Raw genomic sequence first — 72,089 nt, 5'->3', positions numbered from 1 at the left:
TAATTTACTGGATTTAAATTTAAACAGAAAAGAACTACAGCTACACGGACAGGACACCCACACAGTCCCTGACTGGTGGGCCGTGTCCACGTTGGTGACCACGTGGTGCCGACGTGGCAACCAAACGCCTCACCGGCGGCCAGATGTGGTCGCCGCCGGCGATTCCAGGTTCCCGCAGGCTCGGGCGTATGCTCAATCAAGAGAGGATGACTAGGCGGGCCTAATAGTGGTGGCGCCGCTCCCTAACGGTCACCGGAGCGTGCTCGCCGGCGAGGTACTGCGGCGGCGGACACGGTCACACGGCGAGAGGCAAGCTACGGGCGATGAATTAACGCAATAGGGAGTCCAGGAGGTGCGTGAGCTCACCGTGGTTGTGTTGAGCTAGACGGCGCGACCGGAGGTGGTCTCAATCGACGGTGATCGTCGGTTTGCTGGCGGTGACCGGCGAAAGGGAACGAGCTCCCACCGGCGACTGGGGGCTTCTCGACTCGATTCCTTGTGCAGGAGTAACGAGTCGACGACGGTGGTCACAGTGGTGGTCACGGCTTGACCTGGGGAGGTCTCCATCGCCGGCGGTTCGAGTTGGCCGGAGGTTAGGGTTTCGGCAAGGGAGAGAAATTAAGCAGGGAAGAAGAAGAACTCGAGGCTGGTTCTGTGCGAGGCTTTTATACGGCGCTGTGGAGGTCGCCACGCCATGCTGCCGAGGAAGGAGAGGACGCCAGCGCGAGGAGAAGCAGAGCACGTTGTCGTGCTGTCCTCCATGCCGAAGGAGAGGATGAGGACGATCCCCGTCTCGTTGATATTTCAACGAAGGGGTATTGGCTGTTGTTGGGCTGGTGTTTGGGTCGATGCTGCTGGGCTTCTAGTGGGCTGCTCGGCCAGGTAAGGTCCAGGTGAGGCCCTTCTTCTTTTTCTCTTTTTCTGTTTTCATTTTCTGTTTTATAATTCAATTTCAATTGCTTTTCTATGTTGCAGGTATTTCTTAATTAAATAATACAAGGAATAGTGCAATGGTTATTACACCATTCACCCAATTGAAGAAAGCATTTTATATTTGCTTAATAATTCACATATATGGGCTTATTTAATATAGTAAGTAAACATGAGTTGGTGTTCTCATTTTAATTTCTTTTTCTGTATGAATCAAATCTATTTGGAGTTAATAGAGTTGATAATCTCAACTCAAAGTATTTCAGAGTTAGTTATTAGGAGTTGGTTTCTATTTGAGAGGTTAGTTGTTCACATATGATTTTATGTGAGCATTAATGCTATTAAGGTTTTATGATTTCTATTACAACCCCCCTTGTAAATTAACACTATAATTATCATTAAAAGGCTCTAGGGTAGGTATTGTTCCCACATGGTTGTTCTTGGTTACCAAGATAAATAGTTGATCACTACACATATGGTTTTAACCATATAGTGTAGCACAAGGTTTTTCTTATGTTCAAGAATTGAAGCATAAGATTTGATTAATGTGCAATACTAGGGTTCTAATGTTATTTACCTAATGGCATATGGTTTGGAATCTCAATTATGGCCTAGTTTTTAGTTGTGATCACCCAAGTGATATACAATCTAGGTTGAGATATAATTCTAGGTTGTAGAAATGAGATGACACCATATTGCATGTGCTAGGGTTTAATCTCCCCTAACCAAGGTAATATGGTTAGTTGCTTTATAACTTATGTGCTTCTCTAATTACTAAAGATTTGAGAATTGGTTTTATCTTCTACCAATTAACTTCTATTATTATCCTCAATTTATCATTAAAGTATCTACATTGGTAATAATTATTTTTATAGTTAACTTTGGTCAAATGGATTGTTGGTTTCTCACCATATAAAGCATGGAGTTTTACTCTAAGGTTTTCTTAGGTTCTTTAATTTATGAAACATAGATATGGTAAGATTCTTCTTATGATCACCAAGTGGTTCATAATTAAAGGTTGGGATATAAGTCTAGGATTGCTTACTAGTGATCTCCCAGTAATTTCATGTGGGAATGAGATCTACTTATCCAATTAGGGTTTATTCTCAATACCTTAAGTTCTTAGGGTTTAGGATCATCACTGGAATAATAATGATCAAGGTTTGGCTTCCTAAGGGTCTCTCATTAAATGGGTTCTCACTTCCATGATCAAGTATTGTCTTGATCAGCTAAGGTATAGTACTTATACCTTACTTTCTTGGATGGGACTACTATGGTTGCCTCTAAAGTTTATATCCCAGGAGAATGCCTGAGATATTATGTTAGAGTTCTACTTAATCAATGATGATATACTCATCTGGTATATGGATAGTTCTCTCCCTTATATTCAAGTGTTGCCCCAACTACTTGTGTGTAACACCATAGCTTGAGTTCTCTTTCATAGGAATATTTATTCTAAGGTTTATGGTGTACTCCTAATATTTATTTAGGTAGCTAAGCTAAGGATTCAATTGTCTAACTTAGTTGGATTAGTCCAATCCTTATTTCCCTAATTCATGGATATAGTCTTATTCCACTTGGTACTTGGTTATCTCATCACTCCAAGATGAAATGGTTTACCTCCTAATACTATAGTTCAAAGGTTGTCCTTTATTCTTAAATAGGTAAACTAGAATTGGTATGAATGGTCTCTCTCATTTAGGAAGAACTATAATGCTAACTTAAGTTGATTCTCCAAAGATAATGATGTGGTCACCAATACCTATGGTTAACAGAAATGGGTTCTCTCTCTAAGGATTGTCTTGATTAACATCCTAGGTTTTCTCTGAAAGATGATGATTTGATTACATGGATGTATATCCAAGGTTTAACTCAAGGTTTGTTAATGCTTCTCTAATAATTATAGTAGAACTCTCACCTCTCTAGGTTTGGTGCTTAACTATTTGGAATAGAGAAGAATATTTATTTCTAGAGTTGATCTCCTTGTCATGTTTCCAAGATTGAATTAAAATGAATACCATGAGGTTCATGGTAGGATCATGGTTTGGTTTAAGACATGGAAAAGATAAGTGAAGAATAGTTTCTCCAATTATTGTTGCTTGATTTCCAATTGAATGAATGTTCATATGTTATGGCAAGGAATATCATGTTGTGATCTTAATAAGATCAAGTAATTGATCCTTGAGTAAAGTGTTGTTGTGTTGATTATTAGTTCCATTTGATCTAACCCCTTAGATCAAATCATCTCTACCCAAAACAAGGTTTTAACAAAGTCACATTGAGGTTTATAGCGCTTGACTTGATGAGCTACTTCAATTCCACCAAGGTCAAGTGAAACTTCAGTTACTGTGACTGTTTTACTTTAAAGCGCGAAAATTCCCCAGATTTTCTATGCATGAATGCAATGCACACATCTGTTTCCTCTATTTTTGTAACCCCATTACCTGGGATATTACAGTCTCTACCCCTTAAACTAAACTTCGTCCTCGAAGTTTGATATCTCTCACGTTTCGGAGTGTGGATCTGTCTTGTGCAGACTACATCTTTTCTCAAACTCCTTGATGATCTCACTGGATATAATTGAATATATCCCTTGTCCAGATTCTTCCTGGAATCCATTAGGGTTTGTCTCTGAACATTAGTTTCTAACTCCAGTTCTATGATTTTCTTCCGGGAATCTAATAATACCTGTCTCTGAACCATGGCTCTTACTTTGATTCATTGTTTTCTTCCAACTATTATAATCTTGTTTCCTTTCTCATTGAATATTCAATGATTAGGACTTCTTCTGGTCCTGACAGTCTTAATTGAGGACTAATTGGATAACAATCTCCTATTTGAAAAAATAGGTCTTTGTTTTCCCTTACTACCAAAAGTGCAGTAATGGTACTTGGTAAGGCACTTACCATGGAAATGGTTGTGATGGTTTATTTCCCTAGGAATGGATTTGACTCATTTAGTCCATCCAATCAGAGTTTATAATTGATACCTATAACTATTTTGGGTTATTTAGGTTCCATGAAAGGAATCATTCTATTAGTCTTTAGGTTTGGTATAATCAATATCCTTCGGTCTTTGGCCTTCTCAAGCTGTATTTGGTCTCCGATATTTCCTTTATCCAACTTCCTTAGCCTTAATTTACTTGGGCTATCATACTTCGGAGTAAATATTACTCACTTTCTCAAGTTACAGTCCACTTCTTACTTCCTCGAAGTATAAACCTCGGCTTTTGGTCTGACATCCTTCTGAAAGTAATGTCCAACAATCTTATGAAAATAAGATCGAACTTCCTCTCAGTTCAGACCTTCTGTTTCTATCTAACTTAAAGTATTGAGTCATTGTACATCCAACTCAATCTTTACTCTACCCCTTAGAGTTTACTTATGTTCTTCGACTCCTTTTTATTCCAACCATTGGATTGATGGTTAGAATATTAATCTAGGTGTAGCTTGTGGTTTATATTCATCTAAGGTCTTGTGAAGAATCCTTGTGGTGTGTCCACTCAATTGTGGACATCCAATGTGAATCCTTCGACTAAATGATTATAGATCTAGCTATTTGGCTGACAAGATTTTTATTTGTTCACAAACTTTGGTTGCAATTAATCAAATTGTGGACTATTTGTATTACCAACTGATACCAGCTGTGGTTATTATACCAACTGTGGCTATTGGATATCTAAAAATGGATTCTATTATAGATTCTGATCAACTGGACGAGACATCTTCTACTTTATCTCGCAGTATTGATATTAAACCAATTGTGGTCTTCTGATACCGACTATGGTCTTCTTGTATCTGCTATGGTTTCATAGGTCATCTTCCTTTCTCCGAGGGTTTATTGTTGCAAGAAAACCACTAGCTGACACTATGAATATAGTATCTTAAGTAATTTCCCATGCATTCCCTCTTCCATAATGACTATGGATCTGCTTGAGCTTCACCATAATCATCATATTTCTCACCTTCATGCTTCTCATGTACTAAAGTACTCCTCTGTTGAGGTAAAGCATGAGTTTTAATTGGTACTTCCTTCTGAATATTGTGGTTACTTCCCACAACTTTGCTTCCTGTCTCTGATGAACCTCCATCTTGTCTGCGGAATCTTCCAGAATTCGTCGTTTCCTCACATGAATACCATTACCCTCTAGATCTATAGCATTAAGTAAGGACTTGATATTGCAACATGCATTTGCATATCAAAGTCAAACTTCATGTATGGATCCAGTCAAACAATGAAAGTCCAATAAAATCCAAGAAGATTCAGCTTTGTGTTTATAGTACACACCATCATAAGCCTGAATATACTAGTTGAGTAAGACATATCTAAACATCAGGCTCTGATGTGTAGTATATAACACCACATAAGATAGGTTTATATCGTGATACTTAATACTCACATATGGAAGTCTACTATTTGTCTCATCCTTTACCTTAATTGCACAATTGCAATGAGATAAACCTTGAAACAAAATGGTTTAGGATAGTTAAGGTTAACCTATTTTTCTTTGGAAGTACTAATTTAGCTTCCATGTTGTTGAGAACTACTTCACATGTGTTTCCAGGTTCTATGTGGCTACTCTAAACACAGAACTATTAGAATATAGCTCCTATGCTTCCAAGTGTTTCTATCATAAGACTATGGTCATGATGTGCTTGGCACACTTCCCATGGTTTTGGAACACAAGTCTTGCACTATAGTTGAACACTTAACTTCTTATTGTTCTCCTCCTAATTGTTTATGATGCACTAACCCATCACATAATGATTCTCAGGTGAATCTTATATGATTCCTATCTCTACCATGTAAGTAGACATGTTTTATTCCTATCTCTCTTCCTTACCTCCCATGATTAACTCATCATGGTCTATATTACCTCACATAACTCAGAGTTATCACTTACTATCAACTGCTTCACACGTCTAGATAATTTTACTTACTCATTACTTATCTGGGTCTACATCTTCTATTAGGATATCTTACTTATCTTTGTCACTTGATATTACTCCTATTACAGGTCTGGTTAATTCTCACTTAACCATGACATGTGTTGGTACACATCTTCCAATAGGATATCTTCCTTATGGTTGTATCCTCTCTTTGGACTACCATGTATTGTATACCAACTGTGATCTACCCATCTATTGTTTAGGAGCTTAATTGATGTTCTACATACTTGGAATTGGCTATCTTTACTTAGTAAAGATAGGTAAGAAATGTTGACTCAAGTGTGTCAGGATTATTCTCAAGTGAATATCCATCTCAAGTCATAAAAAGTATTTGGTTTACCTAGGACACTTCCTATAGACACTACCAATCCTATAGGTCTCCTTTAAAGGGTTTTAATCCTAGGGTCAAAGCATTTGCTCTGATACCAACTGTGGTGACCCGGCATACCACTACATGGTGTAGTATGCAAGTCTGATATAACACCAATGAAACACTGTTCCACGGGTATTATATCGCTCAGAGTGGTACAACAGAAACATATGCGGGTCCAAGGCATGTCTATAGAATTACATCATTGACTCTGTTACATAAGATCATCACAGCCTCCTACTTTACAATGAGGTAAAACTGCAAATAAACTCCAGAAGAACGACTCGTAGTCTATTCTTATCACGAACTCTATTTGTAGAGTATTTCACTAACTACAGAGGCTAAGAATAGACTCTAGCTAAATAGGAGCTAGGTTTAGGAAGCTAGTTCCCTTCTATGGCTAAACTAGGTTTCCTCCTTGTTGGATGTGATATCTGACTCCGCTGACAGGGTCCTGTCTCTTGAAATAGTTGTTGACTCCTTGGCCTTCGAGTTGCACTGTAGATACTCCTTCGATGCCTCCATATCTAAGCAGGGGATTTAAGAGTGGGATGAGTACGAGCGTACTCAACAAGTTCATTATAGGAAAGAGGTGTTTAATGCACTAGCTACGGCATTAGACCAGAAAGTCTAATACCAATGCAAGTTTTCATAACCATTTCTTCAAAAGGTTGCTTTTATTCAGAAGAGCTATGTCCGTCAGCCTTCACCGGTTTACTAGAGCTTCATGGAGCTCCTTTCCGGCAGCGTTCGCAGTTCCATATCCCGGAACAGGGAGTGACAGGTCACAGTTCTTTACACTCTGCAGAGGTGTGTTGCTTTACCCATAAGAGATCTTAACCTTGGTGCCAACCGGGCAATTTCCCCGTCCACACTTCCTACGGTGTGAGGCCCGGTATAAGGTCTAGCCAATCATGTTCCTCCGCTACCTCGAACACCCACCCTTTTGTAAGATTGTCTTCCCCTATATCCATGATGAGACCGTTCCGGGCATTTATATGCCTTCCCCTATCAATCATGGATAGACCGTTCCGGACATCTTACAATCCATCATAGACCGCAATACCGTGGGGACTTAGGACTCCCCAGCCTCACCATCTTGCTCCTTCAGGCGACAAGTGTACTACGGACTATGCCGTGGGGACTTAGGACTCCCCAGCCTCACCAGCTTGCCCCCTTGGATCACAGGTGTACTACGGTAAAGCGCATCCGTTGATGAACGAGAGGTGGAAACACTTTTGACTATTCCGTCCCACTCCGGATCTTATGGTTAACACGGGTATTACGGCACAAGAATCACTGGCGACATTTGTTGTTTAATCCTAGATGGATATAAGCCCGTGCAATGGAACCTCCACCATATCAACACAATCCATGGTTCCATTGCCCACCACATAGTCATATTCATAGTTATGAAAGTAGTGGTTTTGATTTTTGTGCAATAGTGATAACCATAATACTTTGCAAGTAATTTGATAAAAATACTCAAATGACATGAGCAAGTGATGAACTTGCCTTTCTTGACTGCAAGATTATGCAGGCAAGGTCTTCGATGCGTAATAACTCCAAATTCTGAAATAGCATCATCGTCCGGTAAGGACAATGTTTAAAAGATTGGCAAGGATGCAATAATGCATAAGAATGAGATGCAATCGCTCTAAGCGTGACCTAACCCCGATGATTTATGATTAGTGAGTGGTAATGATTGATTCAGGGTGTGTTGCACTTTTAGAGTGATTCACAAACAAGGTTCTTATTCAGGTGTGATTACTTGGTATCATGAACAGGTAGATAATAAAGCATAGTAATCAATTGAGCACACAAAGAATAACAATTGGCATAATGTTATCAAGTAAAGAACAGTGGTCAGTTTTAGTACTATATGGCATGGTTAATGATTGATTATCCTATACTTCAAAAGAATAACTTTTGAAGAACATGTTCTTAGATAAAGAACAAGTATGGTAACTAGGTTGGGTTTCTATGGTTGACTATGGTTTCAGGTAGTTGCTGGAGTAAATATTAGATGGATCACAACCTAGTTGGATTCATCAGCTACTAGGGCTTGTAAGGTTAAGATAAGCCTAGGTATCCTAAGCAATTCATTATACATGGTTGTTGTTAAGGTTGGTTTATCTTGTTAATGATAGCTGGCTAGGGTTTATAGGTCCTTATAAGCAGGGTTGGTGATGATTCCTTATTTTCTTCAAAAGAATAACTTTTGAAGAACATACTTCTTAAATAATAAGAAGTATATCAATTAGGATTGAGGTTGCCTAGGTTTTGCTACTGGATCCACTAAGTAAGGAATTATTGGCTCCTAAATAGGATGGTTCATAATTATGAAGTATTTGTAGGGTTCAGTGGACTATGGCTATGTAATGATAAATATTGAGCCTAGATGCTATTTGGGTTCATCACAATGGTGTGATGCTAGTTAAGGTTAATTAAGGATGAAATCCTTGTGATAGGAACTAGGTTTGATTAAGATGAACACATGGGATGTTAATTAGTAGTGATAGGGTTCCCATATGTTATGTGGATTTGAACAAGCATTTAGTTGCTAAATATGAATCTATGGTTATTAATGAAGTAACATGATCACATGTTACTTAGGGTTTATGTTTGGGAATAATTTAGGGTTCATATGAAGTAGTGGAGTTAAGGTTCCTAATTGAATTAGGGTTTTGGGGTTACACATGAAATGATGAGTTCCTAGTTTTCTACCATATGGAACTAGGGTTTCTTAATCACCATATAGTTCTATGATTAATAACTTCAATTTAAAGTTGAAGTTATTAAAAATTTGGGAATAAAAATAATATTGAATTTGGTATTTTATTATTTTAAATAATTAACAATTAGGTAATTATTAATTAGGGTTTAATTCTCACTAATAAAGATTTAACAATTAACAAATAAAGAAAATTAGTTTTAATGTTTTCTTTATTTATTTACTGGTTTTTATTTACTTTTGGGAATTTTTACTATTTATTGAATTTTAATTGATTTTAAAATTAAAATTAAAGGTTTAAATAATAAGTATTAAATAATGGAATTTTTATTAAAAATAAAAATTCCATTTTATATTTTTATTGGATAGAGTTTTCTTTTCTAAGAATTTTAATATCTGATTTACATTTTTCTGACTTAAATTGAATTTTCTAGATTTATTTGAAGTTGCAGTAATTTACTGGATTTAAATTTAAACAGAAAAGAACTACAGCTACACGGACAGGACACCCACACAGTCCCTGACTGGTGGGCCGTGTCCACGTTGGCGACCACGTGGTGCCGACGTGGCAACCAAACGCCTCACCGGCGGCCAGATGTGGTCGCCGCCGGCGATTCCAGGTTCCCGCAGGCTCGGGCGTATGCTCAATCAAGAGAGGATGACTAGGCGGGCCTAATAGTGGTGGCGCCGCTCCCTAACGGTCACCGGAGCGTGCTCGCCGGCGAGGTACTGCGGCGGCGGACACGGTCACACGGCGAGAGGCAAGCTACGGGCGATGAATTAACGCAATAGGGAGTCCAGGAGGTGCGTGAGCTCACCGTGGTTGTGTTGAGCTAGACGGCACGACCGGAGGTGGTCTCAATCGATGGTGATCGTCGGTTTGCTGGCGGTGACCGGCGAAAGGGAACGAGCTCCCACCGGCGACTGGGGGCTTCTCGACTCGATTCCTTGTGTAGGAGTAACGAGTCGACGACGGTGGTCACAGTGGTGGTCACGGCTTGACCTGGGGAGGTCTCCATCGCCGGCGGTTCGAGTTGGCCGGAGGTTAGGGTTTCGGCAAGGGAGAGAAATTAAGCAGGGAAGAAGAAGAACTCGAGGTTGGTTCTGTGCGGGGCTTTTATACGGCGCTGTGGAGGTCGCCACGCCATGCTGCCGAGGAAGCAGAGGACGCCAGCGCGAGGAGAAGCAGAGCACGTTGTCGTGCTGTCCTCCATGCCGAAGGAGAGGATGAGGACGATCCCCCTCTCGTTGATATTTCAACGAAGGGGTATGGGCTGTTGTTGGGCTGGTGTTTGGGTCGATGCTGCTAGGCTTCTAGTGGGCTGCTCGGCCAGGTAAGGTCCAGGTGAGGCCCTTCTTCTTTTTCTCTTTTTCTGTTTTCATTTTCTGTTTTATAATTCAATTTCAATTGCTTTTCTATGTTGCAGGTATTTCTTAATTAAATAATACAAGGAATAGTGCAATGGTTATTACACCATTCACCCAATTGAAGAAAGCATTTTATATTTGCTTAATAATTCACATATATGGGCTTATTTAATATAGTAAGTAAACATGAGTTGGTGTTCTCATTTTAATTTCTTTTTCTGTATGAATCAAATCTATTTGGAGTTAATAGAGTTGATAATCTCAACTCAAAGTATTTCAGAGTTAGTTATTAGGAGTTGGTTTCTATTTGAGAGGTTAGTTGTTCACATATGATTTTATGTGAGCATTAATGCTATTAAGGTTTTATGATTTCTATTACAACCCCCCTTGTAAATTAACACTATAATTATCATTAAAAGGCTCTAGGGTAGGTATTGTTCCCACATGGTTGTTCTTGGTTACCAAGATAAATAGTTGATCACTACACATATGGTTTTAACCATATAGTGTAGCACAAGGTTTTTCTTATGTTCAAGAATTGAAGCATAAGATTTGATTAATGTGCAATACTAGGGTTCTAATGTTATTTACCTAATGGCATATGGTTTGGAATCTCAATTATGGCCTAGTTTTTAGTTGTGATCACCCAAGTGATATACAATCTAGGTTGAGATATAATTCTAGGTTGTAGAAATGAGATGACACCATATTGCATGTGCTAGGGTTTAATCTCCCCTAACCAAGGTAATATGGTTAGTTGCTTTATAACTTATGTGCTTCTCTAATTACTAAAGATTTGAGAATTGGTTTTATCTTCTACCAATTAACTTCTATTATTATCCTCAATTTATCATTAAAGTATCTACATTGGTAATAATTATTTTTATAGTTAACTTTGGTCAAATGGATTGTTGGTTTCTCACCATATAAAGCATGGAGTTTTACTCTAAGGTTTTCTTAGGTTCTTTAATTTATGAAACATAGATATGGTAAGATTCTTCTTATGATCACCAAGTGGTTCATAATTAAAGGTTGGGATATAAGTCTAGGATTGCTTACTAGTGATCTCCCAGTAATTTCATGTGGGAATGAGATCTACTTATCCAATTAGGGTTTATTCTCAATACCTTAAGTTCTTAGGGTTTAGGATCATCACTGGATTAATAATGATCAAGGTTTGGCTTCCTAAGGGTCTCTCATTAAATGGGTTCTCACTTCCATGATCAAGTATTGTCTTGATCAGCTAAGGTATAGTACTTATACCTTACTTTCTTGGATGGGACTACTATGGTTGCCTCTAAAGTTTATATCCCAGGAGAATGCCTGAGATATTATGTTAGAGTTCTACTTAATCAATGATGATATACTCATCTGGTATATGGATAGTTCTCTCCCTTATATTCAAGTGTTGCCCCAACTACTTGTGTGTAACACCATAGCTTGAGTTCTCTTTCATAGGAATATTTATTCTAAGGTTTATGGTGTACTCCTAATATTTATTTAGGTAGCTAAGCTAAGGATTCAATTGTCTAACTTAGTTGGATTAGTCCAATCCTTATTTCCCTAATTCATGGATATAGTCTTATTCCACTTGGTACTTGGTTATCTCATCACTCCAAGATGAAATGGTTTACCTCCTAATACTATAGTTCAAAGGTTGTCCTTTATTCTTAAATAGGTAAACTAGAATTGGTATGAATGGTCTCTCTCATTTAGGAAGAACTATAATGCTAACTTAAGTTGATTCTCCAAAGATAATGATGTGGTCACCAATACCTATGGTTAACAGAAATGGGTTCTCTCTCTAAGGATTGTCTTGATTAACATCCTAGGTTTTCTCCAAAGATGATGATTTGATTACATGGATGTATATCCAAGGTTTAACTCAAGGTTTGTTAATGCTTCTCTAATAATTATAGTAGAACTCTCACCTCTCTAGGTTTGGTGCTTAACTATTTGGAATAGAGAAGAATATTTATTTCTAGAGTTGATCTCCTTGTCATGTTTCCAAGATTGAATTAAAATGAATACCATGAGGTTCATGGTAGGATCATGGTTTGGTTTAAGACATGGAAAAGATAAGTGAAGAATAGTTTCTCCAATTATTGTTGCTTGATTTCCAATTGAATGAATGTTCATATGTTATGGCAAGGAATATCATGTTGTGATCTTAATAAGATCAAGTAATTGATCCTTGAGTAAAGTGTTGTTGTGTTGATTATTAGTTCCATTTGATCTAACCCCTTAGATCAAATCATCTCTACCCAAAACAAGGTTTTAACAAAGTCACATTAAGGTTTATAGCGCTTGACTTGATGAGCTACTTCAATTCCACCAAGGTCAAGTGAAACTTCAGTTACTGTGACTGTTTTACTTTAAAGCGCGAAAATTCCCCAGATTTTCTATGCATGAATGCAATGCACACATCTATTTCCTCTATTTTTGTAACCCCATTACCTGGGATATTACAGTCTCTACCCCTTAAACTAAACTTCGTCCTCGAAGTTTGATATCTCTCACGTTTCGGAGTGTGGATCTGTCTTGTGTGCACTACATCTTTTCTCAAACTCCTTGATGATCTCACTGGATATAATTGAATATATTCCTTGTCCAGATTCTTCCTGGAATCCATTAGGGTTTGTCTCTGAACATTAGTTTCTAACTCCAGTTCTATGATTTTCTTCCGGGAATCTAATAATACCTGTCTCTGAACCATGGCTCTTACTTTGATTCATTGTTTTCTTCCAACTATTATAATCTTGTTTCCTTTCTCATTGAATATTCAATGATTAGGACTTCTTCTCGTCCCGACAAGTCTTAATTGAGGACTAATTGGATAACAATCTCCTATTTGAAAAAATAGGTCTTTGTTTTCCCTTACTACCAAAAGTGCAGTAATGGTACTTGGTAAGGCACTTACCATGGAAATGGTTGTGATGGTTTATTTCCCTAGGAATGGATTTGACTCATTTAGTCCATCCAATCAGAGTTTATAATTGATACCTATAACTATTTTGGGTTATTTAGGTTCCATGAAAGGAATCATTCTATTAGTCTTTAGGTTTGGTATAATCAATATCCTTCGGTCTTTGGCCTTCTCAAGCTGTATTTGGTCTCCGATATTTCCTTTATCCAACTTCCTTAGCCTTAATTTACTTGGGCTATCATACTTCGGAGTAAATATTACTCACTTTCTCAAGTTACAGTCCACTTCTTACTTCCTCGAAGTATAAACCTCGGCTTTTGGTCTGACATCCTTCTGAAAGTAATGTCCAACAATCTTATGAAAATAAGATCGAACTTCCTCTCAGTTCAGACCTTCTGTTTCTATCTAACTTAAAGTATTGAGTCATTGTACATCCAACTCAATCTTTACTCTACCCCTTAGAGTTTACTTATGTTCTTCGACTCCTTTTTATTCCAACCATTGGATTGATGGTTAGAATATTAATCTAGGTGTAGCTTGTGGTTTATATTCATCTAAGGTCTTGTGAAGAATCCTTGTGGTGTGTCCACTCAATTGTGGACATCCAATGTGAAGAAAACAGAATTACCCTTGATGACATACTTAATCATGACTAATTATTTTCCTTTGGTAGATAACTCTTTTTTGTGACCCATGATTGTGATTATATTGTGAAACAATCATCATATTTCTATATTTGTCTAGCCCCCGAGTGTTTCGGTGGCTATTTGCTGTATTTGTATATTGCGAGGTTTTGAACCAAGGCATTTATTTAGTATGTATTTATGGCGAATATCAGCCCCCGAGCTTCTTTATTGAGTACTATTTTTTATTGACTCACGAGGTATTTTAATACCAAGGCAAGGCTTTTCTTTTTTGAGGAACTATATTGAAATTCGTCGGGTCAGAGACTTTGAGCATGTCGATAAAGAAAAGTTATATTGACACTATCTTTATTATATTGCAGCACCGCGAGCCCGCCTCATTAAAAACCTTTCCCGGCCCCACTCGGTGCCCCGAAAAAGGAAAAGAGTGCGTCTGAAAACTCGCGGGCGTTTCAGTACATTGAAGTTTTACAAGGACTATATTTCAGCTCTAGGCGTAGAACCGCCTGAGTTGCGCCACGTTCCAGGGGTTTTGCTCCTCCACCCCAGTCTTCTTGTCCTTTATCCTGTATGCTCCTCCTCCGATTACTTCCGTGACAATGTAGGGGCCTAGCCATGGTGACTCGAGTTTTTCATGACTTTTTTGCGTGAGCCGAAAAACTAGGTCTCCCACCTGAAAGGATCTTGGCCGCAAACGTCGACTGTGGTAATTCTTCAAGTCCTGTTGGTATTTGGTTACCCGAGACAGTACTTCATCTCTAGCTTCATCAAGTGCATCGACATCATCTTCTAGCGCTTTTCTCGACACCTCTTCATCATATTCTACGACTCGTGGAGAGTCATGCTCTATCTCGATTGGTACTACTGCGTCTGCTCCATGAACCAAGAAGAACGGAGTTTCCTGTGTTGCTGTGTTTGGTGTTGTTCGTATGCTCCATAATAAACTGGGCAGCTCCTCTGGCCAGGTGTGTCGAGCTTTCTCCAGTGGCGCTAATAAGCGTTTCTTAATGCCGTTGCAGATGATTCCATTAGCTTTCTCGACTTGGCCGTTGGTCTGCGGGTGCGCAACTGACGCAAAGTGTAACTTTATACCCACTTCTTCGCAATAATCTTTAAACTCGTGGGATGTGAAGTTACTGCCATTGTCTGTGACAATGCTGTGGGGCACTCCAAATCTGAAGACGAGGCCTTTTATGAATTTTACTGCAGATGCTCCGTCTGGTGAATTTATCGGCTTCGCTTCTATCCACTTTGTAAATTTGTCGACAGCTACTAGCATGTACTCCTTTCCTCCTGGCCAGGATTTGTGTAACTTGCCCACCATATCGAGTCCCCATTGGGCAAAAGGCCACGACAATGGTATTGGTGTTAGTTCTGCTGCTGGAGAGTGAGGTTTTGCGGCAAACCTTTGACACGCGTCACAAGTTCTTACTATTTCCTTGGCGTCCTCGATTGCTGTCAACCAGTAGAATCCTGCCCGAAATACCTTGGCTGCAATAGCTCGACTACTTGCGTGGTGGCCACATACTCCTTCGTGTACATCCTTCAGAATTATTCTTCCTTCTTCGGGTGTAACACACCTTTGCAGGACGCCTGAAATACTTCGCTTGTACAATTCTCCTTTGACCACCGTGAAAGCTTTGGAGCGTCGAATTACTCGCCTTGCCTCAACTGGATCATCGGGTATTTCTTTCCTGAGGATGTACAATATGTACATCTGCATCCATGGTATCTGTATCACCATGACCAGGTCCTGATCTTCTTCTTCCTCTTGCTCTTCCTTGGTAGCCCCCGAGGGTTTCTTTTCCTTCTTTTTTGATTTTGTCAATTTTGTAGATCTCTCAGTTATCTCTTCCCAAAATACACCTGGCGGAACTGCAAGGCATTGCGACCATATGTTTGCAAGAACGTCGGCTTCGTCGTTGCTCAATCTACTAATATGATTTACTTCGCATCCATCAAACAACTTTTCGAGCTCGTTGTACACTTCCTTGTATGCCATCATGCTATCGTTGACTGCGTCACATTGGTTCATGACTTGCTGAGCTACCAATTGTGAGTCGCCAAAGATTTTTAATCGAGTTGCACCGCAAGCTTTCGCCATCTTCATCCCGTGTATGAGAGCTTCATATTCTGCTTCATTGTTAGATGCGTTAGGGAACGTCATCCGAAGGATGTACTTCAACTTGTCGCCTTCAGGTGATATGAGTACTACTCCTGCGCCAGCTCCTTCTAGTCTTTTGGACCCATCAAAGTTCATGGTCCAGGTCCTCGACAAGTCTGGAGGTCCTGTGTTTTGCAATTCCATCCACTCTGCGATGAAGTCCGGCAGAACTTGCGACTTGATTGCTTTTCTTTTCTCATACGTGATGTCCCGAGGGGAAAGTTCTATTCCCCAAAGGGAGACACGACCCGTAGCTTCTGGATTGTTTAGTATATTTGACAAGGGAGCTTCATTGACCACTATGATCGGGTGTGCCGAAAAATAGTGGCGCAATTTTCGTGCTGTTGTGAACACTCCATATGCTAGCTTTTGGTACTGGGGGTACCTTTGTTTTGAGGGCGATAAAACTTCGCTGACGAAGTATACTGGCCTCTGCACGCCGTGGAGTTTTCCTTCTTCCTCCCTTTCGACAACTAGCACCGTGCTCACCACTTGGGGTGTGGCTGCGATATACAGCAGGAGAGGTTCCTTTTCCTTCGGCGCCACCAAAATTGGTGGTGTCGAGATTGTGCGCTTCAAATCCTCGAAAGCTCTGTCGGCCTCTTCGTTCCACTGGAATTTATCTCCTTGCTTTATCAGAGCGTAGAATGGTAACGCTTTTTCTCCCAGCCTGGCGACGAATCTGCTCAAAGCTGCGACTCGTCCAGTGAGCTGTTGTATTTCTTTCAACTTTGTTGGCTTTCTCATTGTTACGATAGCTTGTATTTTATCGGGATTTGCTTCGATCCCTCTTGCTGAGACTAGAAACCTCAGAAGTTCTCCTGCTGGGACGCCAAAAGAACACTTCGTCGGGTTCAACTTCAGGCAGAATTTGTCGAGGTTGTCAAAAGTTTCCTTGAGATCCTCGATCAGTGTTGTCCCCTTTTTTGACGTTATGACAACATCGTCGATGTACACTTGCACGTTTTTCCCAATCTGTGTCGCCAAACACTTCTGCATCATCCTCTGATATGTTGCTCCCGCATTTTTTAGACCAAAGGGCATTGTTCTGTAGCAAAACACGCCGTAAGGTGTAATAAACGCGGTCTTTACTTCATCTTCTTCTTTTAATCTGATCTGGTTATAACCAGAATATGCGTCCAGGAACGAAAGACGTTCACATCCAGCCATGGAGTCGATAATTTGATCGATCCTCGGGAGGGGAAAGTGATCCTTTGGACAATGTTTATTGAGACACGTAAAGTCGACGCACATGCGAAGGACCTTAGTGTTTTTCTTCGGCACCAACACAGGATTTGCTACCCATGTGGCTTCCGTGAATATCTCTTTGATAAAACCAGCTTCTCGTAGTCGATTGATTTCTGACAGCATAGCTTTGCGGTTTGGTTCCGAAAAACGCCGCAAAGGTTGTTTGATTGGTCTTGCTATTGGATCCAAGTTTAGGTGGTGCTCGGCAAGTTCCCTGGGTACTCCTGGCATGTCAGCTGGACACCATGCGAAGATTTTCCAGTTCTCACGGAGGAACTCGACGAGCGTGCTTTCCTATGCGATATCCATGTCGTTTGCGATAGATGTCGTCTTTTTCGGGTCTGTCGGGTGAATCTGCACCTCCTTAGAATTTTTCTCAGTATTGAAAGTTGATTCTTTATTTGGCCTTCCAACGTCTGGCAGCACATCGTAGTCAGTCATACTTTTTGACGCCAAATATTCAGCTTGCATCCCGAAAGTTTCTGATAGCCGGTGAAAATCCTTATCACACTTATCGGCTAAGGCAAAGCTTCCTTTGACTGTGATTGGTCCCTTTGGTCCAGGCAACCTCCACAAAGAGGTATGTATAGTGTGGCACCGCCATAAATCTAGCATATGCTGGTCGTCCCAACAGAGCGTGGTATTGCGACGGAAAATCCACGACTTCAAATTCCAGCCTCTCGATTCTATAATTTTCTCGGGTCCCAAACTGAACGTCGAGATTGATCTTCCCCAATGGATAACTTGGTTTCTCCGGTGTGATGCCGTGGAACCTTGTGTCTGTTGGTTTCAAGTTTGCTAAGGATATGTTCATCTTCCTCAATGTATCTGCATACATAAGGTTTAGGCTGCTGCCGCCGTCTATGAACACTCGAGAGACATCAAATCCCGCGATAACTGCTGGCAGAATAAGTGCTGACTGCCCTGGTCGAGGAACTTGCTACGGATGATCTGCTATGGTGAAGCCAATATCTTGTCCTGACCAATTAAGATACTCAACTGTTGGTGGAGGCATTTTTTCTGCCATAAACACCTGTCGTGAGATTACTTTCTGAGCTCTATTGGACGGCCTTCCCTTCTGAATCATCGACACCGCTCCGTTGGAGTTAGGATCAACATAAGGTGGTGGTGGAGGTGCTGCCGCTATTCTGAGCTGATGCCGATTGTCGTCTGTAATCGCGGGAGGAGGTGGCAAGTGAATCTCGCTTCTGGGTTCTCGAGGATTTCTCTGTGTTGCCCGCGCGTTAGCGTTCTCTGCATACCGCAGCATTGCCTGAAAATTTCGACAGTCTTTCTGCAGATGCCCTGACTGTCTTTTACCGTTGCTGTCGAGGAAAAAGTGCATTTGACACGGTCCATTCATCATCTCTTCAGGGGACACGAAAGGCCTTGGGAACCTAGGCCCGCTATTTTGCCTGTTGTTGCGAGAATCATCCCTGTTATCACCTCGCTGTTCACTGCTTCTCTGATAATCATCTCTGTTACTTCCTCCTGTGTTTGCCCGAAAGCCTGCCGAAATTTGCCCTGGAGCGTCATAGTTCGGGTACTGCCGAGGAAATCGTCGCCTCGGTTGATAGTTTCGACCACGGTCCTCCTCTGGCGACCTGTGCCGTTTGTTGTGGACAGCGTCTTCTCCGTCTGCCCATCTGTTTGCTATCTCCATTAACGCAGATACTGTCTTTGGATTGGTCCTTCCCAAGTCCTCGACAAAATCTCCACGCCTGATTCCTGCGACAAACGCATCTATTGCTCTCTCGTCAGATATATTTTCTGCCGAGTTTTTGATGATATTCCACCTTTGGATGTACTTTCTCATTGGCTCGTCTGGCTTTTGTCGACATGCTCTCAACTCCTCTAACGACGCAGGTTTTTTGCACGTGGATCTAAAGTTCTTGACGAACACATCCTCGAAACTTTCCCAGCTGTCGATAGATCCTGGAGTGAGTTTCTTTATCCAAGATCGTGCGGCTCCACTCAAATGCACCTGGATGCTTTGCATAGCTGTTGCCCTGGTTCCTCCTGTGAGCTTCACTGTCTCGAGATAATCAACTAGCCAATCCTCTGGATCTTGAAGGCCGTCGAACTTCTTGAAGTTGTCGGGTAACTTGAATCCTGAGGGGACTCGAGTTTTTCGGACTCTCCTCGTGAAGCATGGTAAGCCGCACATATCTTTGTCGTTGAGCTCCGGAGATTGCCGATGATCCCTTCTACTTTGCCGCGCTCTGTCGACCCTTGCTTGTGCTGCTGTGTCTCTTGCTCCACTTGGTCCTTCAGGTGCTGCCGCTGCTGCTGCTGCAGGTCGTGGACTATTTTGCCTTGCCGCTCCTTCGGGAGGCGTTGATACAAACGCTATCCCCATAGCTCCAACTCCTGCTACCGCCATATTGTATAGTGTTTCCCTGATCACCTGGAGGTGGTTTAGATGCAAGGATAAAAGCATGTGTCGCCATATACCCAGCCTCTGGTGTCTTAGGGATGATGTTTCCTCTTGTATCTATCGACATGAAAGACATGTCGAGGTTTTGGACCAAGTGCTCTCTTTCTGCTTCGGGTATATGTTGCAACCTTGATCTTGCTCTGTTCCGCGCCTCCCTGTGGCTATCACCCGAAGTTCTAGATTGTCGACTTAGATCTGCCCTCCTCCTGTTAGATGCAGAAGCTGCCTCCTTTCTTCTGTTTAACTTAGCTGTCTGTTTTTCCAATTCTCTCGCAGCTCGTGCGAGCCTATATTGATATGCTTGCAATTCCTCTGGTGTGGCTGTGGTGGCCATTGGTTCTGAACCGTTCATAGCTCTCGTGGCTCTGTCCCATGCTGCTTGCGAAAGCTGAACTCTGTCTCGCGGCTGCGGTCCGACGTATTTATTGCCCAGGCCTTGTCGCAGATTGGAGGGATCGACGTATGGATTTCCCAGATCGTCGAAAGCCTCAGATGTTTCCTCTTGATCTTCAATGGCATAAATCTGATGATACTTTGTACTCAGATCTATGTTGGGTTTGGTGACATCATCGTTGAGATTGATGAAGACCTTGCCCACTGTGATAGATTTGTCGATGAAGTCATAACTGTCGACATCGCTTGAGCCATCGCTTATATATGAGTCCGCAGATGACTCAAACGACATGTCGTTGAAGATCGTGGCGAGTTTCTCTCTTGCTCTGGTGCTGACGTAGCGTGTCGACGAAGTTTCTTCTTCTCCTGACTCGGTTGACGATGTATAGCTTGAAAAATCGGAGTCGACCGCCGACGATCCCGACGAAATCGGAATCTCGACACGATACGATCCCTCCTTCTCGACGCGAAAGTGAAACCTTCTAAACGTCATCTCCATGGGCTCCGCCAGATACGCATATGCATCCAAACGGGAGGGTGGGTGAGGAACAAAATCGACAAGACCAGCAGCGATCTGTTTTCCTCGATCCATTGTGTTGCTTGCGGTTGACGATGTCGAAGATCTTGAACGTGCCATCGAGATCAGATCCTTACGCCTCTAGTTCCCACAGACGGCGCCAATTGACAAGGTATCAACTTGTCAATGCCTATGGATTGTAGGCTAGGGTTTAGTTGGAAGTAGAGGGCAAGTAGATCTCGAAGGTTTCAGCCGAAAAGTACTCGACGATTATGAGAACTAGGGTTTGCAACAATGATTCGATTGCCTCTTCGTCCCTCGACTCCCCCTTTATATAGGAGGCGGAGCCGAGGGTTTCGTTTTGCACAAGTTACAGAGTCCGGGACGGTTTCTAACTCATCCCGCCAGATTTACAAATAACACTTCCTATTACAACTCTAACTTTCCTTAATATATCTTGGGCTCCCGAATCTTCTTATTCTTCGGGTATTGGGCCTTCATTAAACCCCGGGTACTATCTTCGGCAGGCCCATTTGGGATGCCTATGTCATATAGTGAGATTTAATTGGGCATTACGACAAAGTACATAGACCGCTATCCAGCATGCATCTATGCCTAAAAAGTCCACCTTCAGGTTATCATCCGAACCCCTTCCAGTATTAAGTTGCAAACAACAGACAATTGCATTAAGTATGGTGCGTAATGTAATCAATAACTACATCCTCGGACATAGCATCAATGTTTTATCCCTAGTGGCAACAGCACATCCACAACCTTAGAACTTTATGTCACTGTCCCAGATTTAATGGAGGCATGAACCCACTATCGAGCATAAATACTCCCTCTTGGAGTTAAGAGTAAAAACTTGGCCAGAGCCTCTACTAATAACGGAGAGCATGCAAGATCATAAACAACACATAGGTAATAGATTGATAATCAACATAACATAGTATTCTCTATCCATCGGATCCCAACAAACACAACATATAGCATTACAGATAGATGATCTTGATCATGTTAGGCAGCTCACAAGACCCGACAATGAAGCATAATGAGGAGAAGACAACCATCTAGCTACTGCTATGGACCCATAGTCCAGGGGTGAACTACTCACTCATCACTCCGGAGGCGACCATGGCGGTGAAGAGTCCTCCGGGAGATGATTCCCCTCTCCGGCAGGGTGCCGGAGGCGATCTCCTGAATCCCTCGAGATGGGATTGGCGGCGGCGGCGTCTCTGGAAGGTTTTCCGTATCGTGGCTCTCGGTACTGGGGGTTTCGCGACGAAGACTATATGTAGGCGGAAGGGCAGGTCAAGAGGCGTCACGGGGGCCCCACACGCTAGGGCCGCGCCGCCCTAGTGTGGCGGCGCCCCGTGGCCCCACTTCATCTTCCCTTCGGTCTTCTGGAAGCTTCGTGTGAAAATAGGCCTCTGGGCGTTGATTTCGTCCAATTCCGAGAATATTTCCTTACTAGGATTTCTGAAACCAAAAACAGCAGAAAACAGCAACTGGCTCTTCGGTATCTCGTTAATAGGTTAGTGCCGGAAAATGCATAAATATGACATAAAGTATGCATAAAACATGTAGATATCATCAATAATGTGGCATGGAACATAAAAAATTATCGATACGTCGGAGACGTATCAGCATCCCCAAGCTTAGTTTCTGCTCGTCCCGAGCAGGTAAACGATAACAAAGATAATTTCTGGAGGGACATGCCATCATAATCTTGATCATACTATTGTAAGCATATGTAATGAATGCAGCGATCAAAACAATGTAAATGACATGAGTAAACAAATGAATCATATAGCAAAGACTTTTGATGAATAGTACTTCAAGACAAGCATCAATAAGTCTTGCATAAGAGTTAACTCATAAAGCAATAATTTCATAGTATAGGTATCGAAGCAACACAAAGGAAGATTAAGTTTCAGCGGTTGCTTTCAACTTGTAACATGTATATCTCATGGATATTGTCAATGTAAAGTAATATAACAAGTGCAATATGCAAGTATGTAGGAATCAATGCACAGTTCACACAAGTGTTTGCTTCTTGAGGTGGAGAGAGATAGGTGAACTGACTCAACATAAAAGTAAAAGAATGGCCCTTCGCAGAGGGAAGCATTGATTGCTATATTTGTGCTAGAGCTTTGATTTTGAAAACAAGAAACAATTTTGTCAACGGTAGTATAAAGCATATGTGTTATGTAAATTATATCTTACAAGTTGCAAGCCTCATGCATAGTATACTAATAGTGCCCGCACCTTGTCCTAATTAGCTCGGATTACCTGGATTATCATTGCAATGCATATGTTTTAACCAAGTATCACAAAGGGGTACCTCTATGCCGCCTGTACAAAGGTCTAAGGAGAAAGCTCGCATCGGATTTCTCGCCATTGATTATTCTCAACTTAGACATCCATACCGGGACAACATAGACAACAAATAATGGACTCCTCTTTTATGCATAAGCATTCAACAACAATTAATTTTCTCATATGAGATTGAGGATATTTGTCCAAAACTGAAACTTCCACCATGGATCATGGCTTTAGTTAGCGGCCCAATGTTCTTCTCTAACATTATGCATGCTCTAACCATTCTAGCGGTAAATCTCCCTTACTTCAGACAAGACGGACATGCATAGCAACTCACATGATATTCAACAAAGAGTAGTTGATGGCGTCCCCAGGAACATGGTTATCGCACAACAAGCAACTTAATAAGAGATAAAGTGCATAAGTACATATTCAATGCCACAATAGTTTTTAGGCTATTTGTCGCATGAGTTATATATTGTAAAGGTGAAGGATGGAAATTTTAAAGGTAGCACTCAAGCAATTTACTTTGGAATGGCGGAGAAATACCATGTAGTAGGTAGGTATGGTGGACACAAATGCCATAGTGGTTGGCTCAAGGATTTGGATGCATGAGAAGTATTCCCCCTCGATACAAGGTTTAGGCTAGCAAGGTTATTTGAAACAAACACAAGGATGAACCGGTGCAGCAAAACTCACATAAAAGACATATTGTAAAAATTATATGACTCTACACCGTCTTCCTTGTTGTTCAAACTCAATACTAGAAATTATCTAGACCTCAGAGAGACCAATTATGCAAACCAAATTTTAGCAAGCTCTATGTATTTCTTCATTAATAGGTGCAAAGTATATGATGCAAGAGCTTAAACATGAGCACAACAATTGCCAAGTATCACATTATCCAAGACATTTTAGCAATTACTACATGTATCATTTTCCGATTCCAACCATATAACAATTTAACGAAGAAGATTCTTCCGCCATGAATATTATGAGTAAAGCCTAAGGACATATTTGTCCATATGCAACAGCGGAGCGTGTCTCTCTCCCACACAAAGAATGCTAGGATCCATTTTATTCAAACAAAACAAAAACAAAAACAAACCGACGCTCCAAGCAAAGTACATAAGATGTGATGGAATAAAAATATAGTTTCACTAGAGAAACCTGATAATGTTGTCGATGAAGAAGGGGATGCCTTGGGCATCCCCAAGCTTAGAAGCTTGAGTCTTCTTGATATATGCAGGGGTGAACCACCGGGGCATCCCCAAGCTTAGAGCTTTCACTCTCCTTGATCATATTGTATCATCTCCCTCTCTTGATCCTTGAAAACTTCCTCCACACCAAACTCAAAACAACTCATTAGAGGGTTAGTGCACAATCAAAACTTACATGTTCAGAGGTGACATAATCATTCTTAACACTTCTGGACATTGCACAAAGCTACTGAAAGTCAATGGAATCGAAAAATCCATCAAGCATAGCAAAACAGGCAATGCGAAATAAAAGGCAGAATCTGTCAAAACAGAACAGTTCGTAAAGATGAATTTTATTGAGGCACCAGACTTGCTCAAATGAAAATTCTCAAATTGAATGAAAGTTGCGTACATATCTGAGGATCACTCACGTAAATTGGCATAATTTTCTGAGTTACCTACAGAGAATTTGGCCCAGATTCATGACAGCAAAGAAATCTGTTTCTGCGCAGTAATCCAAATCTAGTATGAACCTTACTATCAACGACTTTACTTGGCACAACAATGCACAAAACTAAGATAAGGAGAGGTTGCTACAGTAGTAAAAACTTCCAAGACTCAAATATAAAATAAAAGTGCTGTAGTAAAAACATGGGTTGTCTCCCATAAGCGCTTTTCTTTAACGCCTTTCAGCTAGGCGCAGAAAGTATATATCAAGTATTATCAAGAGACGAAGCATCAACATCATAATTTTCACAATTTGTCCCATTGGGGATCTTAGATGCTCCCTTATCTATAGTGGTTTTAAGAGCTTTATCAATTTTAGGCCTATAATAGCTTTTTGGTTTAGGCACCTTAGAGACATACATGAACTTTTGCTCCTTACCCACATAAGCTTTCTCTCTAAACTTTATAGATGAAAAGGTTGAACCCAATGTTCCCATAGCCTCTTCAAGTTCACTAATCCTCTGGGTTTGATTATCATGAATAGCACAAGATTCTAAGATGGCGATTCTCTCATTAATTCCACCAAGAGATTTATCAAGTTTATCAGTGCTATCAAGTAATGCTCCCAGAGTAGTATCAATACTTGGAAGGTTTTGCTCTATGGTTTCCAACTTTTCCATGACATCTTCAAGAGAGGTTTCAATTTTAACTTCATTAACAGGTGATATTCCAAATAGACTCTCAATAATGCAACTAGCTTCTAAAGCAGGAGTACCTAGGAAGTTACCTCCCGCGAGACAATCAAGAACATACCTATTCCAGCTAGAGATACCAACATAAAAATTCCTCAGTAGGATAGTGGTGGAGTGTTTCTTAGTGCACCTATTATGGGCATCACTAATTCTATACCAAGCATATTTTAAACATTCTCTCCCTTTTTGCTTAAACGAACGAACTTCTACTTCAGGATTACTCATTTTAGCAACAGTAAATAAAGCAAACTAGATAAAGTAAATGCAAGTAACTAATTTTTTTGTGTTTTTAATATGGAGTATGCAAACAAGACAGTAAATAAAGTAAAACTAGCAACTAATTTTTTTTGTATTTTGATTTAGTGCAGCAAACAAAGTAGTAAATAAAATAAAGCAAGACAAAAACAAAGTAAAGAGATTGGGATGTGGAGACTCCCCTTGCAGCGTGTCTTGATCTCCCCGGCAACGGCGCCAGAAAACAGTCTTGATAGGCGTACAACACGCGACCGTTGGGAACCCCAAGAGGAAGGTGTGATGCGTACACGGCAAGTTTTCCCTCAGTAAGAAACCAAGGTTTATCGAACCAGTAGGAGCCAAGAAGCACGTTGAAGGTTGATGGCGGCGAGATGTAGTGCGGCGCATGTCAACACCCGGATTTTTAAGTCCGAATGCCTATTATGTCATACATCGCAATCCCAGGAATATTGTTGTTGCGAGGCATAATAGTTAAGTATCACAGTCATCATTCATTACAAACCATAAGTCTTACAAATTGGAATCACATGATCCATATTACACGAATAGTTGATCTACCGATCAACGAACAAACACCAGTTCATAGTTCAACATAGCGGAAGCGTAAGATACAAGGACTCTCGAGTCCACAGGCCAACGCTTGACGTCGGAAGGCGCTTAGTTGTCGTAGGCATCCTGCTGGTCATCTCCTTGGTCGTCTTCATACTCTGGCCATTTGAATAGCCAGGGACAAAGCCGTGAGTACGTTGAGTACTCGCAAACTCAAACTAATGGAAGTGCAAGACATTCTAGTAGGGTTTGCTAAGCTCTAGTTTATTTGCATAAAGCTAGTTTTAGTTCACAAAGTTTTGAGAAAAGCTTACTCAAGTGCTAACTAACTCAAGTGGGAACATTAGTGTCATCCCCACCATTCAAGTGGTGATTTCAATTCAATCCACCACCATTCATTTCACCATCACCTTTCAACATCATTTTCAAGATATGATATCGGAAACTGTATGGCCTTTCCAACCGTCCGTAACCGTGGACGCGGCTATTCGAATAGGTTTACACTCTGCAGAGGTTGCACACTTGTGCCACAACATTTGATTTCATCCGTCGGGATTTCCCCGAATAATCGTATCACAGTACGCGGATCATCAACCATAACCTTTCACTTACGAACCCTAGTATGAGCACCTCTCCCCATGAGCTTGGCCTCCCAGTGAAGACCAAGCGTCAGCACAGGAACTGCACAGGGCTTGGGCCGGACATTCACCTCATTTCGCATCATATCGTATCGTTTCTTTTGTGGTAGAGGCAGCTTTCGGCATAACCCCGATGACGCTTGTTTAGAGGGAACCCATACTAAGACGCATAAACTTCCAGTTAAGCCCTACCCATAATCAGGTATTGTGGGGGTACTTGAGAATTGGAAAGGTATCGCATTCAAACCAACATCAGGTTTTATCAAAAATCACCATCTTCTCTTGGTCATATTCACCTCAAAAAAATCATTCAATGGAATGCATCTTCATTCCAAGGTTTCAAAATCCTTTCAAAAATATAAGATTCCCATCTAGAGTAGTCAAGTTTAGTTGATTAGCACTAGCTCTAAGTCATGAGGGGTGCTACCTTGCTTTGCTTGGAAGAGACTAACTCACTACTCTAGTATCCAACTTGTACTTTGACCAAGTTAACTATAAAAGTAAATCATTTAGAAAACAAGTAAAAACTTGGGATGGGTTCTCATAAGAAAAGATAAGAAACATGGTGCCATGCCCCAAGGGGCTTTGCACTTTGCAAGAATAAAAGCTTGCATAGTAGTTTAGCTTGCCTTGGTAGTTCTCAAACTGTTCCTCTTCCTCCTCCTGGTAGCAACCTTCTTCTTCGGCGTACTCTCCGGTGCTACCGTCTAAATTTGAATACGAGTATAATTACTCACTAATTCAATGGCTATTCCACACATCACAAATAAACACACAAACTACTCTATGCACACACATAAATAAACTAGGGTGCATGGGTTGTGGGATTTAAATAGAATGTGTATTCCATATGTAGATGATAGTTTCCATAGGGTTCTTGAGAAATAATTTCCTCTCATTGAAATCTTCTTAAGATTTAATTTCTCCAACAATCATGGATGAACTCATATTGACCTAAATCAAATGTTCATCATCATCATCATCATTTGGGAGAATGATTTAAATGAGGTGGAACACCTCATACCATTTAACTAACACTACATTTGATTTAAATCTCAAGAAATTCATATAAGAGAGTTTGGAACCAGGGGTCCAAACATCCCATGAATTCATGTGAGACAAGTTTAAATGAAGTATAAGACTTCACACCATTTAACTCTAATAGTTTTGGACAATATCAACTAGCTAAACTAGTCAAAATATCCATTCACAAAACCATGGCATGATCATGCAAAGTGACCACACCATTTTATTGCATAAACAATTAGTGTAAGTCCAAAGTGAGCTATTAGAGTTGGAATTAACTCAATATCTATTTTGGTTGATTTTTAAGAATTATTTGAATAGGGAAAAGTCCCTGTTTTGTTATTTTTTTCACATTAATTCTACAAGGAAATTGACCAAGAGGCCAGTGGCATGTTGTAGAGAATTTCAGTGGCTTTCCAACAATATCAAATTCACTAAATTTGGTTTAGCCAAATTGAAACTATTTAATTTCAAAGTTTGGGCAGTATTGAAATTGGGTGAAATTGATTTAAACGAATTTTGAATAAAAGGGCCGGCGGGAAAACGAAGCTGGGCCGATTTGAAATAAAACGGCCCACCTCAGCCCACCACGCGTCTGTGCCCGCGTGGGCTGCCTGACAGGGGGGTCCCGCATGTCAGCGGCGTTTAAAACCCGAAACGGTACGAGCGACGTGGCGCGTTGGATTAGAAGGCAATCCAACGGCGCACGGTAGTCGTCTTCTCCGGCGAGAAGCAGAGGTTCGGGCGGCGAGCCTAGGGGGTGGGAGAGCTAACCAGGGCTCCCGCGGTGGCTGGCAGTGTGCGTGATGTCGATGTGGACGACGGCGGTTCTCCTGGTACCGGCGGCGACTCCTGGATCGGCTCCAATCGACGGCGGCGAGGTGCGGTACTGGCGGGCTCCGATCTTCAAATTGAAGCAGCTCCGGCGACAATCGAGCGAGTGGCTTGGTGGAGGAGAAGCAGTGGAGGGTGGTGAACGAGATGGTGTGCTCAACTTCGTCCAGGGAACGCGGTATTTATAGATGGCCAAGGGTGCGGCTTGGCCGTGAAGAAGTCGACCATGGCGCGGCTTCTCCGGCAAGCGATCGAGCTAGGCGAGGTGGTGGCAGTGTTCTACGGCTCCTGGCGATGCTATTGGCGGCGACAACGGGGTCGGGCGATGGCTAGGTTGGTCGCGTTGCTTCCACGACGGCCGCGGCGCGTACGGGAGCAAGTCATCGTCTCCGGCGCCGGCGGTCACGGGTCTGGGCTGGGCGCATGTCTGGTGGCTTCGCGGTGTCACTGCGGTGCTCAACGTGTTGCAAGCGGGGCCAGGGCGTGCTCGAGGTCGTGGCGCGGCGCGTGTCCAGTGTATGCCCGCGGCGTGCACACGCGTGACGCGAGCGGCGTCTAGGGCGCCATGGACGCGTGCTTGTCTGGCCTGTGCGGTGTTCCTCCTCGACAACGGCCGATGCTAGGCGATCCAGTAGAGTGAGGTGGAGTGCAGGGACATGGTGGCCAGGGTCGGCGATGAAGGAGAGAGGAGGTGGTGCGGCATGGCCGGCATGTGGCCGGCATGGCCATGCCATGCTTGTTCTCTCTCCCTCCCTAGGGTTTCTATGCTGAGGTTAGTGAGAGAGGGGACCAGGGGACCATTTGGGGTTGGTTAGAGTAGGTTAGTTTGAGTAGATCACTATTTGCTATAGTGTAGGAATAGTGTTCAATTTTGGAAAATACAAAAATTTCCAAAATGGAAATAATTCAAATGGTGAACCTTTTTGAAAAGTGAGTGTTGAGATAAGTTGTAATTGACCAGAGATGAATGGAGGTGGTGGTGGAAAAATTAGATTTCAAGTTTTGGCCAAAATGGCTAAGTGGAGATTGTTGACAATGTTAAAAAGTCAAGACTTTGGATGAGCATAGCTAGTGATCAAAAAATGAATTTGGCAGGGTGGTCTTCATCAAAGTTGTTCACCTTGATGTTGACTTTGAAATGGTGCAAAGAGTTAGCAAGAATTGGTTTGGGAAAATTGAATTGCAGGGGCTCAAAGTGGTGATCAGACTAAAATTGGCAGATTTGGCCATTATCTCATGTGAGTGGAAATTGTGTTTGAAATTTATTTGAAAAGTGAAACCTTGGTTCCAAAAGTTGTAATAAGTGTTTAATAACATTATTCAACTAATGGTGAAGACCAAATAGGTCTAGGGTCAAAATTTATAAAAATGCCATAGAGCATAAGTGAGGGTTTTTAGGGTTTTGTATTTATTGGAATTTTCTTCCACTTTGATTTATTTGGTTGGTGATCTTCATATGATCACTCTAGGGTTTTAGAGCACATCAAGATACAAGTAACAACACTCATCATGGCATATCACTCAAATGCACAAGTCCTATGCATGGTACTATATGCAAAAGAAAAGTTTTTGTTGGTTTGAAATTTTTGCTTTCTGAATTCTCTAACTTTCTTTTCATTGAAATTTGGGGTGTTACAGCGCAACACCAGGGATTCCGGTGCCAACGTGGAACCTGCACAACACAACCAAAGTACTTTGCCCCAACGAAACAGTGAGGTTGTCAATCTCACCGACTTGCTGTAACAAAGGATTAGATGTATAGTGTGGATGATGATTGTTTGCAGAGAACAGTAGAACAAGTATTGCAGTAGATTGTATCGATGTAAAAGAATGGACCGGGGTCCACAGTTCACTAGTGGTGTCTCTCCCATAAGATAAACAGCATGTTGGGTGAACAAATTACAGTTGGGCAATTGACAAATAGAGAGGGCATGACAATGCACATACATGATATGATGAGTATTGTGAGATTTAATTGGGCATTACGACAAAGTACATAGACCGCTATCCAGCATGCATCTATGCCTAAAAAGTCCACCTTCAGGTTATCATCCGAACCCCTTCCAGTATTAAGTTGCAAACAACAGACAATTGCATTAAGTATGGTGCGTAATGTAATCAATAACTACATCCTTGAACATAACATCAATGTTTTATCCCTAGTGGCAACAGCACATCCACAACCTTAGAACTTTCATCATCGTCCTGCATTTAATGGAGGCATGAACCCACTATCGAGCATAAATACTCCCTCTTGGAGTTAAGAGTAAAAACTTGGTCAGAGCCTCTACTAATAACGGAGAGCATGCAAGATCATAAACAACACATAGGTAATAGATTGATAATCAACATAACATAGTATTCTCTATCCATCGGATCCCAACAAACACAACATATAGCATTACAGATAGATGATCTTGATCATGTTAGGCAGCTCACAAGACCCGACAATGAAGCATAATGAGGAGAAGACAACCATCTAGCTACTGCTATGGACCCATAGTCCAGGGGTGAACTACTCACTCATCACTCCGGAGGCGACCATGGCGGTGAAGAGTCCTCCGGGAGATGATTCCCCTCTCCGGCACGGTGTCGGAGGCGATTTCCTGAATCCCCCGAGATGGGATTGGCGGCGGCGGCGTCTCTGGAAGGTTTTCCGTATCGTGGCTCTCGGTACTGGGGGTTTCGCGACGAAGACTATATGTAGGCGGAAGGGCAGGTCAAGAGGCGTCACGGGGGCCCCACACGCTAGGGCCGCGCGGGCCCCCTGGGCTACGCCGCCCAAGTGTGGCGGCGCCCCGTGGCCCCACTTCGTCTTCCCTTCGGTCTTTTGGAAGCTTCGTGTGAAAATAGGCCCCTGGGCATTGATTTCGTCCAATTCCGAGAATATTTCCTTACTAGGATTTCTGAAACCAAAAAGCAAAGACAAAGAATCGGCTCTTCGGCATCTCGTTAATAGGTTAGTGCCGGAAAATTCATAAATATGACATAAAGTATGCATAAAACATGTAGATATCATCAATAATGTGGCATGGAACATAAGAAATTATCGATACGTCGGAGACGTATCAAGCTGTAGCTAATGTTTTATTGAGTTCTTGCAATGTGTCACTACAGGACTAAAGTGGATTAAAGTTTTTTGAGTACTAACCCCTCTAATGAAGTTTATGAGAAGTTTGGTGTGAAGGAAGTTTTCAAGGGTCAAGAGAGGAGGATGATATATGATCAAGAAGAGTGAAAAGTCTAAGCTTGGGGATGCCCCCATGGTTCATCCCTGCATATTTCAAGAAGACTCAAGCGTCTAAGCTTGGGGATGCCCAAGGCATCCCCTTCTTCATCAACAACTTATAGGTCACTTCTATTGAAACTATATTTTTATTCGGTCACATCTTATGTGCTTTACTTGGAGGGTCTGTGTGTTTTTATTTTTGTTTTTGTTTGAATAAGATCGGATCCTAGCAATCCTTGTGTGGGAGAGAGACACGCTCCGCTTTTTCATATGAACACTGGTGTTCTTCTTTTTACTTTTAATGTTCATGACAAAAGTTGGAAGCTATTGCATTTATTGTTATTTGGTTGGAAACAGAAAATGCTTCATATTGTCTTGAATAATTTGATACTTGGCAATTGTTTTGAGCTCTCAAGTAGGTCATGTTTAAGCTCTTGCATGTAGTTTAAACCTATTAGTGGAGAACTACCGTAGAGCTTGTTGAAATTGGTTTGCATGATTGGTCTCTCTAAGGTCTAGATATTTTCAGGTAAAAGTGTTTGAGCAACAAGGAAGACAGTGTAGAGTCTTATAATGCTTGCAATATGTTCTTATGTGAGTTTTGCTGTACCGTTTCATACTTGTATTTGCTTCAAACAACCTTGCTAGCCAAAGCCTTGTACTGAGAGGGAATGCTTCTCGTGCATCCAAAACCTTGAGCCAAAACCTATGCCATGTGTGTCCACCATAACTACCTACTATGTGGTATTTCTCTGCCATTCCAAGTAAATACTTCATGTGCTACCTTTAAACAATTCAAAAGTTATTATCTCTTATTTGTGTCAACGTTTTATAGCTCATGAGGAAGTATGTGGTGTTTTATCTTTCAATCTTGTTGGGCAGATTTTCACCAATGGACTAGTGGCTTCATCCGCTTATCCAATAATTTTGCAAAAAGAGCTGGCAATGGGGTTCCCAGCCCCAATTAATTAACTTCCATTAATAATTCTCTTCACATGTTTTGCCCTGATTCATCAGTAAGCAACTTAATTTTGCAAATAGACACTCCTTCATGGTATGTGAATGTTGGAAGGTGATGTCTACGCACACTCCTTTTCCTGTAGACAGTGTTGGGCCTCCAAGAGCAGAGGTTTGTAGAACAACATCAAGTTTTCCCTTAAGTGGATCACCCAAGGTTTATCGAACTCAGGGAGGAAGAGGTCAAAGATATCCCTCTCATGCAACCCTGCAACCACAAAGCAAGAAGTCTCTTGTGTCCCCAACACACCTAATACACTTGTCAGATGTATAGGTGCACTAGTTCGGCGAAGAGATGGTGAAATACATGTGGTATGAATGAATATGAGCAGTAGTAACCGCGCCAGAAAATACTTGATGCTACAACTGGCGTGTGGTTGATGGTGGGAATATTGCAGGCAGTAGAGATGCAGTAAAACAGTAAACAAGCGGTGATTGCAGTATTTGGAAACAAGGCCTAGGGATTATACTTTCACTAGTGGACACTCTCAACATTGATCACATAATAAAACCACTCTACACTCTATTGTTGGATGGTGAACACCACTAATTGTGTAGGGCTACAAGAGCACCTCAATGCCGGAGTTAACAAGCTCCACAATATTCGATATTCATATTTAAATAACCTTAGAGTGCATGATAGATCAACACAACTATACCAAGTACTAACATAGCATGCACACTGTCACCTTCATACTATGAAAGGAGGAATAGATCACATCAATACCATCATAGTAATAGTTAACTTCATAATCTACAAGAGATCATAATCATAAACTACGCCAAGTACTACATGATGCACACACTGTCACCATTACATCATGAAGGAGGAATAGAGTACTTTAATAACATCACTAGAGTAGCACATAGATTAATAGTGATACAAAACTCATCATATGAATCTCAATCATGTAAGGCAGCCCTGTCATCTGGTGGCTCTGTGGCCCCCCCTCTGGTGGCTCTCGGGTGTTCTGGAAGCTTCGTGGAATTTTAAGACTCTGGGCGTTGATTTTATCCAATTCCGGGAATATTTCCTTACTAGGATTTCTGAAACCAAAAACAGCAGAAAACAGGAACTGGCACTTCGGCATCTCGTCAATAGGTTAGTTCCGGAAAACGCATAAAATCATCATAAAGTGTGAACAAAACATGTAGGTATTGTCATAAAACAAGCATGGAACATCAGAAATTATAGATACGTTGGAGACGTATCAGCATCCCGAAGCTTAGTTCCTACTCGTCCTCGAGTAGGTAAACGATAAAAGATAATTTCTGAAGTGACATGCTACCAACATAATCTTGATCATACTATTGTAAAGCATATGAGATGAATGCAGTGATTCAAAGCAATGGTAAATACAATGGTTAAACAATTGAATCATATAGCAAAGACTTTTCATGAATAGTACTTTCGAGACAAGCATCGATAAGTCTTGCATAAGAGTTAACTCATAAAGCAATAAATTCAAAGTAAAGACATTGAAGCAACACAAAGGAAGATTAAGTTTCAGCGGTTGCTTTCAACTTGTAACATATATATCTCATGGATATTGTCAACATAAAGTAATATAATAAGTGCAATATGCCAGTATGTAGGAATCAATGCACAGTTAACACAAGTGTTTGCTTCTAAGACAGAAGGAGACGGGTAAACTGACTCAACATGAAAGTAGAAGAAAGGCCCTTCGCAGAGGGAAGCATTGATTGCTATATTTGTGCTAGAGCTTTTATTTTGAAAACAAGAAACAATTTTGTCAACGGTAGTAATAAAGCATATGTATTATGTAAATTATATCCTACAAGTTGCAAGCCTCATGCATAGTATACAAATAGTGCCCGCACCTTTCCTAATTAGCTCGGATTACCTGGATTATCACCGCAATACATATGTTTTAACCAAGTATCACAAAGGGGTACCTCTATGCCGCCTGTACAAAGGTCTAAGGAGAAAGCTCGCATTGGATTTCTCGCTTTTGATTATTCTCAACTTAGACATCCATACCGGGACAACATATACAACAGATAATGGACTCCTCTTTAATGCATAAGCATTTAGCAACAAATAATTTTTCATATGAGATTGAAGATAGTTGTCCAAAACTGAAACTTCCACCATGGATCATGGCTTTAGTTAGCGGCCCAATGTTCTTCTCTAACAATATGCATGCTCAAACCATTCAACTCATGGTAAATCGCCCTTACTTCAGACAAGACGAACATGCATAGCAACTCACATGATATTCAACAAAGGGTAGTTGATGGCGTCCCCAGGAACATGGTTATCGCTCAACAAGCAACTTATAAGAAATAGAATGCATAAGTACATATTCAATACCACAATAGTTTTTAAGCTATTTGTCCCATGAGCTATATATTGCAAAGACAAAGAATGGAAATTTAAAGGTAGCACTCAAGCAATTTACTTTGGAATGGCGGAAAAATACCATGTAGTAGGTAGGTATGGTGGACACAAATGGCATAGTGTTTGGCTCAAGGATTTGGATGCACGAGAAGTATTTCCTCTCAATACAAGGCTTAGGCTAGCAAGGTTGTTTGAAGCAAACACAAGTATGAACCGGTGCAGCAAAACTTATATAAGAACATATTGCAAGCATTATAAGACTCTACACTGTCTTCCTTGTTGCTCAAACTCCTTACCAGAAAATATCTAGACCTTAGAGAGACCAATCATGCAAACCAAATTTTAACCAGCTCTATGTATTTCTTCACTAATAGGTGCAAAGTATATGATGCAAGAGGTTAAACATGATCTATATGAGCACAACAATTGCCAAGTATCAAGTTATTCAAGACATCATACCAATTACTACATGTAGCATTTCCCGTTTCCAACCATACAACAATTAACGAAGCAGTTTCAACCTTCACCATGAAAATTAAAAGCTAAGAACACATGTGTTCATATAATCCAGCGGAGCGTGTCTCTCTCCCACACAAGCATGAATTTATTCAAACAAAACAAAAATGAAAACAGAAGCACACAGACGCTCCAAGTAAAGTACATAAGATGTGACAGAATAAAAATATAGTTTCACTAGAGGAATCTGATAATTTGTCGATGAAGAAGGGGATGCCTTGGGCATCCCCAAGCTTAGATGCTTGAGTCTTCTTGAAATATGCAGGATGAACCACCGGGGCATCCCCAAGCTTAGAGCTTTCACTCTCCTTGATCATATTGTATCATCCTCCTCTCTTGATTCTTGAAAACTTCCTCCACACCAAACTCAAAACAAACTCATTAGAGAGTTAGTGCATAATCAAAATTCACGTGTTCAGAGGTGACACAATCATTCTTAACACTTCTGGACATTGCCCAAAGCTTCTGAAAGTTAATGGAACAAAGAAATCCATTCAACATAGCAAAAGAGGCAATGCGAAATAAAAGGCAGAATCTGTCAAAACAGAACAGTCCGTAAAGACGAATTTCTAAGAGGCACCAGACTTGCTCAAATGATAATGCTCAAATTGAATGAAAGTTGCGTACATATCTGAGGATCACTCACGTAAATTGGCAGAATTTTCTGAGTTACCTACAGAGAATTCAACCCAGATTCGTGACAGACATAAATCTGTTTCTGCGCAGTAATCCAAATCTAGTATCAACCTTTCTATCAAAGAATTTACTTGGCACAACAATGCAACAAAATTAAGATAAGGAGAGGTTGCTACAGTAGTAAAAACTTCCAAGACACAAATATAAAACAAAAGTACTGTAGCAAAATAACACATGGGTTATCTCCCAAGAAGTTCTTTCTTTATAGCCATTAAGATGGGCTCAGCAATTTTAATGATGCACTCGCAAGAAATAAGAGTTGAAGCAAAAGAGAGCATCAAGAAGAAAATTCAAAACAAATTTAAGCCTAACCCACTTCCTATGAAAAGGAATCTTGTAAATAAACAAATTCATGAAGCATAATGCAACAAGCATAGAAAGACTAGACAAGCGCAACTTCAAGATTTTCAGCATAAAGAGGGGAAACTTAATATTATTAAGATGCATACAACCATGTTTCCCTCTCTCATAATAACTTTCAGTAGTATCATGAGCAAACTCAACAATATAACTATCACATAAAGCATTCTTATCATGAGTCTCATGCATAAAATTATTACTCTCCACATAAGCATAATCAATTTTATTAGTAATAGTGGGAGCAAATTCAACAAAGTAGCTATCATTATTATTCTCATCAAGTGTAGGAGGCATAGTATAATCAAAATAAAATTTACTCTCCATAGTAGGTGGCACCAAAAGACCACTATCATTATAATCATCATAAATAGGAGGCAAAGTATCATCAAAGTAAATTTTCTCCTCCATGCTTGGGGGACTAAAAATATCATGCTCATCAAAACCAGCTTCCCCAAGCTTAGAATTTTCCATATCATTAGCAACAATGATGTTCAAAGTATTCATACTAATAACATTGCCATTAGCATGCAAATAAGGTTCCATAGGTTTTTCAATTTTTGCAACACACCATTTATGTATTAACTCAGGAAATAAATTAAAAAGCTCATAGTTGTTTTCCATTATGCCTTACTAGTGTAAAACAAGAAACAAAAAGATGCAATTGCATGATCTAAAGGAAATATCTTGGAGCACTTACAACGGCGCCGGAAAATAGCTTAATAGCCGAGATCCGGAGTGTGAGTACCTTTTACCTTTCCTCCCCGGCAACGGCGCCAGAAAATAGGCTTGATGTCTACGCACACTCCTTTTCCTGTAGACAGTGTTGGGCCTCCAACAGTAGAGGTTTGTAGAACAACAGCAAGTTTTCCCTTAAGTGGATCACCCAAGGTTTATCGAACTCAGGGAGGAAGAGGTCAAAGATATCCCTCTCATGCAACCCTGCAACCACAAAGCAAGAAGTCTCTTGTGTCCCCAACACACCTAATACACTTGTCAGATGTATAGGTGCACTAGTTCGGCGAAGAGATAGTGAAATACAGGTGGTATGAATGAATATGAGCAGTAGTAACCGCGCCAGAAAATACTTGATGCTACAACTGGCGTGTGGTTGATGGTGGGAATATTGCAGGCGATGAGAGATGCGATAAAACAAGAAACAAGCGGTGATTGCAGTATTTGGAAACAAGGCCTAGGGATTATACTTTCACTAGTGGACACTCTCAACATTGATCACATAATAAAACCACTCTACACTCTATTGTTGGATGATGAACACCACTAATTGTGTAGGGCTACAAGAGCACCTCAATGCCGGAGTTAACAAGCTCCACAATATTCGATATTCATATTTAAATAACCTTAGAGTGCATGATAGATCAACACAACTATACCAAGTACTAACATAGCATGCACACTGTCACCTTCATACTATGAAAGGAGGAATAGATCACATCAATACCATCATAGTAATAGTTAACTTCATCATCTACAAGAGATCATAATCATAAACTACGCCAAGTACTACATGATGCACACACTGTCACCATTACATCATGAAGGAGGAATAGAGTACTTTAATAACATCACTAGAGTAGCACATAGATTAATAGTGATACAAAACTCATCATATGAATCTCAATCATGTAAGGCAGCTATGAGATCATTGTATTGAAGTACACAGGAGAGAGATTAACCACATAGCTACCGGTACAGCCCTTAGCCTCGATGGAGAACTACTCCCTCCTCATGGGAGACAGCAGCGGTGATGAAGATGGCGGTGGTGTCGATGGAGATGCCTTCCGGGGGCACTTCCCCGTCCCGACGGCGTGCCGGAACAGAGACTTTTGTCCCCCAGATCTTGGCTTCGCGATGGCGGCGGGTTTCTCGTACCGTGGCTTTTCCGTATCGAAGATTTAGGTCAGGGACCTTTAAATAGGCGAAGAGGCGGAGTCGGAAGGCTGACGAGGCGGTGACACCATAGGGGGGCGCCCCCCCTGGGCCGCGCCGCCCTGTCATCTGGTGGCCCTGTGGCCCCCCTCTGGTGGCTCTCGGGTGTTTGGAAGCTTCGTGGAATTTTAAGACTCTGGGCGTTGATTTTATCCAATTCCGAGAATATTTCCTTACTAGGATTTCTGAAACCAAAAACAGCAGAAAACAGGAACTGGCACTTCGGCATCTCGTCAATAGGTTAGTTCCGGAAAACGCATAAAATCATCATAAAGTGTGAACAAAACATGTAGGTATTGTCATAAAACAAGCATGGAACATCAGAAATTATAGATACGTTGGAGACGTATCAGAAGGCACCCGAGGATTCGGTTAGCCATGGCTTGTGTAAGCAAAAGGTTGGGAGGAGTGTCATCCATAAATAAAAACTAAAGTACATGTGTAAACAAAAGAGAAGAGGGATGATCTACCTTGCTGGTAGAGATAACGTCCTTCATGGGAGCCGCTCTTTGAAAGTCTGTTTGGCAAGGGGGTTAGAGTGCCCACTACCATTCGTTGACAACAACAAACACCTCTCAAAACTTTACTTTTATGCTCTCTATATGATTTCAAAACTTAAAAAGCTCTAGCACATGATTTAATCCCTGCTTCCCTCTGCGAAGGGCCTTTCTTTTACTTTATGTTAAGTCAGTTCACCTACTTCCTTCCATCTTAGAAGCAAACACTTATGTCAACTGTGCATTGATTCTTACATACTTGCTTATTTGCATTCATCATATTACTTTGTGTTGACAATTATCCATGAGATATGCATGTTGAAAGTTGAAAGCAATTGCTGAAACTTAAATCTTCCTTTGTGTTGTTTCGATGCCTTTACTTTGAATTTTATTGCTTTATGAGTTAACTCTTATGCAAGACTTTTGATGCTTGTCTTGAAAGTATTATTCATGAAAAGTTTTGCTATATGTTATCTATTTGTTAGCAACTATAGATCATTGCCTTGAGTCACTGCATTCATCTCATATGCTTTACAATAGTATGATCAAGATTATGTAAGTAGCATGTCACTACAGAAATTATTCTTTTTATTGTTTACCTACTCGAGGGCGAGTAGGAACTAAGCTTGGGGATGCTTGATACGTCTCCAACGTATCTATAATTTCTGATGTTCCATGCTTGTTTTATGAAAATACCTACATGTTTTGCTCGCACTTTATAATGATTTCATGCATTTTCCGGAACTAACCTATTAACAAGATGCCGAAGTGCCAGTTCCTGTTTTCTGCTATTTTTGGTTCCAGAAAGGCTGTTCGGGCAATATTCTTGGAATTTGACGAAAGGAAGACCAAACATCATAATTCACCGAGACGGACCAGGACACCGAATGAGAGTCGGAGGGGAGGCCTGGGGCCCCCAGACCATAGGCCGGCGCGGCCTAGAGGGGGGCGCGCCGCCCTATGGGGTGGGCCCCCCAGGCGCCTCCTTGCGCCGCCTCTTCGCCTATAAGACCCCTCGCGACCTAAAACCTCGAGACAAATTGACCAAACTCCAGAAAGACTCCAGGGGCGCCGCCGCCATCGCGAAACTCCGTTTCGGGGGACAGAACCTCTGTTCCGGCACGCCGCCGGGATGGGGATGTGCCCCCGGAAGCCATCTTCATCGACGCCACCGCCTCCATCATGCTCCGTGAGTAGTTCCCCCATGGACTACGGGTTCTAGCAGTAGCTAGTTGGTACTCTCTCCCATGTACTTCAATACAATGATCTCATGAGCTGCCTTACATGATTGAGATCCATCTGATGTAATCGGTGTTGTGTTTGTTGGGATCCGATGGATGATACATTATGATTAGTCTATCTATAAAGTTTGTGAAGTTATTGTTGCTGCAATCTTGTTGTGTTTAATGCTTGTCACTAGTGCACGAGTGGCATGATCTTAGATTTAAGCTCTATAATTATTGCTTAGATTGTATCTACAAGTTGTTTGCACATATTGCTGTCCGGAACCCGAGGCCCCAAAGTGACAGAAATTGGGACAACCGGAGGGGAAGGCTGTGGTATGAGGATCACATGTTTTCACCAAGTGTTAATGCTTTGCTCCGGTGCTCTATTAAAAGGAGTACCTTAATTGCCAGTAGATTCCCTTGAGGCGGGCCCGCCAAGGCTGGTAGGACAAAAGATGTTATGCAAGTTTCTCATTGCGAGCACGTATGACTATATATGGAAAACATGCCTACATGATTAATAATCTTGATGTTCTGTCTTAATGCTATTTCAATCCTATCAATTGCCCAACTGTAATTTGTTCATCCAACACTTGTTATTTGAGAGTTACCACTAGTGAAGATAGCTGGGGGAACCCCGGTCCATCTCTCATCATCATATACTCGTTTCTATATGTCATTGGAAGTAGTATCAACTATTTTCTGGTGCCATTGCCTCGTATTCTTGCTCTTTTCTTGTGTTATTCTTGTTACTATTGCTCTCATATTACTGGCTAAGCTTTCACATCACCCCTGTTACTAGTGCTTTTCAGTGTGCGGTGAATTGACAACTCAGTTGTTAAGACTTATAAGTATTCTTTACCTCCCCTTGTGTCGAATCAATAAATTTGGGTTTTACTTCCCTCGAAGACTGTTGCGATCCCCTATACTTGTGGGTTATCATCGGGGTGTGATATGATTGCACACCCTAATTTAGAAAATTTGGACAAAATTTGCAATGTTCCGGACAATAATGTTGTACACTTGGGTATTGCTATGGCAAGATTGAGCAAGAGATCGAGTGCCAAAGCTATTGATCACGGCGTTGATCATGCTCTAGATGATGATCAACACATTGATAGTGCCGGATGATGATCAACACATTGAGAGTGCCAAACTGCTGATCATGGTTTTGGTTATGCTCTAGATGATGATTACCCCATTGATAGTGCCAAAGCTGTTGATGGTGATCTTGGTCATGCTCTTGATGATGCTCAACACATTGACACTCCTAAAACTCTTGCCAAAGTTCTTGATCATGCCACTTACACGGATTCGTTATCTGATTAGGTCGTTGTGGTGGAGTGCGGCAGGGTGGACAAGGGGTGGTTCCCTCCACCCATCTAGCGGGACAACATCATCCTGGTGCCAGGCGGGAAGAAGGCTATGCTGATGCAACCTCGCACCACGTGCCGCCAGGTCCCCGATGCCGCGGAGGTTTGGATCCCAACAAAATTTTCCAGTTTCCTAATTTGGTACCATCACCCGCCACCGATCTCAGGCCGTCGCCGCTGCCATGTCCACGAGCCGAGGCGATCGGATCCTATTCCTACTCGAGACTCTCCCAACCTTCTCAAGTACTACTAGTCTGATCTCAATTAATTGACGCATGTACAGACCTAATCACATGCACGTATAGGCTTCCTCCCCGTCGATTAAATCCTACCGGAGGGAGTATAAATAAGGATAAGGGCCCATCGTATATAAAAAATGTGCCTATTGGGCTGCACCACTACGTCGTGTCGCGCTCTGTCCCAGTGGGCCCTACCGTCTCCGTGGACGTGGACGATCGTGGGCGTAGGAATTCATCGAGGGGAGGGCAGTTGCCGATTCGCTCGCTGCCTTTATTCCAGAAAGAAAGAAAGGGAGAGTCGTGGAGAGGAGGAGGAAGAAGAAGAAGACGACACTGCGCGCGCAGGGCAGGCAGATCCACGCACGCACGCGCCAGTCCACCATTCCTCGGACTCGGAACCATCCCTCCCCGTCCTCACCTGCGTCCGCAGATCTATCCCCCCCTTTCCGCCGCGCCGTCTCTTGTCGGGGAAAGCTTTCCTCCATGGAGTGCGTCCGCTCCGGGGCTCTTGATCTCCGGTGCCAGGGGAAGGTCTTCGGCTCCGTGACGTGAGTACCGTCTATCGCTCCTCGCCATCCCTCTTGTCGAATCATGTTTCCTCCTTGATCTGGGCGGCGGGGTTTGGCCTTTGGCGCCAACTGATTTCGGGCGCCTGTCGCAGTCACGGCAATATTTCTGATGATCCGGTCGTAAACTAGTGCAAAACGATTTCTTTCTGTGGAAATTCGATTCGCCTGCCATGCCATGCCATCGTGTAGACAAAACTCGACACTTTGTAAAAGGAAAAACGGTGCAATTTCTTTCTTTTTTCCGGATTCAGAGTCCTGTAGCGAATCCTGGAACCAATAATAGATTGTTTGCGCCTGTGAACATCTCCCAGGCGCCACGCATTTCCACATATTTGCAGAGTAAGGTTCATGTTTGCACTATCAAAATCACATCTGTCTTATTCGAGATGATGTGAAGTGGATTACAGTCTAGTATTATGGGTTCATGGATCAAATAGTTGCCACTCCTAATGGTCTGCAAAATAATTGATTTGCAAAAGAAAAAGGGTATGCTTGATCAGTTAACAAGTTATACTGCTTAAAGAATTGCTCTCTTGGTAGATATGCTCTAAGCGAATCTGTAATATATTGGGTCATACTGTCATTTTCAGATCGATCTAGCTTCTGCTAGTTTTTTTGACATGTGCTGAAGCCTATACTCACACGGCATTTACCCTGGAGAAAGAAATACAGAGCAACATTTTGTTTTTGTTCTGTGACTTTCCTGATTGTGCTGCCATTCACAGGTCATGTGGTAAAGCTGGCTGTTCTACGAATCTTGCTGGTTCTGCCAAGCAAAAGGACTTGCACGCCAAGGCTAAACATTTGCAGTTGTCAGCGAGTGGAACATCTAGCTTGGTTCACAGAGGTCCAGTGCTTAAACATCAGCGCAGTCTTGCTGTGAGATCCGCCGCTGCTGCGGATGCATACACTACTTTTGATGAAAATGTCAAGGGCGTAACCGCACATGCTGCTGAAGAAAAGGTTGGAGTACTGCTGTTTAATCTTGGTGGTCCAGAGACCCTCAACGACGTTCAGCCGTTTTTGTTCAACCTCTTTGCTGATCCAGTAAGTGACCGTGCCACATGCTCATAGTTTGATTGCCAATGCAACTTCACCCTTACCTTGTTAATTATGTGTAGCCAATGCTTGTATTTCTTTGGTAGTCAGGTTTATTCCCTTGGAGATATAATCCTTCCAGTAGAGATTAACTTCTCTAGACATAGAGATTTTCTCTTCGGAGGGGTCATGTCGTCCCTATCAGGGTTCGTTGGGTGGGAGTAGGATTAGACCTCTTCGCTTCTAATTAGAATGCATTTGAGTCCATATCTAGAGATTAACTTCTCTAGATATAGAGATTAGACCACAATGTACCCAAACAAGCTGTATAAGGGATAGCCATGCATCAATTATGGATTAGTTTATATAAGGAAGTATTTCTGTACCGTGTAAAGTTCATCATCCTAGTCTATGGTCTCTTGTGTATCCCTAGCCATGTCGTCTGGTCATTCTTCGCACGGTAGATATCCTAATGTGAATCACATTGCTCTATCTGTTTCTTAATTATTTTATAATTTCTGTACTTTTCAGTTCGGTACTTAAACAAGGTATCCTCTTGACTTACTTTTTACTACCCAGGATATCATTCGACTCCCTAGGCTGTTCAGATTTCTCCAAAGACCACTGGCCAAACTTATCTCTACTCTTAGAGCTCCTAAGAGTAAAGAGGCGTATGCTTCAATTGGTGGTGGATCACCTCTGCGGAGAATTACCGATGAGCAGGTAAAAGTTCACCAGTGACTTTTTTTTTTGTGTTAAACTAATATTAGTTGTGACTTCACAACTTTGTCAGAAACCAGTTAAACTATGCAACTTCCATCACAGATTCACAGTTACATCTCATTTCAGTATTACTTGTTATATTAGCAGGGATTTAATGCATCTTAACTGAATTAATTTAATTTTCAGGCGAATGCTTTGAAGATTGCACTAAAAGAGAAGAATTTGGAAGCAGATATATATGTTGGAATGCGGTATTGGTACCCGTTCACCGAAGAAGCCTTCGATCAGGTTAAAACTCCCCCCTCATCAATTTAAGTGCCTTTAAATCCTTTATAGTTTCTTGGTTTTTTGTTTAATTATTCATCCATGGTAGTTAATAGATACCGTTATTCTAGCTTTGAAATCTTGTTTTAGCCATGCTTTTAATATTCAATTTATATAACTGTATTTTACTTTCTTGAATTTGACTATGAATTTGGTCATACACTTTGCAACATTCTTTTTCAGGGATAATCCTTTTGTATTTTGGTTTTATCTAATTGATTCCAAGTTTTTAACTGAGGCATTACTGGTCTTTTACTCTTTTGATTGATGATAGATCAAGAAGGATAAAATTACGAAGCTTGTGGTTCTTCCACTATACCCTCAGTACTCCATATCGACAAGCGGGTCAAGCATCCGCGTTCTCCAAAACATTGTCAAGTATGGGATTGCCTTATCTTATGAAATATCTTCTTTCGGATTATTTAGAACATGAAATTCTAATACGGCATCATCCGTGCAGGGAAGATGCATTTTTTGCTGGTTTGCCGATTTCCATTATTGAATCATGGTACCAGCGGGAGGGCTATGTGAAATCAATGGCGGACTTAATTGAGAAGGAATTAACAGTTTTTTCAAATCCTGAAGAGGTTTGCACATTTCTTTTGCATGTTTTGCTTCTGGTTTTCTCTTAAAATTCATATATTTTGTGTAGTTGTTGAGCTGTAAGAATACTTGCAAAACTTGCGGCTTAGCCATTTGATGTGCTGTACATTCTTTAGTATAGAAATTCACTCGGGCCTGTGGTTTTGTATTTTTACCCATTACAGGCACCTAACTCTGGAGTCTGGGCAGAAATAAGTAATTAAATCATATGATGTGTTTGTATCTACAATCTCTGCATAACCATTAGCCCACTTTTGAGAGGGTGCTATAATGCATTATGCTGCCACTGTGCCAGTACTCATTCAAAATGAGGAAATAACTATGAAATTGTACTAGAGAGTGCATATTGAATGTGCTACTAGCGTATCATGACACTTACTTTTGTGAATACTGAATACTGAAGTATGCTGGGCACCTTAAAAATGACCTGGAAAGAGAAAGATGCAGTATCCTGATAAAGTAATCACCGAAATAATACTGGCAGTCTATGAGATCACTGTAACTTTCTTAGTAGATACCATTGTACAATATTTCCAGTTAATTGGTTAGATTTTACCGGTAGTAGCTACAAAAGGTAGATCTGTGATTGAGCACATGGAAACTATAGAAGTAGATTTCTCGTAAAAGATACTCCTGTGATATTTTATGCTGTGTTACTTCTATGAACTTATGAATACTACTGCACATGAAGAGTATGTTGATATCTGAAATGATTTATTTTTTAAGTGCAACGCAGGCACTACCATTTCTTATTAAATAATTAACAAACAGACTGTGATGTCCCTCTGACATTGTCTCATAATTCACAGGTTATGATATTCTTCAGTGCACATGGAGTACCACTTACTTATGTTACAGATGCCGGAGATCCGTACAGAGATCAGATGGAGGACTGCATTGCTTTGATCATGGAGGAACTGAAATCTAGAGGAACATTGAATAACCATACTTTGGCTTACCAGGTACAATCATACAGGAACAAATAAACACTTATGTTGTTAATCACTGTTTCGAGTTATGAATGCATTTGTTTAGGAAATTCCATGAATATTTAATTTATCCTCTGTACTTCGAAACTAGAAACCGAATTGTTTCCATCTTACTCTACAAATCTACATGGTTGAACATCATACAGTTGTGTTATTTTTCCTTTTATTGAATACTCCTGCATTAACCTTTCCACACATATGGCAGAGTCGCGTGGGACCAATTCAGTGGCTTAAGCCTTATACTGATGAAGTTTTAGTGGAACTTGGTCAGAAGGGTGTAAAGAGTCTCCTTGCTGTTCCAGTAAGGTAATCTTCAAATTTACAATTATGCTTTACCAATTTTATGTATCTCTTTCTGTATACACCTGAACCACTTTGAAGTGCATATATTAGTTCCAGTATTTTCCTCAAGAATGGTTTTCTATGCGCCTTTATGTATTTTTGGTTATTAGGCCCTCTGTTCACACCTAAACCAACTCAACTGCATATATTAGTTTATGCCTTGTAGTATAATGCCATTATCAATCTCTATGGCTAGCTCCATATCTTCATTTACCTCAACTTGGTCATCATGTACCTGTGTGCTCCTTACATTGTTGTCACTTGCACAATCTTGTCAATCTTAATGGTCCAGTATACTTATGATTACGATTTTATATCATAGAAACCACATAGTAATTGAGTGATTGTTGGTCAAAGACTTAATCTTAACAAGTCAAAATATGGCTTACATTTTGGGAGAGGTGGAGTATTTTGCACAGTACGTTTTACACATCAGGATAATGATTATCTGATATATTCTGTTAGGATCTTTTGATATCTAACTTGAGGCTGCATCTTTATGTCATACTCTTTTAATACTCCCTCCGATCCATAATAAGTGTTGTGGTTTTAGTTCAAATTTGACCAAAAATGAACTAAAACCACAACACTTATTATGGATCGGAGGGGAGTAGTATATTATTGTCTTTCAGTCGCCATACTTATTTGTTCGCTCTGTGCCACTCTTTCGACTATCGCTTACGTCATTTACTAATATAAAATTCAGCTTTGTGAGTGAGCATATTGAGACACTGGAAGAAATCGACATGGAGTACAGAGAGTTGGCTCTAGAGTCAGGCATTGAGAACTGGGGCAGGGTTCCAGCTCTTGGATGCACCTCATCCTTCATCTCGGACCTCGCAGATGCTGTTGTTGAAGCCCTTCCCTCTGCTTCCGCGTTGACAACCAGAAAGGTCAAGGGTACCGACTCTGACATGGACATGAGGCATTACCTGACGAAGATGTTCTTCGGCTCTGTCTTGGCTTTCTTCCTGCTGTTATCGCCAAGACTAGTTTCTGCTTTCAAGAACACTCTGCAGTGAGCTACTTTTTTTTTTTTTTCTTTCAAGCAGCAGTAATGGTGCGTGCAGTTTTTTGATGTGGATGCTCCGGGGTTGGCTATTTTGGTGATTGTAACTAGAAACCATATAGATTTAGTGTGGAATGATTTTGCTGTGGTAATCTACCATAGTACTATAATAGCAAGAAAGTCCGGGGTGAGATAACAGAGTATTTATCCTCTTGAGTAATAGTGCTACTTGACATGTAATCTTGGCCCCAACAGAGAACAATTTTAATTACTAATATAATAAGACGATGAAATACAGCATCCTCTAGCTGTCTTATTTTCACAATTTGTGTTTCAAAATTCTAAATTATTCCTCGCTTCAAAGCTTTTCCTAATAATCTTGGTTTTTTTGTGGTGGCTTTCCCTCAAAAAAAAGTTGTTTTCTGTAACGGGTTTCTACTAGTGAACAGATCTCGGACATAGATCTCCTTAAGAAAGATGCAAATCACCCAGGAATATTCGGTCTCAAATTCCCCGTGTAGCTCTAGGCTCTAAATTGATGGTACATGTGTTATCTGACAGCAGTAGCAAAAGTATCTAACAAAGAAATAACTAAAATGATGTTCAAAAAAATAGAAATAACTAAAATGAAAGCTTGAACACCGAGAATTTTTCATTTTCATATGAGATATACAGTAGTGCAAGAAGCTTGTTTCGCCTGATGTATCAGTTCATTTATTAGTAGTAGGAAACAACAACAAAGAACAGGAAGTAGGGCAACTACAGATCGATGGTGATCATGCACTAGCTGGGTCCTCCGTAGGATCGTCAGAAGCAGGGATTAGTAATTTTAATTACTAATCTAATAATAGGTGAAATGCCACATCCTATTGCTGTCAACTCGTCTGTCAAATTCGCACATTATGCTTTGTTTCTAAGATTTATTTATGTAATCATCATGGCCGTTTTAGCTGCTCCAACATCCCTATATGTTGGCCCTTTTACTGCCGCTACATCACAACGGTCACAGGATACCAAGCTTCTACCATGTTAGGTTGTTTCAGTTACCGGCTTCTACTAGTGAATGGCAAGAAAGATATGAATCACCCATGAACTTTTGGTCTCAAATTCATCGAGTAGCTCTAGGTTCTAAATGGATGCATTGAATAAAATCACAATGGACTCCCAACAAGCACAGAGAACATTCTAGATTCCCAGTGGCCATGCATTGATCACTCACAAGTCACAAACAAGATTTGCTAGGTGCAACAAAAATCCGGATCAAAATCCAACTTAACACCTGTTATTGTTTGTATAGAACATCCAAAGAAAGTGAAGATACATCATACATGTGTTATTTGAAGGCAGCAACAAAAGAATCTAACATAGAAATAACTGAAAATGAAAGAACAACAGGAATTTTTCATTTTCATACGAGATATACAGTAGTACAAGAGGCTTGTTTCGCCTGATCTATCAGTTCAAGAACTAGTAAGGAAAGAACAACAAAGAACACGATTTAGGGCAACTACAGATCGATGGTGATCATGCACTTTCTGGTTCCTCCGCATGGTCGTCAGAAGCAGGGTAGTATTGGGCGGACCGCAGCCTTCCCGCCATCTTCCACCTTCCTCAGCTTCGCGCGCTGATCATCAGACTCTTCAGCGGCGCTCGCCGCCCGCTTCTTCCTCCTTGCCTCCTCGGCGGCGTCATCCGCGGCCGCCATGTCGAGCAGATGCTGCACCTGCTCCATCGCCTCCGCCAGCCCAGGGACCTGCTCCTTGAGAGCCTTGCAGGCCTCAGCACCCATGCTCTCGAACGTCTCTCGCAGATGGTGCCTGCTCGCGGTCGCCAGCAGCCGCGTGATGGAGGGCGCAGGCGGGCGCCCGGAGACGAGTGATGCGGCGTGGATGGCGTCCTCCAGCCCGACCGGCTCGTGCTCTGCCTTGCGCCGGCGCGCCCGGTCGCTGTCGGCGAGACCCACCCGCAGCGGCCGGCCGCGGAGGAGGTGGCCCTGCAGGTTGCGGCAGGCGCTCTGCGCCGTCGCGTCGTCGGCGTACTCCACGAAGGCGTAGCCCTTGCGCTTGCCGGTGGCGGCGTCGGTGGCGAGGCGCATGGAGAGGACGGCGCCGATCAGCTCGCAGGCGTCGCGGGCCTCCTCCTCGGTGGCGTTGAAGGCGATGTTGCCGACGTAGACCATGCGGCTGCAGCGGCAGTTGGCGGAGGCCGTGGCCACGGCGGCGTCGTCCATGGTTGAGTACGTCGAAGCCTCGAAGGTGGGTGCGAGCGAGAGATCGGTGGATGCATTGCTGTTCCTGGTTTCCTTCCAAATATATAGAGCCAGCGGCACGCCATCTCCGTGTGCGTACAAACTGGAGACGGACTCGAATTGCGCGTAACATGTTTGGGTCTTTGGGAAGCCCTCTCGACGTACGTACGAATTGGAGTCGGAGTCGGAGTCGAATTGCGCGTGATCATGTTTGGGAAGGGCTCTCGGCGTCGCCTCCAACACGTGTCCATTCTGCCCCCCAATTCGACAAATGTTTACTGTAGCAAAAATCTTTTTTTGTATCTGCTTTATTGTACAGAAAAAGATGGTTACACAAAAGAAAATAGTCTGAATTTATTTCAGTTTCTTGACTATTAAATAACACTCCTTCATGGATCAACAGAATAAACTACAGGCTCCCCTATCTCTCAAATTGGAACTTGAGCTTCAGTTGATGGCCTGTTAATATATGCACCGAGCTGTGAGTTGGCTCTGACCATAGTGATTGAAATGCACTGCTTTGTGCTCATATAGTTGCACCATTTTCAGTCACCTTTGACATGCCAATCAATCACTGACATCCCAGGCACTCCTCTTCCCTCCTGCTTCACATAGTTCATCTTATCTTGAATCCCATATCGAACTGCTTGATTAATGATAACATAATCATATATGTGATGTCTGATCTGCCTAATGTCCTTTCCAAATTATCAATGCCATCAAAGTGAAATCTGATGTCCCAAGTATCATATCATCCAATCTACATTTATTTGCAACAAATTGTAAAATTGATCAGCTAATGAAATCGCAAACCCTAGCAAGCAAATCTATATCGAGATACAGTACAAATTCAATTGGGATAGACTTACTCAACACCGCCGAGCTAACTGGTGAAGCGATGACTGTGTGGATTGGCCTTCCAGACCTCGGCCAACGCCACGGCCAACCTCTGAAACATCGACTCCGGCGCAATGGAGCTCGAGCTTCCGCAATAGTCGACGCCGTCAAACAAACCTTCCCCGCCTTCAGCGCCTCCATCGCCCTCTCGGCCATCTCCAGCGAAGGTTGGGTCTCCGCCGCGAACATTATCTACGCCGCCACCGCCATCGGGATCCATGTCGACGCGAGAGGGGAGGGGTGAGAGAAGTGATGGACTGATCCCTGTCCGAACGGGTTTGGTTCAGACAGGTGCATGCCGTCAAGGGCCGCTCACGGCGGTCGGGAGCTGACTGTTCGGTGCCACATCATCATAACTTTGGGCCCCACTTGTCAGAAACGCACTTTACGAGCGTCCAGGTAAAAATCAGTGTTTTTTTGTCAGTGTTAGCGTAGACTTTTTTTCCTTCAAAAAAGCAGCATCATGGAGGTTTTCTACAACCCTAACCCCAATTGTGGTGGCTACTGGTTAGCCTCGACAATATGACTCAGGCTGCATCGACCTCACGCGGTCTGCATGCGACTTCTATGTAACACCTGCAGCCTGTCGCCCCTTTTGTCTGATCCAGCCAAATCTAGTCCGTACATAAATACAAATGTTTACTGTACGATTAGGTTAGGTAGTAGGGTAGTTTCTGTGACAGCGCCCAGAACATTGAAGCAACGACGTTTGTCTGCTTCTTCTCCAACGAATTAGGTACAATGTCGTTTAAAATTAACGTACTAAGATTGTTTACTTCTTAATTTTCTGCGTGCCAATAAATGATCAGCAACGACGTATACGACCAAATTCTACACGTAACTGACTTGACTTGATGTATTTTGAATTTTATTTCGATAGTCAGATCAAGCAAAATTGCGCCTTGGTAGTTGTATCATCTGCACACTTGCGGATGTTTACTTAGAACATGCACGCGGAGCCAGCAGGATCAAGGAAATTCAGAGACTCTTAATTAGGTTCTCCGTGTAATGATATTAGGTTCGTACCTTGAGTCGATCCATGAGCATGTTTCGTGCGGTTTTCGCTAATGTGCATAGTTTAGACGGATGTCCGAGCTGTGTTTTAGGACAACCACCGTGTGCAATTAGCCAGATTGGACCATGGAGAAGCAAGCGGATGACAACCAAGTTGCGGCAGTTTCATTTTCATGGAAACTACTCTCGCCATGTATATATACGCAAGGCCAGTTTCTCTTGTCTTAAGACAGATGCTATTTAGTTTTGTCATGGTTTATGTAAAGAGATGTCAACATCTCTAGTACACAGTGAATATGCTAGGAAAATATATTTCATGAGAGATATCATTACTTTGATTTAGTATTGAATATATTGATATTTTCTCCAAAAATTTCGTGTTTGACCTAAGGGAAGAGAAAGTACTCTTTTATTAATAGACGTACGGAACAGAATATTTTCTCTCTGTCTCGTCGTGTTCACGGAGCCAACACTAGCTAGGGTGCATTGTTGAAATGAAAAACAACAGACATATATATGTGCACACCTTGAAATAATTCTTGGTCTAATTCTGGTTAATTCTGCCAACTAGGTCTAATTGAAGATTCAATGAATTTGGCACCCATGGATATGTAAGTACACATCAATGTGATTACGTTATGTAAATAATGCTTGGTATTTTCTAAGGATATGTGATGATCGTCCTAATTAATTCGATGAAATTTCTATGATTTCGCAATGGCTAGGAAATATATAAGCAGCACTTGGCCATCAATAACTCAAGCTTTCTCAAGACGAACAAGGCCTTTACAACTCAAACTCTCTCAAGACGTAGCAAGGGGCCTCTCCAACTCGAAAGAAGATGAAGTCCAAGGCGTCCGGTGAGCTCTTCAGTAATTATATCATAGCATGCTGCATACTAGTTACGGGCTAACTGATTTGTATCCTGTCATATTTATGCAGCGGCCAGTGCCAAGTCTGTGCCTCAACAACAAACTAGTTCAGGTAGCCGTAGATCGAATGTTGCAACACAAGATCTTGCAAAATGTGCATCACCTGGTTCTGGTTAGTACCGATCTCGATTGCTCGTGATTTCGTGAATCTTGAGTGTCGAGTGTTGAGTCTAGCTTGAGTACCATTCTTTTAAATCCTAATCCTGTTCTTTTACCAATTGAATTGTGATGCAGCGATGAGTACCAAGACTGTGCGTGAACTGGAAAATTCTGCAGCCAGGACTAAAGGTCCTCCTCCTGGTGGGTACCATATAGCCCCGTCGTTGTATCTTAATTCCATGGATTCGAGGAACTGTTTGACAGATGATACATTACTGTGCAGGAAATCCTCATGCGCCTGGACATAAAGAAGCATCTTTTACTGGTGAGTACACTCCAGCTTACTGTTATTTCTTTTTCCGACCAAGAGCAGTTACTGACTTCCAGTGCATGCATGCGTGCACAATCGTGGACGCCGGCCTTACTGTTTTATCCACCTTTCTGTCCCTATTCTCTAAAAGTTTTCCGTTGCACTTTCTGATTGACGTGACCAAATAATCAACGGGCTCTCTAATGTTTTCTTGCTTGTCTCTTGTGCTTTCGCATGTATATGAAGCAGCTCAAGCTCAAGCGATGACAAGTCACACCGCCCAAAAAGCAAAGTAACTAATCAACCTAGGTATACGAACTATCTATAAATAAAACTAATATATTTAGCTGCAAATGCTATGCGTGTGGCAGAGCAAAAATCTGACATGTTGATATTTTGTTTTGTCAGGTAAGGCTCCAAATACTTCTAAGCGGACTGATGGAGAAGGATGTGAAGCTGGATTATCATACTTTGTCGGTGTGGTAGCACGAGTTAAGAGTAGTTAAGAGGTGCAAAATAAATATGGCTTGATTTGCTGCATGTTAATATAGTTTGTCCACGGTTCTAAATTACTTGGCGCATCTTTAACTAGATGCGCATATTTTAATCTAGACAAAGTTGGTGCACTTAATTTAGAACCGAGGTACCAGTAATTTGTAGTGCTTGATTTTGTGAATATATACAGTGGTTTTAGTCCACAGAGTATACTGGTACTGTAATAATGAACTCACGTGTAAATTGGAACTACTGAATTTGCATTTGCGTGCTAAATAATACGTAGGGGATCGTTTGACTTCATTCGGTCATACCTCTTGCACTAGTTTACCATGCATGTTCATGTGGTTTGTACGAGCTGACTGTACTTCATACGGTTATACCTCAGCTGGCTCGCTTAATTTCCACGGTCGGGCCATGTGTCATGCTGCGATTGGCTTAGCTGAGGGCGAAAGAAATATCTAAGCTGGGGAAAAGGAGGTTGCGTTGATTCCCTAGCGTATGCGAGTGAAAACCGCAGCGCCGTCTTCTCCCTCTCCTCCATCTTCTTCTCTCCCGACTCTTCCAGTCCCCTTTCGTCGGAGCGGTGTCGCAAGTGGAGCATGCGGGAGCGGCTCCGCCAGTGAGCGCGAGCAGCCGACCAACAACAAAACGGCCATCCCTCTGCGAGCACGCGGGAGCAGCGCCGCGGACTGCTGGACAACATGGACGGCGCGTAGTGGAGGCCATACCGGGCCTTAGCCCAGCCTTCTCTCTCAAATTTCTTCAGAATTTGGTAAAAGAAAATGGCCCACTACCATTATTGGCCTAGTCTTTAGATGTGTTGGCCCATCCTTAGTATTGCCCCACGCTCCGCCACTAAGACAACATCGGTGAATCCTATTCAGGAAACTGCTCGCTAGCGCGCGCGCGCTTCGGAGTACCGATTCGCTACAGGGGTTTCTTAGTGGGCTCGGCCCAATTTCTCTTTCGTTGGATGTTTCGTTACGCTTGTTCCCTTCAGACATAGCTTGTTCCTTCATTGTTTCTTTCTTCCATTTTTCTCGCTGGTAGTTGTTCCGCGAGGTGGTTCTTCTCCGCCGCCGCCACCTATCCCGCGCCCTACTGTTTCCGGCGTGTCTTCGCCGCCCCCTGCTCGCATTTCCGTCGAATCGCCGCCCCCCGCTCGCATTTCCGTCGAATCGCCGCCCGCTCGTCCCGAATCGCACGGATGTTCCCCTTCCCCGTGGAGCATCTCTGCCGCGCCGCTTCCCGTCTCGCCTAACCTGTCGTCGCAGCCTCTTGCGCCGCTCGTTTCTAGTGTTTCTGGTGCGGCCACTCGTCCCGCATCGCACGGAAGGTCCGCATCTCCGTCGAGCTCCTCCGCCGCGCCGCTTCCCGTCTCGCCTAACCTGTCGTCGATTCCCGAATAAGTCGTTTCTTCTTATTCTTCGCGCGGTACCTATGGGAGGTTAGATTTTCTATCATTTTTGTTGCAGATTATTTTCTATTGTTAATAAGGGTTATAGTCATTATGTTACTGTCAATTAGGGGTTATAAGCATTGTTTTTATTTTGTAAGGTTGTTTTATTATGTTTCTGCTTGCTTTTCTACTGTAGTTAGGCTCAAATTTGCACTTCATGTTCTGCTACGAAATCAGAATTAATTTTTTATGGTCCCTATATGTGTTAAAATAATTTATACTCTCCAGATATGCCTTCTGTAGAAGATGATCTAGGTGATGATCCTGCTGTCCGTTTTAAGATGAGGTTTTCTGTTCGACGCTTCGAGGCTTCAATGAAATGTCTTACACCAAAACAGGTTGGATTTGTGGTGAAATATGGATATGAACCTATTCTTGAGCTCAAACACAAGGTTGTTTTTCCTATGGTCATTATTGATTGGGTAATGGATAAGATGGTGCCTGAGCTTGCTATGTTTCGTCATGAACATAAACGCATAAACTTCGACAAGAATATGATGCAGCAGTTTGTTGGAATCCCTGCAGGTATTTTATTTGTTTTTGTTCGACAAGATGGTGCATGCGCAGTTTTGTTTGCTGGTTGATGTCTACTGTCTTATGTATAATTGTCCTTTTTTAATTTTAGGTGGTACCATAGCAAAATTATCTAGCAAGGACTCTGTTATAGTAGATAAGGTAAATTTGCTGAAGGCGAAGTACATGGGTACTGGTAACAAAATCTTCATGAGAACGCTTATTGATCAACTCAAAGGTGATGAGGATGAGGAATCATTTATGAGGACTTTCATGATGGTTCTTCTGGGAACTATTCTTTGCCCATCAACATCTGATACCGTTGATTGGAAGTTTCTTTATTCGCTAACTGATCTAGCTACGATGACTAGTGTTGACTGGGCTGCTCTTTCGCTTCAAGTGTTGCTCAATGAAGTTGCAAATTTTAAAAAAAAACTGTTGAATTTTCCTAATGGCATCCCAAGTACAGCAATATATGTTGGTGGCTGCCTTCCCTTTCTAGCAGTAAGTAGAAAGCAAAACTCCATTTTCATTTTTGTGTTCAAGCTGGTTTTGTATCTTTTTTTTTTTGTGTAGGCTGACATTAATTATTTTCGTTTTTTCCATTTTTGTAGGTTGTTTACATGGACTTCTTGGAACTAAATGCATGCTCTATTCAGCACAATATTGACTATGGTGTTCCAAGGTTATTCCATGTTGACAATGCTGACTTCAAGCTTCTTATTCAGTTTGATAGAATTAAATGTTCAGGAAGGGTTTGTTTCGGAGCAATCGATGTAAGCTTTTTTATGTTATCCAATGTATTACGGCATGTTTTCATCTATTTTTTCTGTTGATCTTGTTTATGATATTCTTTCTTTCCCTTTTTTGGTTTTACAATGTGCAGTTTAGGGAGAAGTCGTGTACTCCTTACGGTAATCTTCAATTTGAAGAATTCTTGGTTAGTCAGTCCAAGCGGCAGCAGTTAGTATTGGCTTCTCTTGGTTATACTGAAACAGAAAATATGAATTCAGATGTGCCAAGTTCAAATGTGCCAAGTTCAAGCCAGGATAATATGAATTCAGATCCATTTAATGTGTACTCAAACAATCGTGGGGATATACCTCTGCATGTTAGTTCCTCTGCATATTTCTATATCTCATGTACCTTTTATATAAGTTGAAGTTTTTTTGCATGCATATGTTTTTGTATTTCATTTCCTGATTTGTCCTTTATTGTCTAGTTTATTTTGTCGTAACTTTCTTCAATTTTCCATTCAGTTACAGAAAATTATTGGTTCTATAATTAAATCAAACAAAGAGAAGATTGCTGCTGATGTTACAAAGTTGCTCGAGACAAGTTTTCATTTAATGTCCGCTGAAATCTTCTCTGCTATTTCTGAGCACTGTCAGCCACCTCAAGTTGAGACACCTTTGAAGTCACCTGCAGATGATACCCATTTCAAGGCTCAGTCAACTGACACGCACTCGCAGCCTCCTACTTCTGAGACACACTTTCAGCCACCTACAGGTTATACTTGAACAATCTTTGAACATTAGCACATGGAGACTTGTAGAGCATTCATTTTTTGTCGCATATTCACTGATCTTTGTAGAGCATACATTTGTTGGAGATTCCATTTTTTTTTGCGTGTGCTTGGTAGTGATGTAGATAATTAAGTTTCAATCCTGTCTAGAGCACACTCCTTTTTATTATTGTTCTTTTATATTTCTTTTTAGTACTACAAGCAAGTATTTGGTTTTCATATATTTTATATTTTTTCTTTTAGGTAGTGCAAGCAATATTGTTTCAAGCCCTCGACAAGAATATGATGCAAGTGATCATGTTCATTTTATGGACAAAGTTGAAGTAGCTGTTGTCAAGAGTTCAAATTGCAATGACATTGTTTCTGAACAAGACAAGGTTCCAGCTGACTCAAACGTTACTGGTATGTTTTCTTTTCTTGTGACTTATAATAAATAATCGGTATTATGATTCTGTTTTCTTTTCAAACGTTACTGATTCTGTTTTCTTTTGTTTCCTTAATAAATCTATGAAGGTGATAAAATGAACTGTGATGCTGGCACTAGCTCACCTCAAGCAGACCCCCAATGTGATACTGCAATTAATGGAAATGAATCTGTGTTGGATAAAGATAAGGATGATGATGCTGGTACTAGCTCACCTCAAGCAGACCCCCAATGTGATATTGCAATTAATGATAATGAAGCTGTGTTGGATAAAGATAAGGATGATGATGCTAGCTCTTATAATGAACCTTCTGATGTTGTTGCTGATGCTCAAGCAGATCAGCCTTCTGTTCTTGATATGAAGACCCATAATGAACCTGTATTGGATGAAGGTAAGTTAAATTCTGATTTATCAGCAAGTAGTAAGTGTGTTTTTAATTACATTTTTCTTTTCTGAGTTGTCTTTTTTCTGTTTTAACAAGATGACACTCTTTTTATATGTTTTCTTCATTTTTGTAGTCGACACGAGGGATGCAGAAACTGTTCATAGTCTTGACCCGAAGCAGCCTCCATGTCCTACTATTCCTAGTGTAGCTGATACTTTGCTAGATGCTGGTACTGCTAGTATACTTCAAGAAGATTTCCAATCTGATGTTGTTCATAGCGTGGACCCAGAAAAGTCTCCACCTGCTAATCTTGTCATGCCAAATCAAGATGCAGTTGTTATTGTATCCAGTGCAGCTAACTTTTCTCACCCTCAGTATGATGAGTCGGGAACTTCTAGTATGTTTTTTGCATGTTTGTTGCTTTCTAAATATACTTCCATTTCATAAACTCTCCTGTATGATTAGATTTTCAAATTTTTTTTATTTCTTGTTCTTGAAGGAGAATCACTCATGAAGGCAAAAACTCTTCTTGATGATGCTACTGCTAGTCCTAAACATCTTCATTTTGAAGATTCTGGTGCGAGCGTAGTTTATATATCAAGCCAAGAAATGGAAGTAACCCATTTTGTGGAAAATGTTCTCATTGGCGATGTTACCTCAGCACCTCTCTCCTCATCACTCAATGCGGAATCTCATTCAGATACTATTAAATCAGCAGCTAAAGGTTTTTGTCCTTTCTTTGAATTTTGTAGCAGAACACTTTTTTTATGTTTCATTGATTTAGTTTTTTGTGTTCTGCAAGAAGGGTGATTTATCTTTTCCCTCTTCTTTTTCCCTGTTTTTCTGTCAGATTGTGATGAGTCAGATGTAAATTTAGGAATTGATATCGCTATGTCGTATGCATCTGAAGATCCTAAATCTCCATTGTCTAATGATCATACACCATTATGCAGTATGTTTTTTTCCCACCTTATCTTTTTTCGTTCACCTTATCCTTTTTGTGCTTTATATGTTGATATCTAAATTTCTTGTATTCAGCTAGTAGTGATGAAGTGAAGTCAGATGATGTTTTGAAAACTGGCCCTAGTACTATTGACAAGAGAAAGCGGAAGAAAAGATATGCAAAGAGACCTTGTAATTCTGAAGAGAGGCTAAATCTGATTGTTGATCACTCTGCTGAAACTTTTTACAATAAGAATATTGGTAAAATGTTGTTTAAAAATTCTAAGAAATTTAGAGAGACAAGGTGAGCACAGATTACCCAAACCCTTTTCTTTATAATATAGATAAGTATTGTAGCTTTCATTTTTTTTTCTAATTTTACATTTTTTTTTTGTTTTCTTAGCATTGTTGTGGATATAGATGGCCACACAGTTACCTATGAGAGGTTCTACCAATCTCTGAAACCAAGAGGAGAAATAGCTAATGAAGTCATGGATGCATTTGTGCAATTATTCAATAATCGGAACGTTAAAGTCAAAGATGACAAGAGTTCTCTAAGGAAGATTTCTTTTAGTCCATTTTTTGCGGTCTGATTTATTATCCTTTCTATCTCAATTTAATACCAATTTATGTACTTTTTTGCTCACATAGTTGTTTCTTTTAATTTTTATTTTTCCCGATTTGACGAATACATGTTTCTTTTTGCAGTCGAAGCTCAATGTGCCACCTGAGAAATTCGATGCCAAATCTGTCACTAGAGAACTTGGAAAGATGAACAAGAAGTTCAACCTTGCTAAGTGTGATCTGGTATTACTTTGGTATTACTTTGGTATTACCTTGCAAATCTGACTTTTGATGATGATTATAATTATTTTGATTTTTTCTTTTTTCAGTTGCATTTCCCGGTAGTGTCTGATAATCACTGGACAATAACTTCCATCAATTTGCTTTTCAAGAAAATTAACTTCCTTGACTCACTTCAAGATACTGACAAGGAGAAGAAGGCTATAATGGCTAGCAATATTGTACCTTTTTTCATCCTATATTTCTCTTTTCCACTAATTATTATTAATATTGTTTCTATTTTCAAGTTTTTCATATATCATGTACATTGTTACAGGTTACAAATTTTCACAATGCATGTACTGTGAGTAAGTGCTTTAGTTTCACACTGGACAATTATGTACCAGAAATCCCGCTTAACTTGCCTCAGCAAACTACAACGTATGATTACTTTATCTTTGAACTCAGCAAACTACTAGAAATCCACAACTTCATTTTTTTATGAGTACTGATTCATCACTTTTGTATTTTTTCAGGTATGATTGCGGTGTTTTCTCATTCCTTTACATGGAACATTGGGAGGGACAGGAATTCAAGATGTTTGAGTCTGTAAGTTACTTAGTTTGGGAGGAACTATTTTTTCACATATTATATCTTTGTTTCTTACTTTTTCTAATTTTCCCATGCATGTTTATTCTTTATAGGCTTTGATCAGCAATGTTCGGAAAGTTGTCGCACATGCACTTGTGTCATCGGAGATGAATGATATGACTACAGAGTTGGAGTGTTTCAAGAAGCAAAGACTGTCGTGAAAATTACTGAGTCTTGGCTTGTAGAATAGTTTCTTCTATTGATAGACCAGTAGTGGTAGCAAGATTTGCTCGGATATGTCTATATTCTTGCACATGCATATGTCATATTCATGTAATCGCATACCAGTAGTTTTTCGGAAGCTTTTGGGATATGTATATTCCCCTGTTATAGCCTGATTTGGAGATGCTTTTTTGTAAGCATGTGTCCCCTGATATTTTCTTGTTAACTCCCTTTTAAACCTTTATTATATTTCATCAGTGTTGAATGATGTCTGTGGGGAAACCATTTACATAGTGCCTAGATGAGATTGTTTTTGATGGTAAAGCTTCGAGTTACTTTTTCTTGTTTTGTAATTGACTTAGTTTGTATTCATTATAATAGGTTGGAGACTGTTAGCGTGCCGGCTGTTTGTCGGAGTAATAATAGTAATCCCTGCTTTTTTTGTCGAGTCCGGAGGCTGATTTAGGATGAATGGATGAAGCCTTTTCCGTTTTTTGAGCGATGATTTCGGAATTTGATTGTGTAATATGTGTATTATGTCCATGATCATGGCTCTCTGTTCATTTTTATTTTTGAGGATAAATATTCTTTAATTTTTTTTTTCAAATGCAAAGGCATTTTTTCATTTTAACATGATGCAAATATATTTGAAATGTGAATGCATCGCACAGTGCCATCTTTTTGACCGCACAATGCCATCTAAATATAGGTTTCTCACACATCGTGCCTTCTAAATTCCTCCATCCCCATAGTCCCTTGTAAAAATATATCACCACACGGAATTCTCACCACCGCAATAGTGTCTTCATTTTTCTGACCGCATGGAGCTTTTCTAAATATAGATGACCACACATTGAGTATTTTATACTGGACCGCATAACACATTCTAAAAATAGAATGAGAACAAGTCTTGTAATTTTTCCTGACCGCATAGTATTATCTATTAGTTGACAGCACAAATCCTTCTAATTATTTCTCACCGCACAATGCTTTTCTATTTTTCTCTAACCGCATATTGTCTTCTAATAATAGACCATTTTTCCACTATAAATATGTCTACTCGTCACTGTATCTCGTCACTTCATCATATCTCTATTTTGCTGGTGCTCATTTGCGCTCCTTGTGCTGCCTTTGTAAGTTTTTTGTAAGGACTCTGTTTTTCAATATGAATTCACTGCATCATTAATACTGATGTTTTTGTAAGGAATAGTTTTTCACTGAATTAATTGTATGTGTCAAGTATACTGTACCTTTTTGAACTAGTTTTGTGGGGCATCTTTTTTTGGGACGACACATTGCTATTCTAAAAAAGCAGACACCATGCATAGTGCCTTATAATTTTTCCCCACCATATACTACCTTGTAAAAATAGATCATTGTATGGATTTCTTTTTTCTGATCGCATAATATCTTATAATATGAGATTATTTTTCCACTTAAAAAATATGTCTTTGTCACTTCATCATATCTATTTGTCGCTCATTTGCGCAAATTCAGTGTTTGCTCCTCATAATTTTTGTAATAAGAACTATTTGTATGATCTTTTTTCCTACTTTTAATATGTTTCCTTTTTTTGTGTAGCTTTGTCTACTGCTGAAGGTATGGGTTCATGCTCGGAATGCTCCCAACCCAGAAACTTGTGCACCCGGCCATCTAGATATTGTACAGAGTTTTCTGTCAAGATGTTGGCAGAAGATTTCGAAGAATATTCTGTACGTATTTTTTTATAAAAGTTTTCATAATTTATTTCATAAATTTTTTTTATTGTACTTATCTTATTTGTTCTTAAAAAAATATATGCAGATTCTCCCTTGCTGTTACTATACAAGGATTAAATTTTTATGTCCATCAAAAATAATGAAAGCTGTAGGTAGACCAGCTCCCCACTTGCATGCACCTGATGATGTCTTCACAACACATCATCTATTATTGCATGATTGCGATACATACTTTTCCATCGAAGGACCTTATTATTTGTCCTTGTTAGAAGCATTTCGTATCACTGCTGGAGATACGATCAAATTTTCATATGATGAAGATGAAGACATCTTTAATGTCTCCGTAATTGTTGGAATAGATCAACCAAAATATTGGTTTGGATTCCCTGGTAATTTTTTTTTATCTTTGTATCATTAATTTTTTAATTTTTTCTTTTTTTTCACTACTAATTATAGGATATTTTTTTATTTGATAGAGTGCCATAACCTACCCGCTGATTCTGAAGAAGCGTTCCGTAGCACTTTTTTCATGGAAGCAACAGTTTTTTCCCAAGCAGAAATGAACAGACTTGTCACTCGCTATAGGGAGTACATGAGTAGTCAGCATTATCACAACAATGCTCCTAATTTCATTATTCACAGGCTAGTGAGTAGTGAATACGCCTGTTGGGTTAGTTTTTTTTCTTTTTTACAATTGTTGTTATTATTCTTATTTCTAATTTTTTCTTAATCGTTTTTTTTCTCATCACTAGTTTTGAGAATTTTTTTTTTAATGATCCTGTAGGTAGTTCCATTCGAAGCTATCAAAAGTAATGTTGTTCTAAAAAGGAAGGGCGATTGTATTTATGCATACAATCAATATTCTGTCCAAGGAACTTACAAAATAAGAGATGATGGCACTATCATTTTCCGTGAACACTGGGCTGATTTACGGGTGGACAACAACATATTACCAGGAGACTTATTCATTGCAAGGGTGGTGGCTAATAGAAGTTACATAGGACTGGATATTCATATTATTTAGAAAGAGAAGAATTTCTTCTATTTATAATAGTAGTTTTTTTCTCTATTTTTTTTGTAATAATTTTAATCTTTTTTTTAGAGTTGTAGTTCAAGAAGATTGGTATTTTTATTTCTCCAACTTGTAATAATTGTTATTTTTTTGTTTTCTACAACCTTAGTATTTATTCCATGTATTCCCTAATTTATTTCACAACCCAAGTTGTGTTTCCTTAATTTTTTTTATCTTGTTGGTACAACTGTAATCCAAGTATTTCTGTGGTTTGTTTTCCTTCTTGTAACCCGTCAGTTTTATGTTCCATGCAGTCACATAGGTTGTCCCAATATAGTAATGTATTTTTTGTTTCCTCCTAATCATGTGTTTTTGTTCCTTAAGTTTTTGTTCCAACATATTGTTGTTTTTGTTCCTACCTTTCTTGTGCTTTTGTTCCTTCATATCCCTGTTCATTAGGTTTGTCCCTTCACAACCAAAAGTTGGTAACAACACGTTGCTGTTGTTTGTTCCTCTCATCCATGTGGTTTGTTCCATTTAGAACATTAGGTTTTGTTCCAATTTTTATGTTTCATGCAGTCACATATGTTGTTCCAACATTGTATTGTTTTTGTTCCATCCCAATCATGTGTTTTTTGTTCCCTAGGTGTTTGTTCCAACATGTTTTGTTTTTTGTTCCTACCTATCATGTGGTTTTTTTCCTTAAGTTTTTGTTCCTTAACTTTTTGGTCCAACATTTTTTTGATTTTGTTCCTACCTAGCATGTGCTTTTTGTTCCTTCATATCCCTGATCATGAGGTTTGTTCCTTCACAACCAAAAGTTGGTTCCAACACGTTGCTGTTGTTTGTTCCTCTCATCCATGTGGTTTGTTCCTTTTAGATCATTAGGTTTTGTTCCAATTTTTATGTTTTCATGCAGTCACATATGTTGTTCCATGCAGTCACATATGTTGTTCCAATATTTGTATTGTCTTTTGTTTTCCTACCAATCATGTGTTTTTTGTCCCCTAGGTGCTTGTTCCAACATGTTTTGTTTTTGTTCCTACCTATCATGTGCTTTTGTTCCTTAAGTTTTTGTTCCTTAACTTTTTGTTCTAACATTTTTTTGTTTTTGTTCCTACCTATCATGTGTTTTTGTTCCTTCATATCCCTTGTTCATGAGGTTTGTTCCTTCACAACCAAAAGTTGCTAACAACACGTTGCTGTTGTTTGTTCCTCTCATCCATGTGGTTTGTTCCTTTTAGAACATTAGGTTTTTTTCCAATTTTTATGTTTCATGTAGTCACATATGTTGTTCCAACATTGTATTGTTTTTGTTCCATCCCAATCATGTGTTTTTGTTCCCTAGGTGTTTGTTCCAACATGTTTTGTTTTTTGTTCCTACCTATCATGTGGTTTTGTTCCTTAAGTTTTTGTTCCTTAACTTTTTGTTCCAACATATTTTTGTTTTTGTTCCTATCATGTGGTTTTGTTCCTTCATATCCCTGATCATGAGGTTTGTTCCTTCACAACCAAAAGTTGGTTCCAACACGTTGCTGTTGTTTGTTCCTCTCAGCCATGTGGTTTGTTCCTTTTAGATCACTAGGTTTGTTCCTTTTACAATCAACCCTTTGTTTGTTCCAAATCATCCCAGAAGTTGTTCCACCAATTGTGGAGCGGTGGCGGCGGGTGGGGTTTTTGGTGGACGCGGCGCTGGGGCTTCCCGCACGGGGCGTGCTGTGGGGCCCGCCACTGCGTTTTTGTTCCATCACAATCATGTGTTTTTTGTTCCCTAGGTGTTTGTTCCAACATGTTTTGTTTTTTGTTCCTACCTATCATGTGGTTTTGTTCCTTAAGTTTTTGTTCCTTAACTTTTTGTTCCAACATTTTTTTGTTTTTGTTCCTACCTAGCATGTGCTTTTTGTTCCTTCATATCCCTGATCATGAGGTTTGTTCCTTCACAACCAAAAGTTGGTTCCAACACGTTGCTGTTGTTTGTTCCTCTCATCCATGTGGTTTGTTCCTTTTAGTTCATTAGGTTTTGTTCCAATTTTTATGTTTTCATGCAGTCACATATGTTGTTCCATGCAGTCACATATGTTGTTCCAATATTTGTATTGTCTTTTGTTTTCCTACCAATCATGTGTTTTTTGTCCCCTAGGTGCTTGTTCCAACATGTTTTGTTTTTGTTCCTACCTATCATGTTCCAACATATTTTTGTTTTTGTTCCTATCATGTGGTTTTGTTCCTTCATATCCCTGATCATGAGGTTTGTTCCTTCACAACCAAAAGTTGGTTCCAACACGTTGCTGTTGTTTGTTCCTCTCAGCCATGTGGTTTGTTCCTTTTAGATCACTAGGTTTGTTCCTTTTACAAACAACCCTTTGTTTGTTCCAAATCATCCCAGAAGTTGTTCCACCAATTGTGGAGCGGTGGCGACGGGTGGGGTTTTTGGTGGACGCGGCGCTGGGGCTTCCCGCACGGGGCGTGCTGTGGGGCCCGCCACTGCGTTTTTTGTTGTTCCTACCTATCATGTGTTTTTGTTCCTTCATATCCCTGTTCATGAGGTTTGTTCCTTCACAACCAAAAGTTGGTTCCAACACGTTGCTGTTGTTTGTTCCTCTCAGCCATGTGGTTTGTTCCTTTTAGATCACTAGGTTTGTTCCTTTTACAAACAACCCTTTGTTTGTTCCAAATCATCCCAGAAGTTGTTCCACCAATTGTGGAGCGGTGGCGGCGGGTGGGGTTTTTGGTGGACGCGGCGCTGGGGCTTCCCGCACGGGGCGTGCTGTGGGGCCCGCCACTGCGTTTTTTGTTGTTCCTACCTATCATGTGTTTTTGTTCCTTCATATCCCTGTTCATGAGGTTTGTTCCTTCACAACCAAAAGTTGGTAACAACACGTTGCTGTTGTTTGTTCCTCTCATCCATGTGGTTTGTTCCTTTTAGAACATTAGGTTTTGTTCCAATTTTTATGTTTCATGCAGTCACATATGTTGTTCCAACATTGTATTGTTTTTGTTCCATCCCAATCATGTGTTTTTGTTCCCTAGGTGTTTGTTCCAACATGTTTTGTTTTTTGTTCCTACCTATCATGTGGTTTTGTTCCTTAAGTTTTTGTTCCTTAACTTTTTTGTTCCAACATATTTTTGTTTTTGTTCCTATCATGTGGTTTTGTTCCTTCATATCCCTGATCATGAGGTTTGTTCCTTCACAACCAAAAGTTGGTTCCAACACGTTGCTGTTGTTTGTTCCTCTCAGCCATGTGGTTTGTTCCTTTTAGATCATTAGGTTTTGTTCCAATTTTTATGTTTTCATGCAGTCACATATGTTGTTCCATGCAGTCACATATGTTGTTCCAATATTTGTATTGTCTTTTGTTTTCCTACCAATCATGTGTTTTTTGTCCCCTAAGTGCTTGTTCCAACATGTTTTGTTTTTGGTCCTACCTATCATGTGCTTTTGTTCCTTAAGTTTTTGTTCCTTAACTTTTTGTTCTAACATTTTTTTTTGTTTTTGTTCCTACCTATCATGTGTTTTTGTTCCTTCATATCCCTGTTCATGAGGTTTGTTCCTTCACAACCAAAAGTTGCTAACAACACGTTGCTGTTGTTTGTTCCTCTCATCCATGTGGTTTGTTCCTTTTAGAACATTAGGTTTTGTTCCAATTTTTATGTTTCATGCAGTCACATATGTTGTTCCAACATTGTATTGTTTTTGTTCCATCCCAATCATGTGTTTTTGTTCCCTAGGTGTTTGTTCCAACATGTTTTGTTTTTTGTTCCTACCTATCATGTGGTTTTGTTCCTTAAGTTTTTGTTCCTTAACTTTTTGTTTCAACATATTTTTGTTTTTGTTCCTATCATGAGGTTTTGTTCCTTCATATCCCTGATCATGAGGTTTGTTCCTTCACAACCAAAAGTTAGTTCCAACACGTTGCTGTTGTTTGTTCCTCTCAGCCATGTGGTTTGTTCCTTTTAGATCATTAGGGTTGTTCCAATATGGTACTTTTTTTGTTCCTTAGGTGTTTGTTCTAAAATGTTTTTGTTCTACTCATGAGATTTTGTTCCTTCACAACCCTACTATTGTTCCATTCATATTGTTTTGTTGTTCCTAGTAATCGCAAAGTTATGTTCCAACATGTTGTTGTCGTTTGTTACTATCAGCCATGTTGTTTGTTCCTTTTAGAACACTAGGGTTGTTCCAATGTGTTTCTATTTTTTGTTCCTTTCTTTATGTACAATTTTGCCTGTATTTTTTACCACAGGTAAAAAGTTTATGTCATTTTTAATTAATATAAAAAATTATTTTGAAATTACATTTTTATATTAATTAGTTTTTTTTTACATTTTTTTGTTTTTATTCTGACTTTTAATTCTCATATTCTATCTAAGGGTAAACTCCATTTTATTGCTACGATTATTACATTGCAATTTTTACACTATATTCATTCAATATTTTCATTTTTTATTACTTCAATGAAATCTAATTTTATTTTTTAAAAAATAAAATAAAAGTCTTTTTTTTGATTCGTATATAAATCTTATGTATCATAATATGAAGTTTCCTTATTGTTTCATCGTAAACAATCTTCTTTTCTTACAAATTTTAGCAGGGTCAAGAATTTTTTTTTGTATGAAAACTATATGTTTTTTTTATGTATCATCTTATGCATTATGTTTGATATCAAGGGAAGGCCTTTTTTGGATTATGTTCGATGAAAAAAATTAATCATTGTTTTTATCTCAAATAATATGATTTTTTACAACTAATTTTCAATCTATCATTTTATTGATGATCTGACATTCCACATATATAGTATTCTGGACATAAATAAAGTTCATAATAATAGTTTGGACATACATATGAATCCCTTATATAATAGTCTTGACTCAGGAAATAGAATAAAAAGCTCACAGATGTTTTCCATTATGCCTAACTAGTGTAAACAAGAAACAAAAAGTTGCAATTGCAGGATCTAAAGGAAATAGCTTCGAGTACTTACAGCGCCGGGAAATAGCTTAGTAGCCGAGATCCGGAGTGTGAGTACCTTTTACCTTTCCTCCCCGGCAACGGCGCCAGAAAATACTTGATGCTGTCCAGGACTGGCGCGAGGTTGACGAGGGAGGAAATCCCTGTTGTGTAGCTTTCTGGTCCCCGGCAACGGCGCCAGAAAAGTGCTTGATGTCTACGTTCCCCCTCCTTTCCTGTAGACAGTGTTGGGCCTCCAAGAGCAGAGGTTTGTAGAACAGCAGCAAGTTTTCCCTTAAGTGGATCACCCAAGGTTTATCGAACTCAGGGAGGAAGAGGTCAAAGATATCCCTCTCATGCAACCCTGCAACCACAAAGCAAGAAGTCTCTTGTGTCCCCAACACACCAAATAGGTGCACTAGTTCGGCGAAGAGATAGTGAAATACAGGTGGTATGAATATATATGAGCAGTAGCAACGGTGCCAGAAAATAGCTTGCTGGCGTGTAGTTGATGGTGGTAGTATTGCAGCAGTAGTAACACAGTGAAACAGTAAACAAACAGTAGTAACGCAAAGCGGTATTTAGGAACAAGGCCTAGGGATTAGACTTTCACTAGTGGACACTCTCAACATTGATCACATAACAGAATAGATAAATGCATACTCTACACTTTTGTTGGATGATGAACGCATTGCGTAGGATTACACGAACCCTCAATGCCGGAGTTAACAAGCTCCACAATTTGTTCATATTTAAGTAACCTTATAGTGTAAGATAGATCAAAGGACTAAACCAAGTACTAACATAGCATGCACACTGTCACCTTCATGCATATGTAGGAGGAATAGATCACATCAATATATCATAGCAATAGTTAACTTCGCAATCTACAAGAGATCATGATCATAGCATAAACCAAGTACTAACACGGTGCACACACTGTCACCTTTACACACGTGCAGGAGGAATAAAACTACTTTAATAACATTGCTAGAGTAGCACATAGATAGTAGTGATACAAAACTCATATGAATCTCAATCATGTAAAGCAGCTCATGAGATCATTGTATTGAGGTACATAGGAGAGAGATTAACCACATAGCTACCGGTACAGCCCCGAGCCTCGATGGAGAACTACTCCCTCCTCATGGGAGCAGCAGCGGTGATGAAGATGGCGGTGGAGATGGTAGCGGTGTCGATGGAGAAGCCTTCCGGGGGCACTTCCCCGCTCCGACAGCGTGCCGGAACAGAGACTCCTGTCCCCCAGATCTTGGCCTCGCGATGGCGGCGGCTCTGGATGGTTTCTGTGGTTTTCGTCAATCGTATCAGGGTTTTCGATCCAGGGGCTTTAAATAGGCGAAGAGGCGGCGCAGGAGGGTCGAAGGGGCGACGACACCATAGGGCGGCGCAGCCAGGGCCTGGGCCGCGCCGGCCTATGGTCTGGGGGCCCAGTGCCCCCTCTGGTCCTTCCGGGTGTTACGGATGCTTCCGGTGAAAATAGGAACTTGGGCGTTGATTTCGTCCGATTCCGAGAATATTTCGTTACTAGGATTTCTGAAACCAAAAACAGCGAGAAAACGAGGAACTGGCACTTCGGCATCTTGTTAATAGGTTAGTTCCAGAAAATGCACGAATATGACATAAAGTGTGCATAAAACATGTAGATAACATCAATAATGTGGCATGGAACATAAGAAATTATCGATACGTCGGAGACGTATCAGCATCCCCAAGCTTAGTTCTGCTCGTCCCGAGCAGGTAAAACGATAACACAGATAATTTCTGGAGTGACATGCCATCATAACCTTGATCATACTATTTGTAAAGCATATGTAATGAATGCAGCGATCAAAACAATGTGTATGACATGAGTAAACAAGTGAATCATAAAGCAAAGACTTTTCATGAATAGCACTTCAAGACAAGCATCAATTAAGTCTTGCATAAGAGTTAACTCATAAAGCAATAATTCAAAGTAGAAGCATTGAAGCAACACAAAGGAAGATTAAGTTTCAGCGGTTGCTTTCAACTTGTAACATGTATATCTCATGGATATTGTCAACATAGAGTAATATAATAAGTGCAATAAGCAAGTATGTAGGAATCAATGCACAGTTCACACAAGTGTTTGCTTCTTGAGGTGGAGAGAGATAGGTGAACTGACTCAACATTGAAAGTAAAAGAATGGTCCTCCATAGAGGAAAAGCATCGATTGCTATATTTGTGCTAGAGCTTTGATTTTTGAAAACATGAAACAATTTTGTCAACGGTAGTAATAAAGCATATGCATCATGTAAATTATATCTTATAAGTTGCAAGCCTCATGCATAGTGTACTAATAGTGCCTGCACCTTGTCCTAATTAGCTTGGACTACCGGATCATCACAATGCATTGTTTTTACCAAGTGTCACAAAGGGGTACCTCTATGCCGCCTGTACAAAGGTCTAAGGAGAAAGCTCGCATTGGATTTCTCGCTATTGATTATTCTTCAACTTAGACATCCATACCGGGACAACATAGACAACAGATAATGGACTCCTCTTTTATGCATAAGCATATAACAACAATTAATAATTTTCTCATTTGAGATTTGAGGATTATTGTCCAAAACTGAAACTTCCACCATGGAGCATGGCTTTAGTTAGCGGCCGAATGTTCTTCTCTAACATATGCATGCTTAACCCTATGGTGGTAGATCTCTCTTACTTCAGACAAGACGAACATGCATAGCAACTCACATGAAATTCAACCAATGAAAAGTTGATGGCATCCCCAGTGAACATGGTTATCGCACAACAAGCAACTTAATAAGAGATAAAGTGCATAATGACATATTCAATACCACAATAGTTTTTAAGCTATTTGTCCCATGAGCTATATATTGCAAAGGTGAATGATGGAATTTTAAAGGTAGCACTCAAGCAATTTACTTTGGAATGGCGGAAAAATACCATGTAGTATAGGTAGGTATGGTGGACACAAATGGCATAGTGGTTGGCTCAAGTATTTTGGATGCATGAGAAGTATTCCCTCTCGATACAAGGTTTAGGCTAGCAAGGCTTATTTGAAACAAACACAAGGATGAACCGGTGCAGCAAAACTCACATAAAAGACATATTGAAAACATTATAAGACTCTACACCGTCTTCCTTGTTGTTCAAACTCAATACTAGAAATTATCTAGACCTTAGAGAAACCAAATATGCAAACCAAATTTTAGCATGCTCTATGTATTTCTTCATTAATGGGTGCAAAGCATATGATGCAAGAGCTTAAACATGAGCACAACAATTTCCAAGTATCACATTACCCAAAACATTAATAGCAATTACTACATGTATCATTTTCCAATTCCAACCATATAACAATTTAACGAAGGAGAAACTTCGCCATGAATATTATGAGCTAAGAACACATGTGTTCATACGAACCAGCGGAGCGTGTCTCTCTCCCACACAAGCATGATGTAATCCAATTTATTCAAACACAAATAAAAATAAAAGCATACAGACGCTCCAAGTAAAGCACATAAGATGTGACCGAATAAAAATATAGTTTCAAGAGAAGGAACCTGATAATTTGTCGATGAAGAAGGGGATGCCTTAGGCATCCCCAAGCTTAGATGCTTGAGTCTTCTTGAAATATGCAGGGATGAACCACCGGGGCATCCCCAAGCTTAGAGCTTTCTATCTTCTTGATCATAGTATATCATCCTCCTCTCTTGACCCTTGAAAACTTCCTCCACACCAAACTCGAAACAACTCATTAGAGGGTTAGTGCACAATAAAAATTAACATATTCAGAGG

The 72,089-nt window shown here is 40.6% G+C and overlaps 2 protein-coding genes and 1 long non-coding RNA gene across 3 annotated transcripts; 2 read left to right on the top strand and 1 right to left on the bottom strand.

The window, feature by feature from the left end:
* Positions 1 to 42,436: 42,436 nt before the first annotated feature.
* LOC127300579 (ferrochelatase-2, chloroplastic) lies at positions 42,437 to 48,061 on the top strand. Its single transcript, XM_051330710.2, has 9 exons — positions 42,437 to 42,712; positions 43,459 to 43,780; positions 44,351 to 44,494; positions 44,681 to 44,782; positions 45,093 to 45,196; positions 45,279 to 45,405; positions 46,231 to 46,383; positions 46,616 to 46,716; positions 47,459 to 48,061. Exons 1-9 carry the CDS (start codon positions 42,648 to 42,650, stop codon positions 47,772 to 47,774), a joined length of 1,434 nt encoding a protein of 477 aa, XP_051186670.1. The 5' UTR covers positions 42,437 to 42,647; the 3' UTR covers positions 47,775 to 48,061.
* A 1,054-nt stretch (positions 48,062 to 49,115) lies between these two features.
* On the bottom strand, positions 49,116 to 50,022 carry LOC127304930 (cleavage stimulating factor 64-like). Its single transcript, XM_051335472.2, has one exon. The coding sequence runs from the start codon at positions 49,989 to 49,991 to the stop codon at positions 49,317 to 49,319; it is 675 nt and encodes a 224-aa protein (XP_051191432.1). The 5' UTR covers positions 49,992 to 50,022; the 3' UTR covers positions 49,116 to 49,316.
* Positions 50,023 to 61,689: 11,667 nt separating this feature from the next.
* On the top strand, positions 61,690 to 63,752 carry LOC127304929 (uncharacterized). Its single transcript, XR_011746029.1, has 5 exons — positions 61,690 to 61,737; positions 62,186 to 62,316; positions 62,408 to 62,711; positions 62,799 to 62,992; positions 63,107 to 63,752. It is a non-coding gene; the product is annotated as an uncharacterized lncRNA (long non-coding RNA).
* Positions 63,753 to 72,089: the final 8,337 nt, after the last annotated feature.

This window comes from Lolium perenne, chromosome 5 (assembly GCF_019359855.2).
Source record: "Lolium perenne isolate Kyuss_39 chromosome 5, Kyuss_2.0, whole genome shotgun sequence".
Classification (NCBI taxonomy): domain Eukaryota; kingdom Viridiplantae; phylum Streptophyta; class Magnoliopsida; order Poales; family Poaceae; genus Lolium; species Lolium perenne.
This window is presented reverse-complemented; position numbering and strand designations above follow the sequence as displayed.

Excerpts from the sequence above, each read along its gene's own strand:
- LOC127300579 (XM_051330710.2), top strand. The coding sequence starts at position 42,648 with ATGGAGTGCGTCCGCTCCGGGGCTCTTGATCTCCGGTGCCAGGGGAAG. Across the intron at positions 43,781-44,350 it reads TCAACCTCTTTGCTGATCCA|GATATCATTCGACTCCCTAG; the intron begins GTAAGTGACCGT and ends TTTACTACCCAG. Across the intron at positions 46,384-46,615 it reads ACCATACTTTGGCTTACCAG|AGTCGCGTGGGACCAATTCA; the intron begins GTACAATCATAC and ends CACATATGGCAG.
- LOC127304930 (XM_051335472.2), bottom strand. The coding sequence starts at position 49,991 with ATGGACGACGCCGCCGTGGCCACGGCCTCCGCCAACTGCCGCTGCAGC.